The sequence below is a fragment of the Amblyomma mixtum genome, chromosome 4 (assembly GCF_055824585.1).
Source record: "Amblyomma mixtum isolate Tamu chromosome 4, ASM5582458v1, whole genome shotgun sequence".
In the NCBI taxonomy this organism is placed as follows: domain Eukaryota; kingdom Metazoa; phylum Arthropoda; class Arachnida; order Ixodida; family Ixodidae; genus Amblyomma; species Amblyomma mixtum.
Window position 1 is genome coordinate 87,100,202 of NC_143015.1, and position 72,089 is coordinate 87,172,290.

The following is a 72,089-nucleotide window of genomic DNA, read 5'->3' on the forward strand; positions in this document are numbered from 1 at the left end:
TTTTTAACCTAGCGTTTGTTCGCGATATCACTAAAGCGGCCTCTGCTAACTGCGAGGAAGACAGTTTTGTAACTTGTAATCACGGCATAATGAAGGCGGGTACACAGGGCACCCTAGACGTGGTTGTCATGCCAGGAACATAAGGCAACGGCCGCCATCTACCTTCCAGATCCTTTGGACCGGAGAGGGCAATCGCGGTAGTATGCAAATTTTTCCACGATCTCTACTTGTACACTACACTCTAAACACGAATACGTGTATATGGGAGTAAAATGTAGTAATCCGTCCTCTAGCGCACTTCCCATTATAACACGGAGTGCGTTAGATTACAGCTTACCCGCTTCTTACAGCTTCCTGTTTCGAGTGTACCTTTACAGCACCTGGATTGAACCCAATGCTCGTGAGCGCAGTGGGCGCGCGCTACTAGCACGCAGCTGAAATTTGGCGAGCATTGATTTAATGCGGGAGCAGATTATCAAAGCGCTGTAATACTGTAATATAAGATGAACTCCTATAAGGAATAGAAATATCAAATTGCGCAAGCTCTCCATAGAGTGGCAAGTAATGCGCCTTGATCTCCGCAGTGCTTACTGAAAGCCCTTCTTGGCATTAATCCTGGAAACCTTCTGTCTGGACTGCTCTGTGCCCTGGTTACACTGCTGGAGGGCGTTGCCGCAACTGCCACCCTTGCAATAAAGGCTGCATGCACCACACTGATCCTTGCCATCAAACTCCAGGTCAAATGTAAGTTGCAGCCCTGCCTTTGTAAAGCGCCCCGCGTCAGCGCCAACAAAAAGTTCTACTTGGAGGACGACTTGCATAATTTTGGGGATTTGACAATATGAACTTTGTGCGGGGACATCGACTGTAGTCTACTCTTCACTTTTCCTATTTGCAATCAATACTAAAGACAAACATGATTTGGCCTTCAAAGAAAGATTACCGCTTTCAATTTACAAAACGGTTTAGCACGCAGAATATGAATCTTTTATAAACAAGCAAACGGTAAAGTATTTGCAATTTAGGCGCCACCACCACACAACAACAATTTGTGATGACGTATGACCAGTTGTTTTAATCGCCGATCTTTCAGGCTAGGTAAAATCGCCGTCCAATTCCAAATGGTGATCACGGCATCCCTACTGGTCTTGAATCTGAGTCGAGTAGCGGGAAGAATAGGTGTTGCATCTTTACATATCAATGTCTCACCAATGAATGCCCGTTTTGTGCCCGAAAAACAAACAAACATAGCCATAAGTTCCAATGGAAAGAAACTGGCATGTTTTTTCAGCTTTAGAGTTCCGCTTCAACCTCTGAGGAAGATAAAAAGAAACTCAGGCTCTGTGTCTTGGTTGCAGGTTACTTGCCGAAGCTTGGTACGTTGCGTAATATACGAAATGTGAATCTGATTCAACATTTTCCTTTTTAGGTGGCTAAGCGAGCTGGCCGAAGTAAAAGGATGGTGACGAGCAAGAATATTTCTCATGGTCAAGGATGTGCAAGTTATTTTCTCTGTCTTAAACTACACAAAAAAAGAAGAAAAGGATGCTTTAATCAACACGGACGATTATGCGCGTAATCAAGTGGCACAAGTATGACCAGCAATACATAAGTTCTCCTCAAAAACCTCGTTGTCCTGTGTCATGTTCTCAGCAATGCGGCACGATTTAAGTTATGTAAGCACCGGCTGAGTAGCAGATAATGAACATACTTGTCGCAGTGCAAGAAAATAAGCAATAAGGAGTGAAGCTTGATCCCTTTCAATACAAAATGAACCTGCTGCTGTTGCTTAGGGGCTATTGCGTTCTGCTCCTAGAAACACGGAGCAGGATACGGGCCATGGTGGCCGCGGTTTGATGAAGGCGCAATGCAAACACGCTCGCGTGCTGCATGACTTGAGTACCTGGTAAGGAACTCCGCGCGGTCGTAATTTATTTAATTATTTATCGTTTACTCACAGCGCCATTTGGCATTATAGTAGGGGGGGAGTTGATACATGTAGCATAGCACATAAATGGAGATAAACAAAAGAAACAGCATCACTGTCATTCACAAAGTACCGAAAGAATAACAACATTGATGCAGTACGCATGCTTGTGCAGAATTTACGGCACAAGAACGTCAACTGTGTAGTTCTGCAATAAACATGTATTTTAGAACAAAAAACAAAGGACTAATGCGGTTCACATGCATATGAATAAGTGCTGATCATAAAAAAAAACTTCAAATGTGTATTTCACGCCAGTATACTACGGAGATGTCGTCTATAGCACCTTACAACAAACACGTCTCACGTCGATGCGGGCAAATAAATGAGTTTCCGTGCTTAAAGGGAGAGTTCAATAGAGACAGGCAGAGTTCGGCTTTTTTTAGGAACTGTATACAGTAGTGAGGTGACAGATTTTATATTTTAGTTTTTCGAATTGAACTTCTTCGCCGCGCTAAATATGCGCACGAGGTAAGTGGAGTGAAAATGTCAGACATTTTACTCGATAACTACCAATGTTTATCGTCACATTACGCGAATATTAGTTCGCACAGAAAATTTATTCCAAAACTGCTTTCCGCACTGCGCGAACTATCGGCAGTTATATGCTTCTTTATTCAAAATAAGGCAACAATTTCAAAATTCTTTTTTTTATGCAATAATGTAATGCGTCAGAACTGCACACACAGACATTAGACACTTTTAGTTGGGCGTACGCAGTAAGCTTGCGCACGCATCGCTTACTGCGTTGCGGACGCTGTAAATAGCGTAAGCACTACACTTTTACTTGGCCGTGCCGTAGCGTCTCTTATGGCCACGCGTGAACGGTAGCGTCATCTAGTGAGAAGACGCCAAAGTACGTCAACGCTTTGTTGAAGAAATTTTCATCCGTAGTTACTGATTGCGAGCCTTTTTTCGTTCAAAGGAGAAAATTATGCAAATAGAAGAAAAAGTAAGAAGACACTACAAGCTAGACAACTGCTTCACCAGGTGTCGTTCTTGCGAGGTAAACACAGGGCATTTAGTTAGGCCTAAGAGCTTGAAAATCGACAAATGATATGAAAAACCGGGGCTAGCTATCACTGATACCTCTACGCGTGGGCGAGAGTGTGCGAAATAAAAGCGAACCGCTACCATTTGAGCGAGCTATCACGTCGAAGAATCCAGCGGTGACATGTATTTATTCCGAAGCGGGCGAGTAGGGCCCCGCCATCATGTCAACGAGACCCGTAACGTGCCCGTAGCGCACGCTCGCAACGACACGATACGTGCGTACGTACGCAAGCGGCCCAGCGGTACGGAACATTTTGCGCATGCGCTCTCGCGACCCGCAACGTTCCTGCGCACGTAAGCCCGTTCCGTACGGCCAATTAAAAGTGTCTAATTCTGGAGCTCGCTCGCTTCTTGACTCCACCTAAACATGGAGTCCAGGGCGCACTTAGTGAATGTCTAGGCCACCTTTCCCCACTTTTGTAGCAGCTTCTCGACTTTGAACTAAGCGTCACTTGCTTTTTTGTCCCTCAGATAATGTGCGATGCTACATGCTCTCTATTTATCGCCATTAAGCTTGGCACTGCTTGTCAAGGAAATGACATACAGTAATAAATTGTACGGAAACAAAATAACATGAAACGAAGTGCGCTACTCGGGCACATGCGCTATAGCAGCGCTAGTAAAGCAGATTTATTAAGATGAAAGCTTTTCGTGGCTAAGTTGACGATTTCGTGTCCGCAAAACGTGTCTGCAGCAGTCGCGGGGCACTATAAGGAGATATGGTCTATAACGTGGTTATAATCAAAGGGGGATGATGTGAGGATGCAGGGCGAAACATTTGGTGCCAATCGGACCATCAGTTCAGTAATTAGAGCTAAAAAGCGACCAAAAGTGGGCGCGGTGGTTGCGCAAGTGGAGCGAAATTTGAATTGCCGGAAGTGCCGTACCACGTCCCGCTCCCACGTGACCTACCACGTGAATGGTCCACGTGACCGGCAAGGTGGGGGGACCCAACGCTCGGCGGGAAATTTAAATGTCCTAATAGAATACCGAGGTGGAACGATGGGGGCTTTGGCGTTAATCGAAAACTAATCAATAATAACAAATTATAAAAACGACAGCAGTAAATGAAAATGAATTAATGCGCATTAGAGTGAATTACGGTGAATTAATTAAAAATTAAGGTGAACAGCGTGAGTTTAATGTGTCTTAATGATACATTAGAATGAATTAAAGGGGAAGTAGAGTAAAAGAAATAATTGTTAAGTAAATAGACGAATTTCGCAATAAGTGAACTCGGTGTGAATTATATCGATTTTTGTTGATTAATTGTGTCGAAATTGTGATTTAAGTAAGTTAAGTGCGAATTAAATGAATTAATTGTGAATTACATGCAGATTAGTTATAGAGTAAGGTGAATTAAGTATGGTTTAAGGTGATTTATGTGATCCTATTGTCCGACGCGACGTCACAATCGGCATAGAAGCAAAGAGGAGCCATTAAAGGGGGCGAGAAGGCGCCAATACTTTCGCGTAACTCTAATGCGGTTTCCGCAGTGCCCTCTAACGTTTTTATCTATTCAACTACTTTACATAATCATTCCGGAAACGCACGAGAATGGAAAAGCCGATAAATCAGAAAAGCGATTTCATGACCGAGCAGCCGATGGCCACAGCTGTTTCCGATTTTCGAGTGCGAATAGTCCCTACAGCGTTCACCCGCGTTATGCTAAACACACGAGGCAGATTTCTGTACCCTAGTGTCACAATGCGAAAGCATTTGCATCCGGCAGCGAAGCCATCTTAATAGGGGGTTGGTAGAACAGAGGACGAACGCTCTAGGGACGATGTCCGAAAACACGCGGCACATGATTTGAGGTCCGTGCTGGCATATTTCTTTACCCACAAAATGCTCGTAAGCCTTCAAAAAGATAAACGCGATAATCAAACATCTGTTCGTGGCTGCAACATGGAAAGTAAGTGCCAACACTGTTAAATCGTAAGGCGGGCAAGCTACCACAAATAATCCGAATAACGAACGGCGTAATCATCATTTCACTTTTTATTGCGTAAGCAATATTACTCCAGGTCTCAGCCTCTTCGCGTGGCCACGGCGGTAGGCACGCTTAACCTTTATAGCGACCGCAGATGGGCCCCCCCCACTTCAAGCCGTGGTGGTCGTGGCGGCAGGCACGGCACGCTACTGCAGCTGATGCTTGCCGCTGCCAAGGAGAGGCGCTGCCGTCGCCGCTCTCTCGCCAGCTGTGGAGTGTGGGGGAAGAGGATATTCGCGGTATTTATATATAATGCGCTCGCTTGCCTTGTCGGAGCACTTGCTATGCAGCCTGATAAACAGAAGGAGAAGCTACATCGGCTTCAAGAAGCAAGGAAACGTCAACGGCCCTCGGAGACAGATGAAGAACGTGAAACGACGTGCCCAGGACGCTGCTAGACGAGCGCGTCGTGCTTCTCTCGAAACCGAGTCGTCTGCAACCGGTGATGATCCTGAATGGAATGCTATGAACGCTCTATATAGTGAAGACTCCATATCGACGTGTTCGCTCAGTAGTCAAGAACGATGGAATGCAACCAAGTGACAACGACGTGCTCAGAAACCGGAAGAAGAACGACAGCAATGTCTTGAAAAGGAGCGTATTGATCGTATTTCTGGACAATCAAAGCGTGCTTACGCAACCTACCAGGTTTTAGCCAAAGCTAAACCTCAGCTAATTTATTTAACGTGTTCGCATTACTATTGTAATCGCGAAAAAATTGACCATCGTTTGTCTGAAGCCTGTGGGAGAAAAAAAATGTGGTTTAGCTCTGGTTAAACATGGAGGATTGCGAAAACAACAACATCTGCGCGTAGCCATACATTGCTGCGTGAGCTACAATGCCCGCAGTCTCGCCGATTCGCGTGCTCTTGCACGACCATACTGTGCATGCGCGAAGAGCAAGTTACGTCACTACCCACAGCTGGCGTGCCTCGCCGCATGCGCTCACCTTCCTTTCCTTAAAATGATCGGAGTGTAAAACGTTGACAACGCTAACGCCAATGAACACAATGAACGCCGATGGCCTATGACTTCAGCGTCGCCTTTCTGGCACAACCCTGTCAATGCCTGCAGCCCACGTTTCTCACGCATCCCCCACGTACCTATAAGCACGATTCAGGCGTTCACTGACCCAGGGAGCCATTATGCACACTTCCTTTTCTTAAGATGACTGGAGTGAAAAGCGTGGTCAAGGCCAACGCCCATGAACACAACGAACGCCGACGGCCTATGTCTTCACAGCCGCGTTTTCGGCACAACGTTGTCAATGCCAACGCATGCAGCGCACATCTGCCACTACCGCCACTTAGCTTAAAGCATGGTTGAGGTGTCCACTGTTCCAAGAGGGTAGTTATGCGCCATCCCTCTGGTTCACGTGTCCACCGAGATGTGGACACCTCGGCCTCACCTCACGCTACGTATATCCTGGCATAGCAGAGCTAAGCCACTGCCCATTTTATACACTCCACAAACCACGCAGATGGCGATGCGCAATCGCTACTGCGCATCAGAGAGGGAGAGAGATAGAGGGAGACTGTCGGCGAGGCGATGCAGAGCTCGCGGCGGTGTCGGCGGCTCCGGCGGCGGCCACAGCTGTGCGCCATGTGACGTCGCCCGCTACTGGCGCATGCGCAGCTTGGTCTTTCCAGAGCTCGTGCGTAATGGCTCGGCGACTAGCGTAGTGTTGCTTACGCACAAAAATTGGCAGTGGCTTAGCTCTGCAATACCAGGGTATACGTAGCCTGAGGCGAGGGCGCGGTGTCACATCTCGGTGCACATCAACCAGTGGGAAGGCGCATAACTGCCCTCTTGGAACAGTGGACACCTCAGTCGTGGTTTAAGTGGCGATAGCGACAGGTGTACGCTGCATGCGTTGGCACTGACAACGTTGTGCCAGAAACGCGGCGCTGAAGCGATAGGCCGTCGTCGTTAATTGTGTTCATTGACTTTCCCGTTGACAACGTTTTACTCTCCGACCATTTTAAGGAAAGGAAATGCGCATAACTGGCTCTCTGGGTCAGTGGACGCCTGAATCGCGCTTATATGTACATGGCAAGATGAGAGAGATTGGGCTTCGTGCGTTAGCGCTGACAACGGTGAGCGAACTCTCGCGATCACCATTAACTGCCACCTGCCAGGGTGACAGGGTTGGTGGGGACTTGAGTGTACATATAAGACAAACAGGAATTTCTTACCTCTTATGCGGGAGAACATCCCGTTCCTCTCGCTCGTAACGCCTCCCATGGCTGTGCATCCTGGCGAAATACTTGCATAGACCTCGTCTTTAAGAACCAAGCATAGGTGCAGCAAGTCGAGCATATACGGGGTCTGTTAGAAAAGTATCCGACTTTATTTTTTTTTTTTGCGAACACCTGATGGATATGAAACAAGCGCGCTTACAGCAGCCGACCTAGAACCCTAGTGCGCATGCACGAATTCTGCCGATAGTGTCAGTCGCTGGGAAACAGCGTTTGAGTGAGGCAGTGCGCAGTGCTCTCGTCGGTTTTTTATTGCAAGGAAAATGGTGGAGCGAGAGGCGCAGCGCTACTACCTCAAATTTTGCCAGAAACTTGGCGATAGCCAAGTGGAAACCATTCGAAATGTTCAGACAGCTTTCAGTGATGATGCTATCAGCAGCACACAGATTAAGCAGTGGTGCAACTGGTTTAAAGACGACCGCACATCTGTGGAGAGAGAGCCACGCTCCAGTCGGCCATCAACATGCCTAAATTACCAGGTAATTGCCGAAGTGAACGCTGTGGTGATGCGGGACTGTTGTGTGACTATCCGAGAAATTGCCGAAGAGGTGGACATCAGAAATTTTTCTGCACATTCCATTATCACCGAAGATTTGACCATGGAGAGAGTTGCGGCGAAATTCGTGCCGAAGCTGCTGACGGTGGAGAAAAAGCAGCTTCGTGTTGAAGTCTCACAGGAGATGCTGGATTCCACAAACAGTTACCCTGACTTCACCGACGCCGTAATCACTAGTGACGAGTCTTGGTTGTACGGGTACGACCCGGAAACCAAATCCCAGTCGTCACAGAGGACGCATTCCACGTCACCAAGACCAAAGAAGGCCCGCGAAGTGCGCAGCAATGTCAATGTGATGCTGACTGCTTTTTTGACTCCCTCTGTGTGGCACACCACGAGTACGCACCCCACAGGATCAAAGAATGACTAAAGAGTACTACAGGGATGTCCTCCATCGCCTACGTGGTGCTCTGCGGCGCAAGAGACCGGAATTGAGGTCAGCAAGAAATTGGCGCATCCCTCGCGGCATTGCTCCTGCACATTCCTGGCATTTGATTCAGACTTTTCTGGAGAAAAACCAGACTCCTGTAGTTCAACAGGCTCCTTACTCTCCTGATATGTCCCCCTACGACTTCTGGCTGTTTCCCAAAATCAAGAGGCCATTGAAAGGAGCGCGATTTCAGAAAAGAAGGGACATTATGGCTGCTACAACAGCAGAGCTAAATTACATTCCGAAAAGGGCCTTTTAAGAATACTTCCAACAATGGCAGCACCGCTGGGAGATGTATATGGAGCCCCAAGGTGTCTACTTTGAAGGTTATTAGGTTTCTAACGCTCCAGTTATGCCAGTTTTTTTCTTCGGCCAAAGGTCGGATACTTTTCTAACAGACCTCGTATTCATCTATTTGTCCGAACCACACAGGTTCCTTCATGGCAATCAAGAAATGTTAGTCGAGTGTTTCATGACGAAGGAATATGTGTGGAAATAACAAGTTGTCTATAATTGTACAAACATGCCTTTCTCAAATTCTGTGCCTCAATCTATTGAAAACTAAAACAACCGATGAGCTGCGCTCAAATTCCGTATTAGGAAGAAATGTAATAATCGGGATTTTTTTTTTCTGGCCCCTAAAGAAAAGGCTAAACCAATTCGTTCATTTCCCGTATCACAAGAAACCAAAAAACATGCAACCAATGCAATTCCATGCGTAAAAGGCGCCAGAAAAACCACTGTCCTATTCTCGGAAAGGAAGAGGTGCGAGCAAAAGTCATGCCAATTACCACCATCGGGCGCCTCTGGCCCCGCCCGAAAGACCGTCTCCTAAAGAAAAGGCCCAATGCGTTGTGTACAAAATACCCTGAGTGCCCGGCCTTCTACGCTGGGGCAACAAATTCTTTCGAGGAAAGCAGCACAAAACTGACGTCAAAGTGAGCGAAGTGCAGCGGCCGAGCACTTCGAGGCATGCCATCACAGGAAAAACTTTAACGAGCTATTTTGTTGGAGACCAAGACAAACCCTCGCGCAAGAGCGCTGCTACAGCATTGGCACGTTCATCAGACGCCGCGAAATATCTGTCGCTCCATCGGAACCCTTCTCGCTTCCTAGATCCATAGCGTAAGTTCAGTGACCTAGCGGCCAGCTTTATGTGCGCTTATAGGCGAAGTAGCACCTCGGCATCAGTCACATCTTGAAAAAGAGCTATGCAAGGTTTCGAAGGTTCGTGATTTCTTGCAAGTACCAGGAGGGGGGGGGGGGGGGGGGGGGGCGTTCTTTTCTCACTTAAATTCGCATCCAGCAGTAGGCAGATCTCTGTTGAATGTTTTCGTTTCAATCGCGTAGCTTTTATTAGTGACGAGGCAGCAACGGCATGACGGCGAAATTAACTACTTCGACCCTTACTTGCTAGGACGCGTCGAACCGACATTGTTCAGCACGCCCCAGAAGGCCTGACCACGCCTGTGCTGAGGCTAGTGACCCTCTATAAAGCTTCTGCTGGGGCTCCTGGAGCATGTCACCGTGGCCATGCGGAAAAGCATCTCGCAAACCACCACCACTTCGCACACAACAACGCGATATTCTCAATGGTCTGTAAGCGCGCAGATAATTGTACCGTCGATGGGTTACGCGATAGTTAGCAAAGAGGCCTGTAATGCATCCCCTTGCGTGACGAAAAGACACACGCAGATGCAGCCTTAAGGTTCTAAAGGGTCGCTTTCGGTTAGCACCCTATGTACTTCTGTACATTATTGTTTTTCTCGCGGTGTTTTCTTTAGCTCGCGCTTGAAGTTAAAACAGTTTAAGGAATCTGCCTAACAATCAAGTTTATCTTCCTAAAATAGAATATTCTCTTCATTTATGTTAATACACCAATCTTTAGGGGCCTACTCTCTATTCAGCTCTACAAGAAATGTGCTTTCAGAATTCAGATTTCTTCTGTGTTAAGGACTGCTTTGCCCTCTAGGTTTGGCTTTAAAAACCGTGATACGTTCAGCAATGAAATCTAAACAGTTTCTAAAACAACAGAAATTTGAATTTACTGGAAAATTACTCTGTCACTGACCACATTTCAAAAAAATGAGATCATTGTCTTCCGTAGGACTGAACTAAAAAAAACGACTTGACAATTTCTTGAGGATGAATTTGTTTATGTAAACTTTGTTCTGAAATAAACATTATGAAGTCTCCTTCATTGTTTTTTTATATTACACTTTCGCCGTTACAGCTTAAAACGTTTACGTGTTCAGTGAGTGCTTCTGCCCACGCCTCAAAGCTTAATCCACAGGTTACAAAGAGATGTCACGTGTAAAAATTACAGAGATGCCTATCCTACATATAATGTCACATCATATAATGTATGATGTGTGCTGCAGTCCTAGTTTGATGCAAATCGCTTAATTCCCTGTCATGCTGCGAAGTAAGGCTTGAAGTAGTTGAAAACTTCGTGCTAATCTGCGCTGCATTTGAAAAGCGTGATTCAATGCCATTTTCTAAGCGTATGTTTTTTTTACACTCAGCTCGCGGCCCTATTTATACTGAGAACTTTATGAGAAACTCTATGCAGTTTTTTCCCGCGTCTTCTGGTCAGCTAAATATAAAAATCTCAGCTCTAACTAGAAAAATTGGCTGCTAAACACGAAAGCCACCGGCGTGGATGAGAAGTGTGGGATCTGTATTCAAAGGATTAAGCAGAATATTAACCCCTTCGGGTCCACATCGCTGGACGCGTGCAGTCAGCCACCTTCTGGTGAACGAATTTTTCTGCAAGAACCAAACGTAGTGTTCTCGCGTTTTTTATTCGTTTCCATTAAGCGTTGTTCTTTCTCTGTAATTCAAATGTTCGAGTAAGATTTTTGTAGGAAATAAAGCGCCTCAAAGCAAAACAGCAAAAAAACTAGGCGACATAAAATACTAGGGTGTCGAAAGAGTCCTTTTTTTTTTGTAAGTTGATAGGCGTGCGTATAATAACTGGTTTCAACATCGTCATGGATGAGATAGACCGCAACGGAAACCTGTTGTATTCACAAGTACACGAAAGTGGGTGAGTTGGAGCATTTGCATTTTCCGAAGCGCAGCGCGAATAAACGAGGGCACAGAAGAAGGCAGAGGCACGACACGAGCGCTTTATCACAAATGAATTTTTATTGGAAGGTTAAAATAATGTGTACTTTTTTTCCCGCAGTATATATTCTGTTAACCCTTCCAATAAAAATTCATTTGTGAGAAAGCACTCGGGTCGTTTCTCTGCCTTCCTCTGTGCGCTCGTTTTTTGCGCTATGTTTCGAAAATTTGAAAAACGCGGTTACATTCCCCTCACAGCTGACAAGCGAAAATGAATATGAAAGCGAAGTGCTCGCCCTCTGAAATATAACAGATGGTTTTGAGCACAGATGAGTTGAAGGGCATTAAATCTTACTTTTTTTGCCATAAAATGTTCCATTGTTCGGTGAATACTGCATAGTGTCGTTGGAATACAAGATGGCGGGCGACAAAAACGAGCTCTAATCTCCTTGTAGCGTGTATTCTTGTGTCCTTGTCTGACTTCGGACTCTGCGCATAGAGGGTACAATACAACTCTGGTTTGCACCTCGTTCACTCCAGAGGGTATGTTCTATATGGAGAGGGTCTCGAAAAACAATTATCGTTCTCTTAAACAAGGCGTGATCCGAAAGATGCGGGACTTGTGTTTCACCCCCAGGACAAAGCAATGTCCGCGACAGTCCTACCAAGCGGCATACTACGTTGAAACACATGTGCACCGCATGGATTACTGTGAACCACACTTGAGTCAAGCGCCCGCCTGACCACATGACCAGGCAAGGATTAGTCCCTGATGCACCAAACTTCAACCAATCTACAATCTCGACAGTTTTCCAGCTCTGGTGTTTTGTCCTTCTCTTCTGTCGTCTTTCATTGCGCTGTTTTACCAATTCGTAAAACATGTACCAACCAGCCCGTATTTGCCCTCTTCTGGAATCTTGACAGCTTGAGTGGGGACGGCAAACAAGATGGGGAGGTATTTCGTCAAAATATTCAATAGGTCGCTATCGCCGCAAAGAGCTTCTTAAGGAAAAGTAGGGGTTGTACGTGCCAACTCCTTATTCTAAAAAAAAAAAACCGGCGCACACATCCCCTGCTGCGCAGGAACTCCGGTGACGTCACTTATTGAATCTTAACTACTTAGTTTCATATTTTCTAATCATTCTTTTACAGTGCCTCACCGACACACTTCTCCTCTGCAGTGAAGGTTGTCAATGCCCGGTAAGCCTGTACATTCAAGCCAGTTGGTCAGTCTATGTATCTGCTCGTTACATCGCAATTAATTCCGAGCGAGTAGTATGTTTTATGATGCCTGCTCTGAATGGTCGCAAGAGGAAAGAAACCCATCAGTACCTTGCATTTATTTTTCAATATTGTGAAAAAAACGATACGTAAGATCGAGGGGTGTCTTGCAGTCGTATAGCAGTTGCATCTTCATTACAATCTGTGACAGATTCAATTTCGTTGTAATACTACAAATTTATGTCACCTGAAACGTTTTATTACAAAAGATCGCATTAAGTATGGTGAACATGTTCGCCCATAGTATGTTACATTATTCCTTAACAAGTTACAAAACAAAATATTTTCGGGTAAAATTATGAAATAAAAGCGGTCGGATATAAATTATTCGAGCCCTTATACTCCCTATTGCAAATTACAGTGTTTCAAACTTGTTTAATTCTATTTCATTCCGTCATCTCCGAGATGTTGTCTTCGAGAAGTTGCCTAAGCAGGCCAATAATTGTAGCGGGTTCTATGCAATTAAATAATTTTCATTATTGCTAATATTAGCTTCAGTTAAAAGCACAGTGCAAAGCAGTCTTGTTCAGAAGAGCTGACCAAAGCCACAGGAATCGACGACAGACGTCTGCCCTACAGTTATTTTACTGTCATATTCCGTTATTAACATTTCGTAACACCGCTTTCTCATGACATCGCTATTTCTTTTCGGTTTCAGGATGACGTTCTCGACAGGCTGGTCAAGGCATTGATGGTAAGATTTACACTGTGATAACAAACTTTTGGCTGCGTTTTCCTTAAGCGTGGACTCAAGGTAGTTTTGAATCGCACAATGTTATCTCTTGTGTGGAATACTGGATCCGTCTCTTAAAATAAACTCATTCTCCGCACGTGCAAACTGCCATGGCATATCGAATGCAGAAGCGCTATCGATATTGCAAGTATGATACATGTGGTGGTCGAAGCAACCAAATTCCCCATATATGCCTCGGCTTTTGCACTAATGAAGCATTTATTCCAAATTTATAAATTAGTTCTGGCATGTACCGGCGTCTTTTACCGGTTCCTGCATCTGTCAACGGCGCATGCGCAGCTAATCTCTGGGCGCCGTCTGAAAATGGTCCATAGGTGACTTCTGCACAAAACACCTTTCGAGAGATATGAGGCAGTGGCTCACGGTAGTACGAAACTAAAGTTTTTTATTCTAGTATCAAAGCATTAACACTAGCATTACAGCCGCTTTTTTAAATTGAGTGCTGGTGTGCGAAGCATACGCAAGCGCTCGTAGCAAGAGCTTTCGTAAGCATGGCTTTTTGTGGGAGGAAGCCTGCAAAATAAGACAAGTTTTAAATAAGAGCAAGATATAAAATATCCCGCAACTTGTTCCGACAAGCACAAGTAACAAATCTGGCTCCCCGCAGTGCCTGCTCAATACCCTTCTCGACTCCAATTCTGTCAGCCTCCTGTTCGAATTGGCTTGTGTTGTGGCAAAGCTACTGGAGACCGTCGTGCCGACTGCCACCATTTAATAAAAATTCTGTGCCTCGCAGTGGTCGCTTCCATCAAACTCGCTGTCACATTTAATTTGGAGCCATGCCTTTGTAAAGCACCCTGCGTCGCGGTCCGTGATGAATTGCACTTTTATAACGCACTTGTATATTTGAGGAGACTTGCCAACCTTCGTTTATCAACTTTGTGTCTGAACAGGAATCATCAACATTAGCCTACTTCCTCTTTTATTTTTTTAAGCAGCATTTAAAGAAATCTAAGCTCGCCAGCGTCTGTAGATTTCTGCGTCCTAATGACAAACAAGTTTATTTCACTTCAAATTGTTCTTTGATAAGGTTGAAAATGATAAATATGAAGTAGAAATCTTGCCACCAACGAGCACTTTCTCAGCGAAACTGCGGTAACATCTAAATAGTTGTTTGAATCGGCGATCTATTAGGTTAGTCTGCGTCGCTAACCAGTTCCAAGAGGCGACAATGATGTCCTTGCCGGTCTTCAAGCTGAATCACGACTTTAAGCCGAGTGGCGATAATAAAAACTAAATGCAACGTTTAATTGAAGTATCTCAGCAATAAATAGCTGTTTTTAGCCCGAAGGCAAATTAACATAGCCTTAATGAGCCGCGTAATTCATTTTTCATCAAAAGCCGCAATCGGAGGGAACTATCCGCATTGTCCACTAAACAGTCCTCCAACTGCTTAAGGTATACAAGAAGTCCTCGGTGGTCAAGCCTCCCTGGAAGCGACGCAGAGCTGTCTGCATGCCGCAGCCTTCCTCCCCATAGTGCTCTTGAGCCAGGTGGCTAGCAACAGGATACTGATTGTTTTTTGTAACAGCTTGCAAGATTAGGGATCATTAGATGGCTCTAGACTGGTGCTCACAGCGGCAGCCATCGTAGGCGGCCAGTTCTACCTGCGGTTGTTAGAAAAACGATATCACAATGCGTCCGGCATTTTATTCTCATAATGGAATACCGCCAATTCCCACCAACGTCGTTAGATAAAACATGCAACTATGAGATTGTATTTTTATCCACTAACTTTTTCTGCTTTCTCGGCTTTACATTGTAAGAGCACATCGCAGTTTTATATGAAGGACCAGAGATTCTTTCGAATAAGGCAGTACAGAAAACTGCAGTTTCTTGCCGACAATACAATGTTAAATGGAGGATGGCATTTCAATTCTTGATTGATTATATGGCCATTTCTATGCCCTTTTGGAAAATTCGAAAAAGAAGTCATAGGAAACTGACACAGAACTTAACCACTCAAAAATACCTGGTTAGCTCCAATTACTCGTAGTGGGGCATGGGGCAAAGGGAAGAGAACGGAATGAGAAAAGAGAATAAACAAACTTGCGCACGCGGCCACTCAGTGCAGCCCCAAGCACTTAATTTACGCACGTCAAGGGCAGCAAACGAAATAGGGCCGTCAAAGGCCTTTTAACCGTTCCGAGGTAGGCTTGGGGATTATATTTATACATAAGCTTTTAAAGATGCAAATGAATCTGTACTTTGCATTTTCTTAATTGCAGTTAGCCTGCTCTCGCTTGGTGCGTTGCATAAAGCAGGAAATGTAAAAACCTCTAACAACTCTTTCCATTCCAGGTAGCTAAGCAAGCTCGCCGAAATGACACAACGAGCAAGAAGAGTTCTCATAGTCCCTGATGTGAATGTCATTTTTATTGTCGTAAGCTACACAAAAAGAAGAAAGCATGTTTTAATCAACACGCAAGATACTGGATGTAACCAAGTGCCACCGGTATCGCCAGCAATGCACCCCTTCTGATAAAAACACACGTTGTTATTTGCTTGTTCTCAGCAGTGCGGCTTGTTTTCATTTTTTAAGGACCGATTGAACCATGGACATGCAACAGACTTCTATTCATGCAAGAAATTACGGAATGAGAATTTACAGCTGTGGCACTTCCAATATAGAAAGGGCCTCGCCGCAGTACCTTACTGGGTATGGCATTCATCTTCTGAGCCAAAACACGCAGGCCTGAATGCTAGTTTCGGCGGCAGCACTTTAACGGAGGCAAAGTGCTAACGCCCCAGTCTAAAGAAAAAAGAGGGGACACTTAAGTTCCTCCTTAAGGGCATGACGCGATAGCATATTGTGGTAATTCCCATGTATGCAGAAGGTCATTCTGTATTTTATACACTCATGCATCCCTGGCAGCCATCATACTCTTCCTAGCGCAGTGGTGCAGCGGTTAAGCGATGCGCCACTGCCCTGGGATGGCAGGAACTTATAGCGGTGTGCTTTGTGTGGACCGTGTTGCGCTACCCGAGCGACCAATCATTAATTTAATGATCACCTACCAAGGTGGGCACTTTGCTCACTAACCAATGGGCAGGTTGGGATGGCGCTTCAAGGTCATGTGACCGAGGTGGCCAACCTGCCTCCTGGGTTGCTCTCTTAGCGCCACCTGGCAGTCATGCTCGTGACGTTGCACACATGGCGATACCCGGCATTACCTAGCAGAGTGAAGTTAAAAAAAAAATCTCAGTGGCTTGAGCTCAGCTATGCCCGCATACACGTAGTGAGAGGTACGGTATGTCCCTGGTTACTCCACCGCTGCATCACCATCAACTCTCTCGGTCGGAAGAAAGTGGTGTCGGCGCGCGGCGCCGGAAGCTGACACGTCACTCAGCGGCTTCTCTCGGTTGCAGGCGAGCGCCGCACCAGCTGCGCGGCTGTGACGTCACTCGGCTCCTTGCGCATGCGCGCAAGTGGCGCCGAAGGCCCATAACGAAACGGCGAGACTGCGGGTAATGTAGCTCTCGCTACAAAACCTCCTGTCTGGTGTTTATATTATAGCGCCCGGCGACGCTATAAAGCGCCGGCGCTGAGATCGGCGTTACAGCGCGCGCTAGAAAAAAATAAAGATGAACAGCGCGTGCTCGGAGCGCACGCCCGGCACGGGCAGTTCGGAACTAGAAGCCTGCCACGCTGGTCGTTTCTCTCTGGTGCTCCGCTGCGACCCCGCTAATCCTCAACAGTGGTGACCCGGACGTGATTCGAACACGCAACCTTCTGACAGGCAACCTTCTGACAGTGACAGGCCGTGCAGCTGAGACTGCTACATCAGATGGCTGGCTGGCAGCATATGCCACATACCAGCCCCACTACCCCGGCGGCCACACCGCCTGCCCAAGAGGCCCCACCCCAAGCCCTCAGTACGGTCAACCGCTTCTCGGAGTCTGACCCTGGCACCTCGACACTGCCGCAGCAAGCGTCTGCTTTGGTGCCTGACTTGAGCCACCTTCGGCAACGAATGGTCGAGCTACCCACACCGATTAGTACGGCAGTTGTCTATCCAAAAGCTGTGTCTTTTGCTGCCATCCAGCCATCTGATGTAGCAGTCTCAGCTGCACGGCCTGTCACTGCAACAACCTTTTTGCAGCCACCTACAGCCGACCATGCTCACACGCGCATCATCCCTGGCCAACCGCTCCGGAATGTCGATCCTCCTTCAGCCAAGCGCCTCACATTGGGCCCTGCAACTTCCTCCGCCATCGTTACGGCTCTCAACGTTGTGTCGACGGTCACACCTGTGCCAAATACTGTTACAGCTGCTGCTGTCGCAGCACAGCTGCTGTCAGTCCACGGAGCCGTTTCGCCCATTCCAGCGCTTGTGACGACGTACTCGGCGCGCCACATTCCCACCGACACCAGCTCCAACGTCCCAACACCTACGACACTTGTGTCCGCGGGCAGCACTACGGTCGGTGACGGCCCGACCATGGCCTTCCCTGTCCCCATGTCCTTTGTCAACTCGGCACTCAGCATCATTCGCCCGTTGCGAAGCAGCCAGGCTCGTCCACCTGAGCGTGCGCACTCCTCCCGACGGCTCTTCCCGGCACCTGACATGAACTTACCGGACTCTCCATCTCTGGCTACTCCATCTCTGCCCCGTCGGCGCGCAAATTTCGCCGTTCCGTCTAGGCGGGGGGCCCTATAGCGCCCGGCGACGCTATAAAGCGCCGGCGCTGAGATCGGCGTTACAGCGCGCGCTAGAAAAAAATAAAGATGAACAGCGCGTGCTCGGAGCGCACGCCCGGCACGGGCAGTTCGGAACTAGAAGCCTGCCACGCTGGTCGTCTCTCTCTGGTGCTCCGCTGGGACCCCGCTAATCCTCAACAATATCACATCAGCTATTCAGACGCGGGTTCTTGTGTGAGACGGTGCATAGTTTTCTGGTGTTACTGCGTCTGGTGTTCTCATCAGATCGGGGTTTCAGACAATGGTTCTGATGTGGCATGGTGTGGTGTGTTCTAGTGCGTTCCTGTCTGGCGTCCTCTGGTGTGACCCGGTCGGCTGATACTCTGGCGTGCTTTGGTTAAGTGTTTCTGGTGTGGTCGGTGTATAGTTCCGGTGATATCACATAAAAAAGTCACCCATAAAGATATCTGTTGCCTAACATGCCATAATAATGATGACGTATGTTTAGACATACTGTCGTGAGTAAAATTAAGAGACACCTGTGAGCGCGAGCTTCACCTTGCCAAATTGCATGTGGTCGTAGCCTGACGAAGCACTTCCAGTGCGAGACAGGCGCACTGGCGTAGGCACCCCTAGCAGAGCAACGCACCGCCAGTCTTGGCGACACGATTGGTCCATCAGGTAGCGCCCTATTGCAGTTTGGCACAGTTTGCCACACGCTCGCAGGCTCTTAATGTTTCTCACGGTTGTACAAACGAGCGTCCACATAACCACGCAATTCGTGTTCTTGCCGAAGGTGAAGAACAAGCACGGATTGAATAAAGAAGAAAAATCCTAACATCCGCCGAAAAGCATGCTTAGCTTTACTGGCAGACAAAAGTAGCAGTGGAGTCATGCTAGAGCCCCCTTGCGTCCTAGCGTGCATCTTTTCTGAGAAAATCGATTATCTTTCATTGCCTTGATGGCAGCTCGACTGCAGCTGTGTGTAGCCAGTATGCCTGAAGAAAAACTTAAAAAACACACGAAACACACTATACTGATCGCCCTGTAGAAGTAACTATCAAATGCTGCCATTAAATTGAGCTTTGCGGTACAAACATCTACCACGTCGACTCAATACGACTCGCAATGCTTCTGCACTTAGCAGACCGAGCATGCTACTTCATAATAAATTAACGCTCCTCACATTATGCACCCATCTTGCCTTAAGTGTGTGCTTAGGATTCATAGCTGATTGCATATATTTAGAGCATAGCTGTATTCGCACTGCTTTGTGATCAGAGCTCCTACTATAGTTTGGCGTTGCACTTCATATTTAGCATGACAGTCCGTCCAACAGAAATATCAACCTTTCTGGGACAGTAAGTACTCTAGTGGTCGGGTAATTTCATTCATTACTAGGCTCACAGAACCTAATATTTTATAACATGGAAAAATAAACTTAAAACATCAACATACTGCTGCAACACACAAAAAATTGGGAGGATTTGGTGGAAATTAATGTAAGAGGCTCATACAGATGGGCACGAAACAAGATGTGCTTCAGTTCCAGTATAGATAGAATATTTAACATCAGTGCACCTCAGGATGAGAAAATCCACGTATCGATACTTTTTATAGGGACAGGATGCAGAACAGTAAAGCACTGTCCGAGTATATCTATTACAACATCAGTCATTTTCATGTCTCTGCTATCTCGGTGACGAAGCATAAAAAGCTTACTTAAGGAATCTGAAGGACACTGCCACGCACCAAACGGCAAGGCTGGAATATTAATCACTCTAAAGGAAACCTTGCTTCCAACCAATTTCAACGCAAATAAACAAGCAACTCTACTGAGACTTGGTAGCGCTAGGTTCTAGACAAGGGAACAACACACACAAAGGAACAACACGGGACACGAGCGCCCTGCGCTCGTGTCCCGTGTTGTTCCTACGACCAACTAGCCCGCTACAAAGCTTTATTGAAGCTGCTCTCAACCCCGGCAATGGTAAAACCACAGCAGACGTGCAAACAAAAGCTTTTAAATTATTTTCAACGCTGAGCTGCGGAAACTAAGGCAGCCTGAGGAGATCAACTTTTTTTGGTATAGCCTGCTATAGACATCATGAGCACCTGGGGTAGTTCACTGAACAGTAGCAGCAGACACTTCCGCAGATAGGAAACTAAAAAAAAATGACACTTACGGGGCACTGCCAACGATAGTGCCTAGCAGTGTCTACCTTCCAGCGAGATGCACCTCTTTTGCTCCATCAATGTGCTAGGAACCCAGCTACGAAAAACGTCCGAGTGTATTACGAGTTGAGTGAATGAGCTTAACAAAAGGAGTAATTCTTAGCAGGCAGATCATCGGCAGGAGACGCTCCTCACGGCAAGCCAGATAGCAAGACTGAAAATTGCGCCGCTTCAGGACGCAGTATTTGAGTGCTGCGAAATAATTTAGACCACCTTGGGTTCATTAAAAGAACTTTCCTTGGCACTGTACGGCAGACAGACGGTTTTTCCAGTTCAGTAGTGTTTCCTGCCACAATCAGTACATGACGCTAAAGTGCCATGATCAATCCCACCATGCACGCAAAAGGCATTTCAAGTGTTTCTAGCTGAGTTTCTTTTTTGTGAAAAAAGTATCAAAGATCTGCTCTGCCATACTTACCGTTATAATGTCTTTTACAAAGCATGCAGCACAACTAGCTTTCAAAAAACAGCTCAAGCAGACCTAAGCTTCAGCACAGAGTGGCTGCAAACTTTTGTACATATTGATACATGCATTCGAAGAAGAGACAGAAGTAGCGCATGCGCTAGAAGAGGAAGAAGTTAGTTGGCTCTCTCTCGCGCGCTCGAACCACTAGGGGACCGCCGCAGGTTTTTCGTCTCTGCGCGGGTGTTCTTTTTGGCGTTGCACGCTACAGTTTGGTGGAGGTGCGGGGTACGCTTCCCGACCTGCAAACTCCGTACAGCGTCACTACGGACCTCACACCGGTTCACCAGCGACCCAGCCGCCGTCTCCGCGGAGAGTCGCCTGAATTTGGGCCCCTTCCCCCGCCAACAAGGACGACGCAGCCTCGACCGCCGAGTCCAACTGCAATGGCCACTGACACCAGGACCCAGCCGCCGATCCAGCCTCTACCGTCGAGTCAAACTGCCATGGCCGCTGACACCAGGCCCCTGGCGCCGATCCTTTGCCACCCACCGCGAACACCGCCATCTTTTCACGGTGACGTGTTCGAAGACGCTGAGGACTGGCTGGAGACGTTCGAGCGGGTCGCACGCTACAACGGCTGGTGCGACGAGCGCAAGCTGAATAACGTCTACTTTGCCCTGGAAGAGTCTGCTCGGACGTGGTTTGAAAACCACGAGGCTACACTTCCCACCTGGGAGACGTTTTGCCGGAGTCTCCTGGCTACGTTCCCCAACGCTGACCGCCGGGAGAAGGCCGAAGCTGCGCTGCACTCCCGAAATCAGCGCACGAACGAAAGCGTGCGTATGTGCACCGAAGACATGGCCCGTCTTTTCAAGCGCGCCGACCCCAACATGACAGAGGAGAAGAAGCTGCGCCATCTCATGCGTGGGGTTAGGCAGGAGCTGTTCGCGGGCCTCGTGCGCAGCCCACCCCGCACGGTGGCGGAATTTCTAACCGAGGCGACCACGATGGAGACGACGCTGCAACAACGGGCCCGCCAGCACAACCGGGACATCAACTGCATGGTGCCCGAAGGCTTTTCGTCGTGTCTCGGCGGCAGTGCAGACACCTTGCGTGAACTAATTCGCTCCGTTGTCCGGGAGGAACTGCAACGGATCCATCTGCCTCAGGTTGCACCTGCGCCGCTGGCAGCGCTATCCGAAGTTGTCAGGGACGAGGTGCGACAGGCTGCGCAGGCACCTCCTGTCCCCGAAGCGCCATCCCGGTTCGATGACCGACCCACGTACGCATCTGTTGTACGTCGCACGACAGGCTACGGTCCCATTACCCCAACGCCTGGCGTGAGCAACATCGGCACATGTCACGCAAGCGTGCCTGGCTACGGTGTGACCCCGTCGACCTCCGTGAGTAACATCGCCACGTATTCTGCAACCGCATCTGCTACAGCTGGGCCACGCCCTCGCAAGTCGGATTTGTGGCGTACACCGGACCGCAGGCCTCTCTGCTACCACTGTGGGGAGCCTGGTCACCTCTACCGCGCCTGTCCGTACCGCCAAGTGGGCCTTCGCGGTTTCCATCCCGACGCACCCTGCCCTCAGAACGGCGAACGACCGCATGAGATTGCACAGCATCTCTGGGCACGCCAGAACCCTGCCTACTCTGGAAGGCGCGAGTCTCGTTCCCCTTCGCCTCTCCGTTATCGCTCTTCCAGCCCTGGCCGCCAGAGTAGCTCTGCTGGCCGTCGCTCGCCGAGTCCGCGTCGGGAAAACTAACACCAGCGACCTCTGGAGGCAAGGCCGCTGACGTCGGGACGTGTCAAGATCCTCCATCGCGGAACCCTCGAGCCGACGATACCCGGACAGAGAGAGGCAGCGACAGTATCAGATACGCTGCATCCGATTTGCGTGTGACAATTGATGGCACTGACATTACCGCGCTGCTCGATACCGGTGCTGATTACTCTGTTATGAGCCGTGCCTTCGCTGGAGAACTTAAGAAGGCTCTGACACCGTGGACGGGGACCCCCATTCGCACCGCTGGTGGCCACCTAATTTCCCCTGTGGGCAAGTGCACGGCTAGAGTTGGGATTAGTGGTTTTACGTACGTTGGTGAATTTGTCGTACTCCCCGAGTGTTCCAGAGACTTGATTCTGGGGATCGACTTCCTGCAGTCGAACGGCGCTGTGATTGACTTTCAGGAGGCACGTGTCACGTTCTCGACCAAACAGGCCGTGGCGCGCTTTGACTCCCGCGATCCCTGCAGCAACGCTCTGCGCATTGTCGAGAACGACGTCACGGTGCCGCCGCGGTGCAGTGTTCTGGTGCTCGTGCGGAACGACCTCTTTCATGACTACGAGGGCCTAGCGGACAGCCATAGTCCACTGCTGCTTAAGCGGGGACTTGCCGTTGCAAGAGGTCTCGTCCAACTACGTGACGGCCGCACCCACGTCCTCCTGTCTAACTTTGCCAACGAATATCAGCACCTGGCCAAAGGCCAGGTGCTGATATTCGTCTTCCTTATTCGTCTATTGCCTTCCTCCACGACGTTGCTGAGGTTCCAGGTTTGTGCACCGTGGGAGGACCCTCTCCGGAGTATACTGGCCCACATCACGTTCTTCAGTCAGTCAGAATAAATCCTGCCTTGCCGTCGGTTCAGAGGGATCTTCTGTCGGCCCTCTTGGCAGAATTTGCGGACTGTTTCGCTACGTGCTCGAAGGTCGGCCGAACTCCACTCGCCAAGCATCGTATCATCACTGACGAGACTACGCGACCCGTCTGCCAGCGCCCATATCGTGTTTCCCCGGTGGAGAGAGAAGCCATTCAGAATCAGGTTGCCGAGATGCTTGCAGACGATGTCATTCAGCCGTCCACCAGTCCGTGGGCATCGCCTGTGGTTCTTGTCAAAAAGAAGGACAATACTCTGCGTTTCTGCGTGGACTACAGGAAACTTAACAGCGTGACCAAAAAGGACGTTTACCCGCTGCCCAGGATAGATGACGCGCTCGACCGATTGCGGAACGCCAGATACTTCTCGTCATTGGATCTTAAAAGCGGGTACTGGCAAATCGAAGTGGACGAGAGAGACCGGGAGAAGACGGCTTTCGTGACGCCTGACGGCCTCTATGAGTTTAAAGTGCTCCCATTTGGTCTGTGCTCAGCACCGGCCACTTTCCAACGCATGATGGACACTGTCCTCTCCGGCTTGAAATGGCAGTCCTGCCTGGTGTACCTGGACGATGTCGTTATATTTTCGCCCACCTTTGACCAACACTTGGAGCGGTTGCGCATTGTGCTACAAGCGCTCAAATCCGCGCAACTCACCATCAAAGCCGAGAAATGCCATTTTGGCTTTGAGGAACTTCGCTTTCTTGGTCAAGGTGTTCGCCCGGACCCTGACAAGACTGCTGCCGTCTCAGGTTTTCCACGCCCAACTGACAAGAAGGCCGTTCGCCGGTTTTTAGGCCTGTGCTCCTATTATAGGCGCTTTATTCAAGATTTCTCGAAAATCGCGGAACCGCTGAACGCACTGACCCGTGCCGACACGCCCTTCCTCTGGGGGACCGACGAAGAGGCTGCATTTGTCGAGCTTCGCAGCCGTCTGCAAAGCACTCCGATACTCGGCCATTTCGACGAGCATGCTGCCACGGACATCCACACTGACGCCAGCAATGTTGGCCTTGGTGCAGTACTGATCCAATGGCAAGACGGTGCAGAACGGGTCATCAGTTATGCTAGTCGGACACTCACGCGCTCCGAGACCAATTATTCTACGACGGAGAAAGAATGTCTTGCAGTGATATGGGCCATCTGCAAGTTCCGACCGTACCTCTACGGACGACCCTTCCGTGTGGTAAGCGACCACCACTCCTTATGCTGGCTGGCGAGCCTCAAAGACCCCTCAGGACGCTTGGCTAGATGGAGCTTACGCTTGCAAGAATACGACTTAACAGTAGTTTACAAGTCTGGCCGCAAGCATCAGGATGCGGATTGTCTGTCGCGCGCGCCTATCCCAATCAATACCGAAGAAACCACCGATGATTTTCCTTTCCTGGGCTCTGTTAGTACCACCCAAATGGCGCAGCTTCAGAGGGCGGACACGGAGTTGGCGCCGCTCATCGATTACCTCGAAGGCAGTGAAGCTCCCATTCCGCGTGTTTTTCTTCGAGGGCTTCACACCTTCACTTTACGGTCTGGTGTTCTCTACAAGCGCAACTTTGCCAACAGTGAAGAAGTGTTCCTACTTGTCGTACCATCACAGCTGCGGTCTGAGATCTTGAGTGCCTGTCATGATGCACCATCCGCCGGCCACCTTGGAGTCAGCCGTACACTCGCGCGGATTAGACAAAAGTATTATTGGCCCAGGTTACTCCCATCGGTGCGGGCCTACGTCAAAACATGCCGTGAATGCCAACGTCGGAAGACTCCTCCATTGAAACCGACCGGATTTCTTCACCCCGTCGATCCACCGAAGACCCCTTTCCATCAAGTGGGCATGGACCTCCTTGGCCCATTTCCGAAGTCTTCGTCTGGAAAGCGTTGGATAGTCGTTGCGACTGACTACCTCACACGGTACGCTGAGACCACGTCTCTTGCCAAAGGCACTGCTGCTGAAGTGGCGCAGTTCTTCGTCCACAACATTGTCTTGCGTCATGGAGCACCCGCCGTTGTTGTTACTGACCGGGGAACTGCTTTCACGGCCCGCTTAACCCAGTCCGTGATGACTCTGACGCACACGAGCCACCGACGTGCTACGGCGTATCACCCGCAGACAAACGGGTTGGTAGAGCGACTCAACCGCACACTAGCCGACATGCTATCAATGTACGTTGACGTCGAGCATCGAACTTGGGACGCCATTCTGCCGTACGTAACGTTTGCGTACAACACCGCCCTGCAGGAAACAACCCGACTGACCCCCTTTCAGCTTGTCTTCGGTCGCCAGGTGACCACTCCGTTGGATGCTATGTGTCCCGTCGACCCTTACTGCGACTCTGACGCTGACATCGACGTAGATACCTTCGTTCAGCGTGCTGAGGAAGCGCGTCAACTGGCCCGCCTGCGCATCCACCGTCAACAGGAGGCTGACGCCACTAAGTACAACTGTGGACGCCGTTTCGTCAGTTATGCTCCCGGCGACCTTGTGTGGATTTGGATACCTGTTCGTCGCCGCGGGCTCTCTGAAAAGCTGCTGCGCCGATACTTCGGCCCTTACGAAGTAGTGCGCCGCATCAGTGATGTGACGTATGCAGTTGCTCCCGCCCCGACAGCTTGTTCATCGCGCCGGTCGCACCGAACTGAAGTCGTACACGTTGTTCGCATGAAGCCTTACCACGACCGGCTACCTGACTGAACTGCGGTCCACTGCAGCTGTGTTCTACCCTTTCGCTGACTTTTCACTCCCAGCCGCATCGTGTCGATGCTGCAGAAGAGGGGGGCAGTGATACATGCATTCGAAGAAGAGACAGAAGTAGCGCATGCGCTAGAAGAGGAAGAAGTTAGTTGGCTCTCTCTCGCGCGCTCGAACCACTAGGGGACCGCCGCAGGTTTTTCGTCTCTGCGCGGGTGTTCTTTTTGGCGTTGCACGCTACAATATAAACTGAAGTGTGCCAGGGTTTGTTAGAACATGGTTTGCAACACTGCATGCATAAAAGCAAGGCAATAGGATAGCCAGCATTCTTTTCAAGCTTATTTTCGCGTAAAATGCTTTGAGTGACAGCTACAATTTACATACTTTACTAGTTTTCTTTAATGATTAGGTAGAGACAACCAAAACATACGTAGCTGATGGCAAATGTAACAACACCCACGAATGCCTACACTGGGTACGAATCACCTAGGACTCAACACTTTTAAAATCCAAGCTTCAGAGCATATGACTGTCAAGAGCCGCCAGCCTTCTCTTGGTATAGCATGATAGCCAAGTATTCATAAAAGATGGTCATTGCGGCTAATTACAGTGATTATGCACTGCCACACTAGTCTCAGTGCTTCGCCCTTTAAGCTGTTTTTACTACCTCTCACACAAGCTACTAATTGTGCCCATCAGTTAAACACACTTTCTGCGCAGGTAAAATGGCATACGTTTGTTATTTTTCATTCTTAGACCTGAGTTTCAATTCTCGCATACATTCACGAAGTGAGTACATGTTACTGCACTAAATCCAGCTCAAACTAGCAATTACTTCTCATTGCGTCAATTTTCACTTCTGTTAGTGCCGTGTGGAAAACCTTTTCCTATTTCCTTGCCTTCCCCTGCCATCCTCCTGAGCACTGGCGAATGAAGCTAACTTTTTTCAACTGCTTCCCTTGAACGGATGGTAGCGGCAGTTTGTTGAGAATTACTGCATCCTTTGGGATTTCATCCAGGGCGCCGTAGATAGCCTCCACGAAACCGAAACCAGAAGAACATTCTAGAAAAAGAGCAGATGCATAAAAATTCATCGCCATATTCACAGCCATGGTTAGGATGTTAACCGTAATTCTTCACTTCACAAGCATACGGAGGTACGCTCTAACGCCTGCTGAAGAACGCAGGTCGGAAAATATTTAGTAGTTTATTATCAGCACAGTCTTACACCTCGACACTGATGGTGCCATGCAATAGTGGCGACTTTTAGTAGGAGACTGGTGTAAAATATGAGCATGCACTGCCTTTTCCTCTTTTTTACTTGAACCACGCAAATCATTACGAAAAAAATGACTCCATCCTTCCGAATATCACAAATGACTATTTGTAACGGCGAACACTCAAAAATAAAACTTGTATGCAACAGCAGGAGATCGGCCTGCGCTTCACTCAAGAGGCTGTGCCTGCAATGAGCAATTTTGGAGTTACAGCTCTTCGCCACGCTTTTATCAAGATTGGCACTACTGCTGGCTGATTAGCAGCAATGCTAATATGCTTCCAGATGCTGACTACATGCGTATATTTCTTCCAGCGAAAAGTGAATGTATATGGCAACCTTATTTGACCTACCACTGGCATTCTACGAGCTATCGATATGGACTAAGGCAAACAACTTAGCGCCTCCTTTAGCAAAAGCACAAAAACGTGTTAACTTTCAAGCCAATTTATACATAATTCCACTTGCGCAAGGATAGCGTGGGTTCGCTCCAATTTGCGCCTCCTGTTACTCGCGCTCGGAACACATCCTTCGACGCAGAGAACTTTTTAGGCAAGACAGTTTATCTATCATACCATAACAGCAGTGTACGGGATATTTCTTAACGAAGAGCCCACACGCAGACGCGCGGTACTCTCCACTGTTTTCTTGTATGGAGCAAAATAAAAAAATGTAGCCTAGAAACAATTGAAGTGCAAATAATAAAGACAAATGGTACCATTACACCTTATCTCACACTAGAGGGTAATTGTTTTTAATGAGGTAGTTAAATTGGTCATCTTGCTCACCAGCGTAGTGAGCACGCCTCTTGTTTGCATAAAATTCAAATTTTCAAATTCAAATTCAAATTCTTTATTTCTGCCTTTTAAAGATACAGACAGCGGAGGCGCAGAAAAAGCTGTGAGAGACAGCTTGACTAAGCCCCAGCCCCCTTTCGCTTGTCAGCAGCTTGACAGCAATGCTTTTAAGACAAAAGGCTGTTGCAAAGCGTGATAACAAGTATACAATAATGAGCAGGTACTACAAGAGAAAACGAAACGACAAGGGTGCTCGAAACACCCACAATAAATCGGAGACAGCAGATGACCGCCATAATGCATAACCTTCCAGAAGTGAAAGTAATCCATAGCTCAAGATAGTTCTGCTGAATGCTCGCAGCATTCTTAACAAGGCCACAGAATTGGAATTTTTATTGCTCTCAGAGCACCCGCATGTCGTTTGCATAACGGAAACATGGCTCAACAGTGATGTTTCTTCTTATGGCATTGTTCCTCCTGGCTACACAGAGCTCAGATGTGATCAGATTCCCGTGGGGGTGGTGTCGCCATTATAGTGAAGTCATCGCTCTCAGTTTCCACGATTACGAGCGAAATGCCGGAGTCAGTGTGGTGTAAAATTATGTTTTCTGGTGCTGCATACGTCATAGGAGCAAGTTACAGGCCACCGAATACTTCACCCGATTTTCTCGATAAGTTAAATAAGTTTCTTTTCAGTCATGTAACTAGGAGCACCCGCCTGTAATGACTGGCGATTTCAACTTGCCACATATTGATTGGTGATTGACTACACCTTGGCATACAGAAATTTCTACCGCGGAAAAATTGCTGGATATTGCTTTCTTTTACAATTTGAGACAAGTAGTTGGACAACCTACACGGATATCGTCTCAGACACATTCATTATTAGACTTGGTGTTCCTCTCAAATAATTTAAGAGATTTTGAAACAAATGTCACCGATGGAATATCTGATCACAAAATTATTTTCCTGAATGTGCTTACTTCTGCAAACGTTCCTGCGGAACCTATGGTTCGAGTAGAAATCAAAGAGTACAGGAAGGCCGATGATACATCCATCCTGAATTACCTGGAAACTTGTTTTCATGAATTTGAAAGGGCCTCTGAAAATGCATCAGTTGAATGGTTATGGCAGCGTCTTAAAGTTATCATCGGTACTTGTGTCGACCGGTACGTTCCAACTAGACTTAAGAAAACAAAGCAGCGCAACCCATGGGTCACCAGAGATATCATTCACGCGAAACGTAAGTTGAAAAGATTGCGCAGAATGAAAGCCGACTCCAACGACATACAGGTTTTACGTCAAAAAATAAAAATGTTGCTATCGGCTGGAAAAGAATGATTTTTTAATCACACTCTTAGTGGTTTTCTGCGAAATTCTCCAGAAAAATTTTGGTGCTATTTTGATAAAAGAAAGGAAAGAGTAAAGCAGGTGACAGTGGGAGCCGAACTTATTGCAGATAAATCGAATATAGCAGACCACTTCAATAAATATTTCCAAACTGTATTCGCAAGAAACACGAGCCAAAGCGACGCACAGGACGAAGCACATTCTCGTGAAACGTCTGTCGTTGCTATCAGCTTTACTCAGAGCGGCGTCTTTCAGCAGCTGATACAACTGAACGAAAAGAAAGCTATTGGTCCGGATGGAATACCTACATGCTTCTTGAAACGGTATGCTGAATGGATGTCCTTCAACTTGGTAATTATATTCCGAAAATCACTCGTAACTCATTATCTGCCACAAGACTGGCGCACTGTCATTGTTATACCCATATTTAAAAGTGGCAATTTCACACTAATGAACAACTATCGGCCTGTGTCACTTACTTCAATCTGCTGTAAGGTAATAGAACATGTTATTGCGAAACATTATCATTTTTTTGGAAACAAACGGACTACTTTCTGAATGTCAGCATGGCTTCCGTCGAGGGTTTTCAACCGTGCCACAGTTAATTGAGACAATACATGACCTTTCTAAAGCTATAGATGACCTGGGACAGATTGATGTTATTTGTGTAGATTTTGAAAAAGCCTTTGATAAGGTTCCTCAGGGCAAATTACTCCTGGAAGTGCGAAGGGATGGCACTAATGGAGACATACTTAGATGGATAGAAGCGTACTTGGCAAAACGCAAACAGGCGGTGCGTGTTGACAATTGCGAGTCAGGCTTTTTGGATGTGTATTCTGGTGTACCACAGGGTTCTGTGCTGAGGCCACTGCTATTTCTAGTTTATATCAATGACGTTGTAAGTGCTGTTGAAAATTCTGTTAAACTAAAACTATTTGCGGATGATTGCCTCATTTATGCACCTATCACATGTGAAGGAGATCAGATTAACATTAACCAAAACCAGCAGGCTTTTGCACTTTGGTGTGAGAAAGGGGAAATAAAAATCAAATTCAATAAGACCACATCTACCCATATAACTAAGAAACGAAATATAATTTCTTTTCAGTAGAGTATTGCAGGTCACGATTTGGTTAATGTCAGTACATTCAAGTATCTGGAGGTGCCAGTTTCTCACAACCTAAGTTGGCACAATCATGTCGAAAATGTTTGTGCGGTAGCACATGGAAAACTGTGTTTTCTAAGAGGAAAGTTGGGGAGAGCAACGAAAGATGTCAAACCTTTAGCATACAAATCTCTCATACGGCCTTCCCTAGAATATGCATATGCAGTATGGTGTCCTCGGCAGAAGATTCTTTCAACGGAAATAGAAAAGGTTCAAAGATTTATTTATTTGTTCAAAATACAGGAAGACAGATTCGGTAACGGAGACGTTAAACTCATGCAGTCTAGAAACATTAGAAAAAAGACGTAAAAAGCAGAGATTAAAAATACTTGACCAAATCATTCACAGAGAAATTAACATTAATAAAGAAAAATATCTGCAGCCTCTAGGTAGACTAAGCTCCCGCCTTAATCACCACAAAGCGATTCGGCCATACTTGACACGAACTAACGTCTTTCGCTGCTCATTCTTTCCGGATGCTATTGAGCACTGGAATAAACTGCCCGCTCACGTTGCTGAGTCTACAGGTGTAGCGGCATGCCTGAATGCACTTGGGGATTCCGTCTAAGCAAGGGATTCTTGTAGATGTGCGCGTAACTGATTGTCCAATATTTCTTTTTGTATAGCAGGTGGTTCTACAATGGTGTGAACGGTGTTGTGTTTCAATGCTCTATTGTATTGTATGCTCGAAGAAGCTTGTTGATTCATGGTTATATATGCATTTCTTTTCTCTCTTCACTTTCCCTCCCTGTAATGACCCTCAAATGAGGGTTGACAGATTCATAAATAAATAAAATAAATGAATATACAATATTGGCACAATATTCAGATTGGGTAAACAAAGGTAATATCAGCAAAGAAATAAAAGGTACAAAACAAAAATCCTACATGCTAGCATACAAAGCACGCAAACACCTGTTTGACGAACTGAAAAGGTCAGAATTATTATATACATATGCGTTTAGCAGGGAAGGAAGAGTGAACTGCAGGTTTCCAGAATCTCATCTTTATCTCTCATCTCATACCATCTCAGAAAGCAAGCATTTATCTGATCAAGAAAACATGTTTGACAACGGCTCCCCATGCTACGAACAATAAATTTATCAGAAACTCCACTGGAATGAAATGTAAGTACGTGGTGCAGCGTTTTGTGCTTTGTGCTGTGCGCGTGTTTGTGTTTCGGCGTTTTGTGCTATTTCCGAAGTACGGCCATTGGACTGTGATTCATCGCGCGGTAAGCGCATATGTGCCTTCTTTGTAAAGCTATTTTTAAGGCGGGGGGGGGGGGAGCTGAAGTCGGGTGCACAATAGCAGCCTTTTTACAACCCCTATAAATACTCGTCTGGAAAAATCATCTAGTACTCAGTACACTGGTCCCCAGACGAAATGTCAGTAACCCCTTGATATTTGATGCTTGTATAAGACTACTTCTTTATATATACATATGTATATATATATATATATAGGCTGATCTCAAACAAAAAGTACAGAGAAAGATTAGCACATTCGAATCGTAGAGAAAGCACGGATTTGTGCTAGGTAGAAGACGACAGTGAGCCGCGCTTTCTTTCAACTGCCGCCCTTGCCCATTGGCGCTTATCTTGGAACCAAGCTCAGCGCGAAGCTCTGTCTTGGGCAGCACGAAAGGCGCGAAGCGAGGGATACTTTTTACAAAGCACGGCTGAGAGCTCTGTAATCGCGGCGCATTCGGGTGCACGGAGCGCGCTGTCACGTGGTGTTTTTTTAAACTCCGCGGGCTTTCGTTTTTTCCGCATAAAAACGGCCACGCTAAGTCGACCTCGTTGGAAGTTCCTGGTTTCGACAATATTTTCGGACGTCAACAAGTTACCTATTAACGCCTGAACGTTTCAAGCTATAATTAAAAAGTTAATTTATTTATCTCGACTAACTAATCAAGTAGGAGGAGCAAAAAAATGGTGCTGTAACTTTAGATAAACCCTCACATCCACGCGATTTCTTTTCTGAAGAACGCTGTTTTTTATAAATGTTGGTACATGCTAGCTTGGACACCCTGCATATATATATACGAGGTCTGTTAGAAAAGTATCCGACTTTATTTTTTTTTTGCGAACACCTGATGGATATGAAACAAGCGCGCTTACAGAAGCCGACCTTGAACCCTCGTGCGCATGCACGAATTTTTTCCCGCCTGCCGATAGCGTCAGTCGCTGGGAAGCAGCGTTGAGTGAGGCAGTGCGCAGTGCCCTCGTCGGTTTTTTTCTGCAAGGAAAATGGCGGAGCGAGAGGAGCAGCGCTACTACCTCAAATTTTGCCAGAAACTTGGCGATAGCTAAGTGGAAACCAATCGAAATGTTCAGACGGCTTTCGGTGATGATGCTATGAGCAGCACACAGATTAAGCAGTGGTGCAACTGGTTTAAAGACGACCGCACATCCGCGGAGAGAGAGCCATGCTCCGGTCGGCCATCAACATGCCGAAATGACCAGGTAATTGCCGAAGTGAACGCTGTGGTGATGCGGGACAGTTGTGTGACTATCCGAGAAATTGCGGAAGAGGTGGGCATCAGCAATATTTCTGCACATTCCATTATCACCGAAGATCTGGCCTTGGAGAGAGTTGCGGCGAAATTCGTGCCGAAGCAGCTGACGGTGGAGAAAAAGCAGCTTCGTGTTGAAGTCTCACAGAAGATGCTGGATTCCACAAACAGTTACCCTGACTTCACCGACGCCGTAATCACTAGTGACGAGTCTTGGGTGTACGGGTACGACCCCGAAACCAAATCCCAGTCGTCAAAGAGGACGCATTCCACGTCACCAAGACCAAAGAAGGCCCGCCAAGTGCGCAGCAATGTCAAAGTGATGCTGACTGCTTTTTTGACTCCCTCTGTGTGGCACACCACGAGTACGCATCCCACAGGGCCAAAGAATGACTAAAGAGTACAACAGGGATGTCCTCCATCGCCTACGTGGGGCTGTGCGACGCAAGAGACCGGAATTGAGGTCAACAAGAAATTGGCGCATCCCTCGCGGCATTGCTCCTGCACATTCATCGCATTTGATTCAGACTTTTCTGGCAAAAAAACCGGACTCCTGTAGTTCAACAGGCTCCTTACTCTCCTGATATGTCCCCCTACGACTTCTGGCTGTTTCCTAAAATCAATAGGCTATTGAAAGGAGCGCCATTTCAGAAAAGAAAGGACATTATGGCTGCAACGACAGCAGACCTAAATTCCATTCCGAAAAGGGCCTTTTCGGAATACTTCCAGCAACGGCAGCACCGCTGGGAGATGTATGTGGAGTCCCAAAGAGACTACTTTGAAGGTTATTAGGTTTCTAACGCTCCAGTTACGCCAGTTTTTTTTCTTCGGCCAAAGGTCGGATACTTTTCTAACAGACCTCGTATATACACTCTGATGAAGGACGGTCCTCTGTTCAAGTGTTGGTATTAAGTGAAGATAATCGGAAAGTTGTGACCCCTTCTTCTAGAAGTGTACTTGGCCCATTGAACGAGAAGACCTGCTGCAACTACTATATATATATATATATATATCAGTAAATCAGTGGGGTGCACCAAGCATTCTAATATATTGAGATACAAATAGCAATTCATCAATATTGCGAGAGATAGATACGCTAGCAAGCACACAGCTTGGTCTTGCTGCAGAGAATCCTCCTCGCATTTGGGAGGTGCTGGGTTAGATCCAGAGTGCCCCAAGTATACTAATGTGCATAAGGTTTTCCCGGCCTGGTGCTCGGCTCTTCTGTGGTAAGGTGCTTGGGAAAAGAGTCTTAGAAAAAAGCGTTTGTTTAAGACCAAGGCAGGCTGACAAGCTGGCAGGCTGGCAAGCTGAGAGGCAGGCAGGTAGGTGATGGGTGGGAGGTTAGGTAAGTAGGACGGTAGGTCATGGAAAAATAAAAAAATAACAGAGTTTATTGCACGAAGCTTCGGCCAGCAAAGCAGCGTTATTAGAATGACGTCGCTTTTAAGCGCCGGTGGTGTACAGGAATGACGTAATGCTGCAGTGCCAATATACGAATGCAGTGAGAAAGAAAGAGTAAAAGAAGTAAAAGTAAACGGCGACAGGTGCACATTGGTATCCAACCAGCCTTTAAGTGGATTTAGGTGTGCAACGGCAAGGAGGCATAAGATTATGGAGGGAAGAGGTTAAAGAGCTTGGAAGCGCCTCAAAAAGCCAGCCGCAGCGTTCTGGAATTACCTGGGAACTAAGCACAGTCAGCTCCCCATTGCTACAAAGAGCGCCGGTAGGCGAACGCTCCGCCACCTCCTGCTCATCACCGAATTTTAATAACAAGCATGACGTGTCTGGTACATGAAAGAGTTTAGAAATGTGCGTGCGGAGCTTTACGAGGACAAAGCTCCGCAGAGGAATTGGGGTGAAAACGCCGAGACGGCGGCCAAAAGTCGCTGGGAGACCCGGTACCCATAAGACGGGCAAGAGCGGCAAAAAGAAAAAATGATCGTCGATTTGCGTAGTTAGGACAAATGGGAATTGGATGCGCCAGCAGTTCGGTTCTCACTTCGGTTCCAGTGTTCAGATGCAGTGTGCACGGAAGAAAGTTATGCGGATAGCGATAATGGATTAATGTCGATATATGCGGCATTTGCAACTTTCTACACGCATAAATCCCTGGGAGTCTTACAACCACTCCTTGCGCAGTGGTGCAGCGGTCAAGTTAAGATGTGGGCGGCACTGCCCTTCTGTGGCAGGTGGTTTCATCGGTAGGACTTGGGTTGGGATGCGATCCAGTTTGCTCATCGCAAGCAGCCTCTCAAAAATGAGTGAGCTGCCGCCTCACACGTTGGACCGGCTGCTCTGGCAAACAGACAGAAAAACAGGCAAGCACACAACGGCTAAATGCGGGGAATCGCCAATATGTGTGCTAGCGCACTAAAACAACGGGCAGGACATCGAACATTTGAGAAGAAAAGAGAGAATACATCCATCCTTGATGACCAAATCGTCGAAAGCTTCTACGTGGAATCGCCAATAACCAAACTAAAAACACAGTACACTGCACTGATGGGCGATTTCATTGCCTAGGCAGGCGACAAGTAGGCTGCAGACCAAGCAGTCGGCGACTATGCCGTTGGCTCTACGAATGCCAGAGAGGGGCTATTAGTGAAGTTCAACGGGTATGAATGCCTTGTTTCGCAAACCAGAAAACAAGGTAGTGGGCTTGAAAGCCCTCCAATAGTGAGACTAAGAATGAAAAAGACCATACTGTGCGCTCTCTCTTTAGTCCTGAAGGACGTAAAGATTTTTGACAAAACACCTCGTAGAGAACGCATGATGCCTAGTCCTCGAAATAGCCCAGACATGAAGCAGTAACGTTAGAAAGTAGTGAAGCGGACGCCCACTAACGAGTTAGCTGTAAGAGGGAAAGGAGATGAATGCAGGATCTCGCTGAAGAGCTGATATTCGACGTTAACTGAGAAAGAGAACCTCAATCTTGAACCAATCAGCTATAATCTCACTGCTATCAACACCGAGTGCGTAGTAAAAGAAGGCGGTAGACCGGTTCCACATCATACCGGCAAGCTCTCTCAGGACACGAGAGATCTAAATGAGAAACGCCAGAGTATGAAGGCCTCTGACCTAACAGGCAGAGTAGAACTGACGATGATATCGTAGCTAATCAATGAACAAAAGGCAACCGACATAAGGATGCAAAAAAAAGAAGACAATCGAGCGTGCTCTAAAGAAAGGGGGTAACCTAAAAGCGATGAAGAGGAAACTAGGAGCCGGAAAAAATTGGATGTGTGCGTTAAGAGACAAAGAGGGTAATATCATTAGTGATATGGATAAAGAAATTAGAGTAGCCGAAGAGTTCTGCAGGAGCCATTATAGTAGTCATTGTAGTCAGGGCGTTACTCAGGCAGCCAGTTGCGCGCAACACTGGGACATCCGGTCAGTAATAAAAGTAAAGAGCGCCTTAGGACCAACGCAAAGGGGTAAGCAGCTGGTGAAGATCAGGTAAAAGCGGATCTGTTGACGAACGATGGAGAGGTTGTGCTCGAAAAACTAGCCACGCTGTATACGCAATGCCACATCAGCTAATGCGTACGAGAAACTTGCAAGTACGCTAATACCATTTAAGCTCATAAGAAAGGGGACGTCAAGTACAGATCAGCGTTTTCTGTTTCCTACGAACTATTTACTAAGGTAATCGCTAATCGAGTCAGGATTACCTTAGACTTCAATCAACCTAATGATTAGGCACGCTTTCCTAAATTCTACTCCAAAATAGAACATTTTTACACTGTCAATGAGATGCGACAGAATTGCTCAGAGCATAAGCAACCCGAATATATCATCTGCATAGATGAGAAAACATTTGAATCAGTAGAAACATCAGCAATCTTGTAGGCATTACGAAATCACTGTGTAGATGCGCCTTATGTAGGAACACTTGAAGATATGTATACCGGCTACACAGCTATCATTGTCCTTTATAAATACAGCAATAAAATTATAATACCGGAGGTCGTCCTGCAGGTAGACATGACCTGGGCAAAGCTATCCACCGCCTGTTTGGAAGGGGTATTGAGAAGCTTGGAATGGGAACAGTTGCGGATAAAAGTTAATGGAGAATACCTTAGTAAGCGCGCTCCCGCTGTACCTCTGATATGTTTGTGCATAGACCAACACCGATATCTCATGTAAGCAATATGCTGTTGCGCTGTTTCACCGGCTGGGACAACTACCGCAAAACTGTGGTTGAAAAGTAGGCTTAGATTTCTTAGGAATACGTGGAAGAAAAAGTTTTCAAACGTTTTCTGATTGCACTGGAGAAAGAAATCTGGCGCAAAAGTGATTTGGCATGAATAAAAACAAAATGTCGGGTCGTTCTCGACATGCAAGTTATAGGGATTTAGGCAGGTCCCACTAGATTGAAGAAATGAACTATTTAACTCTGTGGTATGCCTGGAATCATGAAGTTGTTTTCGTTGCTTGAAGCGAATTTTAGCGGAGACTCCGTACAACTCTACACACCGTGTGTTAACCGTAAAACATGGTTTTCTTTTTTTTCGTGGCCGCAGGAAACATATCTTTTACAAAGGTACTCTTTTAAAAACGAACTTTTTTTTACTGCCGTTTGATTCCAACTCAAACTCAGGGCCGCACGGTATTTTGATCAGCGCTAGGAAGTCTGTCGCGATGTAGCACACCTTCAGAAATTCGTGTGCCCTAATCGATATTGACGTTGCTGCAGCATGCTTGAGAAAGCAAGAAGCGGTATTGATGACAATATTTTGTAGTTTTTTTTGCTTTGCAGGTTATAGAAGCTCTGTTCTCAGCGAAAGTGCCGTATTAGTCATCTTATGGCGCAAACATAATTATTCAGAGTAAATTAAACTCCTGCTGAGTGCCTCTTTATCCTCTGCGTTGTGCAAAGATCTTTACAAGGCACTTCAGTGGCCACCAGTAAAATCAACTAGAGGCTGAACATACTATTTTCGCACCATAATTGGTGTTTCATACTGATAAGACTGTTGGAGCTTAGTCGCTTCCTTACGTTGTTAGCAGACCTGGAATCCATACGAAAAATCTGGCTCGCACTCCATGAGCAGGTACACTTCAACAAAGTTTAATCATGATAAGGTGTCACTAGAAGGACTGCTGCTATTGTAGTCATGCGGGATATATTTTTTTATATAAGAAGCCCCAGAGATCTTATTAAAATTTGTCATAATTCATATAGAGATTGCGGCCGCATTTGGTGGAGGCGAGTGCAAAAATACAGCAGTGCTGTGCGATGTCACCACACGTTAAATAGCACGAGGTGGGCGAGAGTAGCCTTCTACTTTCTTCTACGGCGTTCCTCACAGAGTGCGAGCGTTATTAGAGCCGCGAAATCACTTATCCCATATACCATCGAATAGCTTCCCGTTAAGACACCCAATAGAATATAAGCCTTCCCGGCCGTATTTGTGTATTTAAAGTTAGATTTTATCGGCGTTATTTAAAAAAAAAACGCTTTTTGTTTAGACCTGTTCCTCCTGCAATGAATAATCCGGTCATGTGGTGTTCTTAGGTAGCATTGCTGCTGTGCGTGTATTGCAGGAGCACTTCGCGTACTACAAAAAAGCGAAACTATTTGCGCATAGAAAGGCTGTTTAAGACTAGTGATTCATTAATTCAAGGAAAAGATCCTGTAAACCTCATTTGCACCACGTAGAACTCACTCACAATGCAGTGGCTTCCACTTGCGCTACACGTGCGCATCTCATCCAGTTGGAAGCACATGCAATCACTGCCACACCGGTGTAATAATCTCCTTGGCAGTAGGAAAGACGCCATTGCTATTTAGTGGTACCCTAGCCTACACGTGTGACCTTCCCAGCACGACGCGAAGGATAATTGGTCAGAACTGCGAATAGGTTCTGCCGTGTTCGCTGTCGGCTTTCCTCACTACTGCTGCTCACTATCGTCTTCATCACTTATTTTCTTTATTTCTCTACCAATACTATCAGCCGTGGATCGTTGCAGCGCTCCTACAAGATTTAGGATACACGATAGTATTAATGCTCAATTCAAGAATAGCTCAAAAAATCAATACGCAAGAAGTGTGACAACTATAAAGCGAGCATCGAGCTGTAAACAATTATCATGGTTTCGTCATACTCCCACAACCAGTAGATGAAACAGATGTATTACAATCCAGGAACACTAAGTTGTATATTAGACAACTTATAAACAGTACATATCAGGTACGTACTTTGACCCAAAGCATCATGTTAAATTTGTTTGGCTTCAAATCGATTTACTCTGTTTACTCCTATTTGATGTGGTCTATACGTCTTGCAAAAGATGAGTGCTTATGCACCGCCTCTACCAAGCCTAACAAAGGAACGGTGTTTGCTTCTCAGTCGTATAGGGGAGCCCTCAACCTACACTCAGACCCAAAATGTCTCCACAAGTGAGAAGAAAGAGAGAGCATCTCTTTCTGCTGACATAGGTTGAACTTGTCTTAAAGTCTGCTTGATAGTGCTACTTCTTAATCCTTACTGTTAGCAATAGGAGGCTTAATATTTCGCTGTTAGAAAATAAAATCGGGGAGTTCAATTTCGATGGCACGTGTATGGCCAAACAACGAGGTATCTAAATGCGTTTACTGTTTTAGGAAATGGCCGTATGTCAGAAACTGAACAGCGCACGCGCTTATCGAAAATGCCCGCTTTCCTCTTGACCCCTTATGAAAAATAGCCTCCTCATATCCGGTATATTCTGACCCCGTTAAAGGCTGTACTGAGACAGGAAGCCCCGATGCTGGGGTTTTTCAACCGCGTTGGCACCATTTGTGCATCAAATATACCAGTAGCCGAGTCATCATCCCGGAAGGCACAGGCCATTCGAGTAAAATGCTCCTGTCAGTGCGAGGTAGTCAATATTCTGGAGTCCAGCGGCTGCAGTGATAGCACAATATAAACCAATCGGGTTCATTCCCCTACAGCCGGATTCATGCCCTGTTTTATGGCCCGAAGCAGACAATCCACCGTGATTTCAATATTTACAGCCGATGCAGGCCATGTGCATTCTTCCTTCTGTCCTGTTTTTGTTTCAATTATATTCAAGAACTTCCGATGGCACGTGGGTTAGGAGTAAAAAAAAAATTTCCCTTCTCCCAAGCCCGATAAATACGCGTCGCGACAGACTGAAGTTACCGCACTCTTCTGAGTCCCTGAGAGACGTCGCATCCCAAGTGCACGATCCTTCACCATGGCTCCCGTAATCCTTGTCCTAGCCCTGCTGATGCCTGCTGCTCTGGCGACGACCACCAACCGTGAGGCTCCCCTTTGCGCATGAAGTGGTTTCAGCCCATGCTTATAGTCTCCGGAACATAAGTTCTTGTCACGTATGCCTTGATTTCAATGCTCTTCCTCTCATTCTGCCAGCCACCATACCGAGAGTTGTGTCGTTCGCTAGGCGCCCGATTCTCTCGCATAGTAATCTCTGAGCCGTATGGGACCACACATGGAACAAGGGCTTCTCTTTAGAGAAATCGCAGCTTTAGAGCAACCGTTAGTCTCATAAATAGCAATCATTAAGCAACTATTGTCTCTTAATTGCGTCAGATTTGCAGGCTTTCATTCCCATTTTCGTCGGCTACACAAAGTTTTTCAAAACGGCATTGACTTTACCCCGGCCTAGGTGCTCGCCGGCTTATCTGTGGTGAATATGCATCTTTCTTGCTCACCAACCGCGGTAACCATGGCGTCTTTTAAACAAGCCATTCCAAAGCTTGAAATCTTATAACGTAATCATCAACCCTATGTGAGCAGCCACAGTTAGTCTTCCGCACACTGTTTAGCGCGTGGGCAATGTGAAGCAAATATAATGTACTAAATTCGCATTGGTGCAGTTTTCCTCATGAATAGCGTCATGGTCGTTTACTACGGCAGGAATATATCAGGTCATCATCTAACTTTCTGGTTCTAAATGACACGTTATTTCCTCTTGCCGCAGAATTTATTACGCTTTCAGTTAGAAGATATTAAATAGAAAAACATAGTGGTCATTATAACCTTTTATATTTTCAAACTAGCGTATTTGAGCCACTCTTCAAGACATGACTCTGCTCGCGCACATATTGCAGGTCTTGCGCGTAGAGGCACCTTGAAAAAGCGCTTTGCTCACTTTGATGTCGCCCCAAAAATTATCTGTGGCTGCCTGTCCTCGTCAGAGAAATTGTCGTTGGATACTACTTTCATTATGTGCTCAGCACCGATTATCCATGGCTTGATGACTGTTCTGAGTGCCTAGGGACGCTTGATACAACTGGAAAGTATAATGCTCACCTGAAAATTAAGGAAATAAAGAGGAGCCTCGAAAGCTCTGAGCGATTGTTAAGTAAGCGTAATGGTATTTTTGGAAGGTCATAAGGTCACCAATTATTGTGTGTCACTAGTTATACCAAAGGCAAAACAAAGGAAGGAAACTTTTTTAAACTGCCACCCAGCTGCGATTTCTTGTGAACCCTGTGGCATACCTTGCTCAAACTTTTCATATGGTGACCCCAATAGTTTCATATGTTCGCTATATAGATTATATGGAGTCTCTAGTCACATATGGTCTCCTCTGAACCACATGAATAGCGCGTACGTAAAATTATGTACTCCTTATTACGTCATCTACACTGTATAGAGATAGTACAAAATCTATATGAAACGTTTTAAACGCCATAAGGAATACATACAGCGAACCTATTGATCTTCATATATTATTCTATATCATATGGACTCTATATTCTTATATTACATAAGTGTCTCCAAGGCAACAGTTCTGTGGGGTATTAAGGAAGGGTAGGAAATGGAATAAAAATTGGCGTTAATAATGTGTTGCCGTACCCCAGCCCTCTTCTTAGATATGCGTCATAACAGCCGAAGATGATAGTTTTACCGTTTTCGTTAATGTAAAACGAATATCTTTGAGTATAAGAACCTATACCGTAATCACAACAATGTTCTTGTCATTCTTCCAAGGATGCAAAGCCTGGCTTGCTTCCTAAGGACCTGCCTCTCAGATCTGCTTCAGTGCCGCTTACCGCCGTGTTTGCCATGGGATTGTATACCAGGCCAGAAGAAGCGATAAGATACTTAACGCACTCAGTTTCCTAAATAACTAAATAATCAAAAAGTCTTAGCAGATCTCCTTACCATGTTCCACTTATATTGCAGAAATAGTGGCAATCTTACTCCTAGATCGTTCCATATATCTGCTGACCCGAAAGACGCGGGTTCGATCCCGGCCACTGCTGCAGAATTTCTTTGGAGGAGAAATTCTAGAGGCCCGTGTACTGTGCGATGTCAGTGCACGTTAAAGAACCCCAGGTGGTCGAAATTTCCAGAGCCCTCCACTACGGCGTCTCTCATAGCCTTAGTCGCTTTGGGACGTTAAACCCCATAAACCAAACCAACCAAACCGTTCCATATATCACAATTCTTGTAGCGCTCCCAACTTTTCAAATATTTCCGACGTGACAAGTGAATATAACGTCACGTGAGGTGTGCAAAAGCTGAAACATAATAGCTACTTTGTCCATTTGACTAACGTCAACTCTTATGCTAATGTGGTACACAAGCAGGAATGGCGGCACCTGGTACTTATTCTCCAGTTTTTGCGTGCCTCATGTGACCCGACACTCATTTGTGGCATCGCACCCTCTGTTCGGATATTCAAAGCGAAACCGAAACTGCATGGGAAAAAATTAAATCATACATTCCTCACTGACCACTGGCAAATTTCACTCGGTAATCTAAGTTTCTGATGCGTTTCTGATGCGTACGCATAATTCCACTGCAGAAATATAGAAATAAAAATTTGGCGTCTCTATTTATTTTTTGTCGACACAACTATCATGGTCTTTTGCTGAGGTGCAAGCAGAGAGTGCAACTCCCTCAAGAAAGTGTTTTTCAGCATAAATTGCCATTCCCGATCAAAATATACCCAAAGCACCCCCCCCCCCTTTCTGAACACACTTTCGGTCATGCAGTGGAAAAAAACTAACTCTAAATGACATTATAGAAACGGAGAGGCTCTTGATTTCTGGCCATAAAGTGTCTCGCGTGACGTTGAGTAACAAAACAAAACAAAATAAAAAATCAAACAAATTTTGACAGTTCGGCACGTGCACTAGGGGATGTCACAAAGCAGATTTATTTCTACACATTTAACTACTTTTACATGCTCATCCAGGAAGTGCACTGGAGAGAGAAATGGGTGACTCGAAAAAGCGGAATCGAGATATATTTGACTTCATCACTGAAAAAAATAAATCCACGTCCATTGGAATGCAGTATCATAAAGAGATAATATTAAACAGCACCCTTTTATTTCGCACACAGAACCGGAAGATCACTGGAGCCGAGAGATTCAAAAGTTAATGTTATTTCAGTTTGGCGAATTATAAAACGACAGTGTAAGGACAACACCTGAAAGCGCTGCCTTCCTCGTTATATTTCAGCCGACAAAGCGAAGGAATACCCAGCAAGCTCTAATCATTTACGACTGAAATGTCAATGTCGTCAAAAAATGTTCCCATAGTGCTACTTTGTAACTTAAGAGAACGTTGCCATCAACAAGGAGATCAAGCTGGCTTTCGCAACAAAGCTGACTTTGTGCATTTCATGGTGTTGCACGGGCATTATTATTCACGGATAAGCTAAGCTATACGTAAGGTAACATGCACCTTGTTTTCATTACAGCCCCTAAGTGCCTAAATGCAACTCTGCCGAACATCCTGAATCTGGGACAGGTGAATGCAACTTCATCAATATCTTCGGTACAGCAATAGGGTGCAGCTCAGTGCCAAGAATGTTAAGCTATATTATTCTCTCTAAACGACGCAGGGAATGCAAAATTTCATTTTCTATAAAATGGCCAAGAGAAAAAGTAGACCTTTTACTAGGAATTTCATTAAAAAATCAGAAGTGACTTCTGCTCTCGAGACATATGTTAGTGGAGAATCATCGAACTTGTCTTTGCGCATAGTCTCCTTCTTTGCTTATGAATTTGCCACAGTTGAAGCGGAAATTAGCTCAGGAAGCGCGCCAGTTAGACAACGTCACACCGTGACGAAACATGCTAAAATGTCTCGGAAATTTAAATTTGGTGTCTGAAATTTTTCAGATTGAACGCACTGCTAAATGTCGAACTTAGATCTGAAGAACGTCAATCTTCTGATCGAGGAATTTCACATTTCGCGGAAGTGTAGTGCGCGCCACAGTTGGTCAACCAAAAGTTGTCGTTTCTCTTTTACTCTTTAGACAAGAGCGAACAGAACCTAGAACGGTGATGCCTTTAGAATAATCCATTAAAAATGTCATTTTAATTTGCGAATGGCTTTATTTTCAGTGCCTTGGGTCTTCTCTGGATCTTTGCACCGACACCGTGGTAAGCACCAGCTGATCATATATTTAGATAACGATCGAGATGCTAGCATGAACACTTTCGCAATAAAAAGAAAAGTTAAAGATAATGTCAAAACATATGTCAAAACTATCCTCCCACTTTCTTAGCACTGAACAAAAACACCACCCACATTGCACCTCACTCGGTGAGAGTACTTCTGAGGTCAAATATCATCAAAATATTTGCTCCTAAACAGTAAACAGAAATACTGTACGTCACTAGTTCTTCCAGGGTAGCAACGGTAGCGGAGTTACACACGCACGTACGCAAGCACACACACAAAAAATATAAGCAACGAAGGTCGATGAGGTGAGCAAGAGCGGGGCGCCTGTTTCCTCCCCTCTACTTGCGGCAGGAGGAGTAAGAGTTGAGCCAAAGGGAGAACTTTCACGTAAACGACTAAGAAGTTCCCCTGTGGCAAAGCCTTAGCCTACTGCTCTGACACGACAGCGTCGAGAAAAGGAGCAGTGTGAGACAGATCTCCAGAACCATTGAAACAACTAATACAAATAGAATGTTGCAAAAACGATAGAACAGCACAATCCTAATACGCAAACCTTTTTCTTTGCATGTTGTTTTGGGGCACAGGAGGGCATTGTGGCGGCCCTGTGCAAGGTTGTGCAGGTGAGTACACATTTTCGGTTCATTTCGACATTCGCGCCCTCGGCTTCAATTTTCTCACTCAAGAAAGCGTTCCACAACTAGGTGCTGTTGGCAAAAACATTTTGTATAGTCAGGTAGGCACAAAAACAGCACAATGAGTTCACAATCCAGGCCACTGTTTGAAACATTCCTGAAAGAAAATTATTTTATTGCGCAAGCAATATTACGCCAGGTCTCAGCCTCTTCGCGCGGCCACGGCGGTAGGCGCGTTTGACCTTTAGAGCGACCGCAGATGGGCCCCCACTTCAAGCCGTCGGGTGGTCATGGCGGTAGGCACGGCGCGACCCAGATGGAGCGTCGTTGCCATAGCAACAAGACCGGCTGCAGATGGCCCTCCACTTCAAGCCGTCGGGTGGTCGCGGTGGTAGGCACGCTGCGCTGCAGCTGCCGTCGCTACCGAGTGGAGGCGCTGTTGCGCTGCTCTCGCTAGATGTGAGGGAGACGGGGAAGAATGGGTATAAAGCACGTTCGCTTGCTTGCTGAATTCATTCGACATGCTACCCGATGAATAGAAAGAGGAGTTACGCCGACTTGCAGCAGCCAGGAAGCAGCAGCGAGCCCAAGAGGCCGATGAAGAGCGTGAACCGCAGCTTGCTAAACGGCGAGCTCAGGATGCTGCTAGACGTTCGAGCTGTGCGCTGTGCTTACGCAAAGCTACCGGGTTTAACCAAAGCTAAACCTCAGCTAATTTCTTTATACATTGAAGGATTCTTGCTGCTATGGGCCTGCTTTCTAACCTAAGGGCGCTGCAGAATCTCTGCAAAAAAGCGGATGCTATGAATATTTGGGGTAGCAAAAAGTTATAGCATCTATACCCGAATGCATGCTACCGATATCGAGCCACACCTTAATTAAAATATTTTCATGGTTGGTAAGGCGGCGCAACGATGACAAATGAAGCAAAAATAAGTATTATGAGACTGAATACGGAGCGAATATTATTGCCACTTGCAAGTGTGACGGCCACTTCTTTTAACAATTGTCCGTTAATAAGTGGCGGCGCAACTGCGACAAATCAAGCAGCAATGAGTAATATGAGACTGAGGATCGAGCGAACTTTATTGCCACTCGCAAGTATGGCGGCAACTTCTATTAATAAGTGGCCGCTAGGAGAAGACTATGGTCGGACACCGTACTTACAGTATTTATACATTGTGCAAAAAAAAACGGCTAAGTTAAAGCTTTCTGACAGTCGCAAGTCATGCTGCATTGTTAAGGAGTGGACCTGTTAAGGAGTGGACGCAGGAATGCGGCGTCCGTCATATTCTGAGCCTCTTTTGGAACATTAAAGCGCCATAAAACAAACCACATTCTCAGCTCCTTTCAGTTGATGCATGTAATACAGGTGGATATACTATTCTAAGAAGTGAGCTGGCATACCGCAGCGATATGATATGTGGTTGATTAGTTTCACTGCTGATGTCCTCAGTGCCTCAGTGCCCGAATATTCCTTAAGAGAGAAAGTAGAGAAAATGGTGTTTCCCGATGATGCTTCAAGAGACGGCCTAACTTCACGTGACGTATTTCTTTTCATGACCCTACTGTCTGCAAAAAACAAATTTTTGTTCCTGCGCAGTGCCTGATATCAGCCCTACTGGAACTCAACGCTGTTGGGGCCGTGGCTGCCTTGCTCGATATTATCGAACTCGTCCTCAGCCTCTTAGGCCTGAGTAAGTCTGTTAAGCATTACACTAGATGATTTTCTAGCAGGTCCTATGGGTCTTGCTTTTTTTGCTTTCTTTTACACCAGTAATATCACCCTTTTTGTTTTAACTTCTCTATGGCCGCAATGACTATGTAACCTCGCTTTTTGGATCCGTATTCAAAGCTTTCGGACCTTTCCTATAATTCTGCTGAGATTACTGAGTGGCTCTTAGATTTTCGGTAAATATAGCATTTACGTAATCTGCCGAAGATTTGTGTCACAATTTTGCTACGAGTGAATGAATATAAAATATATTAAAGCATGACTCTGCTAACAACAAAAGTTGGTTCAAGAGCGAAAAACATTTTACAGGTAAAGTATGCAGAGCCCTGTTTTCTCAGTTAGCACTGGCGAAAGACCGCAGTCCCTCTCAGAACTTTCTTTTAATATTATTTTTGTCCTAGTAGCACACACACCTGCTTTTCAATACTCGGGCACCGCAGAATAAAACCTGTCTTATAAAGCGGATGTCTACCTAAGGTTAAGCTAAATTGTAGTCGTGACTTTAAGAGTGTTATAATGAAAACATAAACAATGGAAAATAATTTACTGATAGTAGTGATGCTGAAAGGACAAGGAAACTTAAATTGAATCGAAAGATTTATTTTTCACCTTTCAGAGCACGGGTATTCTAATGCAATATTGAGATGTTATTTGGTGTGCTTCACAGAAAGACTCGAAGAAGCGCTGTAGCTAAAGTAGTTCTGTGGAGAAGACCAGAAGGTCGTGCACAAATTCTTGAATTCAGCCTGAATTTGACATAGGCATTTTCTAACTTGCTCCTCTTCGATGTCTGGCCGTCTACTCTACATATACGAAGCCTTGCACGTCCTAGAAGTGCCAAGAACTCATTTAGCCAGTGGTGACCGAGCGCATGGTTGGTTCCCATCCCGGATATATGTGTTCGAAAAGCAGATTCGTAGAGAGAGTTCAAGGCTTGATTCAGCTGCTCTGTATGGAGATGAGGCGACCACTCCAGATATGTGATCTGAATACAGCTTTGGATTACGGGGGAGCATTAAATTGGCAATTCCAAAAAAGTTGTTAATAGCTCATATCCTGAGTAATTTACGAGCACATTTCGTAGATAACGTATAAAAACATGGACCTAGCTGCTCTTGAGATTTACGCGACACAAATTGCCCGAGTTCAGTATTTACTGTGGAGACTAATCTCAAAGCAGAGCACTCCCTACCTGACAAAAAGGACACGAACTGAGCGAAGTTTGTTCTACACCAATATTTGTAAGCGTTCAGCACGGAACAAGCGCCTAGAGGAGACGATGAATACGACAATGCACATTGAAGCATTTTCTATATAAATTTGATATGGGATTTTTAAGCGATAACTTGTGATTGCCTTGTGAGCCGACTACCATCAAGGCTCACAAGGCACTGTTTTGTCGTTTCCGAGAGACTGCCTTGCTTGCTAGATTGTGGCTTTGTCTCTCATTCCTTCTCTCTTCCCTTTTTAATCCTCTCGTTCCCTTCCCCAGTGCACGGTAGCCAACCGGAAACCTTTCTGGTTAACATCCCTGCCTTTCCCCCTCCTCTTATCTATCTTTCTTTTATGATACAAAAGAACTGTAAAATAGTGGCTCTTGGCTCATTCCCCGGAATGATCAAAATTCTGCAACATTTGAATTTTGTTTTCCGTGAGTACAACTGAAGCGAAGTTGGCGCTCTTCTCGGTGCTGGTGGCCCTTATTGGAAATACATTACCGAGTTCCCTTACAAACCTGCCTTTTTGATGACCTCAAACGATACTTTCCGTAAATCAAGCTATGATTTACCAACGATGGCAATGGGAAGACAGTCAGCAGACTGGCGTAGTTCTTCGCAACCCTCTATGCCTTTGTCATCTTTGCCGTCCTCGTTGTGAGGCGGTAAGCGGTCAGGTTTTCGAACAACCAAGGCTTCACAGTATCTTTTAGTTAACTATAAAAGGCCTGCATTAATGTTCCTAAAAGCTTACCTATTGTGATAGCAGTTCACTTTAGTTCGTAAGCGCTGTAATTGAGAGCATGGTTGGCTCATTTCGCTATGCTGCTTGGTCACTGCAGGTGCGGTGAACCTCACGGCCGTAATAAAGCCACTGTGCTGCGTTTCCAACGTACAAGGGTGCTATAAGATATTTACCGGAACTGAGACCTGCAAGAAACCAATCACCATTACCCTTCCCGGAAACCTCAACCTGGAGCAGGTAACTCCGGCAGTCTTCGACGCCTCACATTTTTTGTGCTACTTGAGCTATTTTGAGTATAAATGTGCCAAAAAAGCTGAAAATGTATATTTGCTTCATTCTACATGTTTTCAATTTTAAAGTAAAAGCTGCAGTTGTCACCTAATGCTGCTTATTTAGTCCGTTTATCCCGCCAGGCGCATCGGTTGCACAGAGACATTAAGAAAAAAAGTTCGAAAATACGTAGCTAACATGTCCTTGTTGCTTTTCTTGCAGTCTGTGTGCTTGCATGGTCTTTCTTAAATGCAGTGAGAGCGCACCATGTTCCCAATCTGTACTTAGGTTCCATGCTTTAGAAAAGGCGAGGAAAAAGCTTAAGACGATGATAAACTCTGCCCCCCTCTCTCCCGGCCCATCCTTCCTCACTTACCATTAAATGACGACCTTCGAATATCGCCTTCGTGACTAGCTCTTCCAGACGCGCGGCGCTAGCGTTTTAGCGTTTAAGAAAGCGTCGTTTTTTTTGGACGCTAGAGATGTGAATAAAACACTTTGGAGAGGCTCGTTAGTGCATAACAAATTTATCCGCCTAAAAAAATATGTTATTCGGAATAAGCTAATTTACATCTCGTGTACATGTTTCCACATCTGGAGAACAAGTTTCGAGCAGTCACGACATGATGAAAATGATTAAATTATATATCAAGCAGCGATGTAAGGCTTTCTGTCGTTGAACATCGCATGGGGATCGGCGCTACGTTTCCCACATTGTAATTAACCGTCGCTGTCCAAAGGGCTTCTGAATTTACGGCTAGCTCTCTTCCGCATATATGCTCGGACGTTTACGAGGAATTCCCCACCGGGACAGCCCACGTCTCAAACTCGGTAAAATCGAACTTTCAGAGCTCTCATTACAACAGTTCTGACTGGTACAGGACGAAAGCCACATGTAAGGCAATAATGATACAGTTATACCAAGGCCAAATGGCAGATGTAGTGCTTCGTGCTTGCGCTTGCAAATGCATTTCACCTTGGCGATCGGGGTAAGCGCGGGCTAATATAGGAATGACAGACAGCTTTGGCGGCAAAAAAATTTAACAGCGTTGATTACTGCGCAGTGGAATGCTCATTTGTTCGCCGAAGACAACACATTCTGACCGGGACACAACAAGACAATAAGAAAATAATGACCTGTGCTTGTCACTGTTGCGTCTCTACAGTCAAGATCCGATTTCGCAATCAGAGACGACACAATGGCCACCTGGAAAAAATTCTTACCGCACTGCCGTGATGCTCAGGATCTTTTCGGTTTGGGCTCCTAGGGGCTTCTATTACGGTACAAAAGAAAAAAACCTCACAAGAAAACAAGAGTTTTACGTATTAACTCCTTCTTCAAAACGAAAACCTCTGCTCACATTTTCGCTGGAGCCAGGACGACTGGTGATGTCATTTACTGAAGCGTAATGGCGTGTTTTCATATTTAAAAATCGTTGCTTTCCAGTGCTTCACCGATAGTCTCCTCCTCTGCAATGAAGGTGGCCCTTGCACGGTAAGTCACCGCATTCAAGCTCTTAATTTGCTCATATACTCGTCACATACCTTCTAACTCTTAATGAAGAGTCCACCCAGTAATCTCTGCAAAACACAGTCCCAACAGAACCGAAAGCCACTAGCAAAAGGCCTAAAGAAGAATTGCTGGAAGCTGGCTTGTGTGTAGCATAATAATTTTTTAAGAAAACGAAACGTTAATGCGCTCTCGCCGTCGGATGGCCGAAGTTTCTTCTTTACTGCTATCGACATGATAAATTTAATATAATACAAACAGCTTTAATTATCGCAAACGGTTCTTATACAGAAAAGTTTACAAACTTTGAAGGAATTTCTTATTCGTAAGATACTGAAACAAAAGCTATGTGTAGTTAAATTCTTCCCCTAGTATACTCCTAATTGCGAGCTATCGCACATTACTTTTTGTGCTTTTTCAATCATTTTTTTTAATTGCTAGCTGTCATCTGCTAGGCACTGCCTTACAGGCCTTCCTCTTGCTTAAGCAGTCAATGAATTGCCTGGTTTATCTTGGTTACAGAAATATTTTATGTAATTATAATTAAGTACTTTAAAAACAGTCATTAAACCTTCTGCGATCTCTAGTGCTGGCCTATAGCCCAAAAAATAACTACAGACAGATCATTTTGATTATTGCAGTGTTATGCATCTTTACTGCTGCTTGGTAGCAGTGCTTTCTGACCTCTCTATTTCTCTTCGGTTTCAGGACAACGTTCTTGTCAGCCTGGTCAATGCTTTGCTGGTAAGATTCTTTTTTTGCGAGTCTAAACATAATATGGAATCGCACAGTATTTGTTCTGATAAGGCCCGCCATAGTAGCTGTGTGGTTATGGCACTCGACTGCTGACCGGAAAGACGCGTGTTCGATCCCGCACGCGGCGGTCGAATTTTGATGCAGCCGAAATTCTAGAGGCCTATGTACTGCGCCATGTCAGTGCACGCTAAAGAACCCCAGGTGGTCGAAATTTCCGGAGCCTTTCACTACGGCGTCCTTCACAGTCCGAGTCGCTTTTGGACGATAACCGACATAAATTATAAATCATAAGTCTTGTCGTTAGGCATAGTTGGGCTGTAATTTGAAGGAGACTCCGAGCTCTGACAAGCAGCATACGATAACTTATGAAATGCGAAACTGCTGTGGTCTAGGATTCTTCCCTATGTAAGCTTCATAACATATGACGAGGGAAGCAGCAAAATTCCGCGTGTATGGTACAGATGTTCACAAATAAAACATGTGTTGGAATTATTGAGATCAGTGCTCCCATATAACAGCATCGCATGCCGGTTCCTTTACCCACCAACAGCGCATTCGCACGTAATGCCCATAAGCTGGCCTGTACCTGCTCTTTCGGCTCCACCGGCGGATGCACTTCTGCTGGCTTCCGGAAGATATATATATAGATGGGGTCACAACTTTGCAATTACGTTCATTTAATACCGACAGTTTTGAACGGAGGACCGTCCTTCCTCAGGGTATACACACGACGAGTCTATTCGTGTGCATACCCTGAGGAAGGACGGTCCTCCGTTCGAAACTGTCGGTACTAAGTGAAGATAATTGCAGAGTTGTGACCCCTTCTTCTACAAGTCTTCCTGGCCCATTGAACAAGACGTGCTGCAACTATATATATATATATATATATATATATATATATATATATATATATACATATATATATATGACAGAAGCCAACAGCCACAGAAACCAAGGGGCACAGGGGATTTTTTTTAGCATATTTATTTATTTTGTGGTGTTGATCAATTTAGAATATTACTGAATATGTTATCGCTTAAAGTCAATTGATTAGAAAAGCAGAAGAAAAAACAACCACATGCCGCCGGTGGGATCCGAACCCACGACCTCCGAATTACGCGTCCGGTGCTCTACCCGTGCTCTCTCTCTCTCTCTCTCTCTCTCTCTCTCTATATATATATATATATATATATATATATATATATATATATATATATATATATATATGTATATATATAATCACTCCTGAAGAAGATCGGTCTTCCGATCGAAACGTCGAGTCGAATAAATATGTTTCCTTTAACGAAGCGCATACTTCGCTATATCCTCTTGTAAGCAGTCAAGTACTTCATGCTTTCGCAACCTCTATATATATATAAGTTGGCTATACATGCTAACACTAGACGTAAACGTCACCTTCTTTAAACTGAGTGCCCATACGAGCAGCGTGCACGTTGGTAGCACGCGACTCGACTTGGTAAGCACTGTATCATTGCTGTCGCAGAATAAAAAAGCACGTCACCTCTTGAAAGCAGTACAACTCCTAATATGAAATGTTACTAAAAATTACACGAGATATTGCTACAATGACAAGTAACAATCCTGGCTCTCTGCAGTGCCTGCTGAAAAATCTTCTTGGCTCGAATCCTGGCAGCCTTCTCTACGGGCTGGCCTGCGCCTGTGCAGGCCTGCTGGAGAGCGCTGCTCTGACTGCCACCCTTCTAATAAAGGCTGCGTGTCTCGCAGTGGCCGCTAATATCAGACTGCTCGTCACATGTAAGTCAGCCTTGCATTCGTGAAGGCCACCGTATCGATGCCCAAAAATATTTGTACTCTACAACCTTCCTTAATAACTATGTGCCTCAAGAGGAAACTTGGACATTGGTTTATTTTCTGCTTTCAATCAATGCTGAAGTCGAATTGAAGTTATCGTGCGCTAAGTAGAACCCATTTGTTTCGCTAAATCTGTGGCTTTTATAAGGCAGTAAATTATGAAAATGCATGAAATATAGGTGCCGTCATCAGTGAACGATTTCCCAATGACATTATGGCAGCGTGTAAAATCCCAACCCGGATAAATGAGGCTAGCCTACACAGCTATAATTGGTGACTGGGACTGCTACGCAGTCCTAACTTGTCTTGAACATGAATTGTGAATTTGAACCGAGTAGTTGGAATGAAGTGTCTTACATTCCTAAATTCTAAATTTAGCAGCGATCAAGGCCTCTTTTGCGGCTACAAAAGGAAATTCAGCATGGCCAGAAATATTGTCAAAAGCATTGTTTCGTATATCGGAATCAAAAGTAGCTATTTGAAAAACTCCTTAAAAATTCAACCAGAACTGATGTTTTATGAGTCATCTTGGTACCGAAGGGGAGTCGTCTACATTTGACAGTTTTGCCCCTCATGATCCTCTTCGTCCGGTAAGCCTTTGTTGGGCCGTTAAAATCTGGCACAAAACTCAAAATTTTAACAATTTCATAAAACGACTTACAGGATTACAGCGAATAGGCTGACACCATTCTCGGGTCCCAATCTGTAGCCATCGCAAGCAGCTAGTAATACGACGGTTGTGAGATATAAGTATCAGGAAGCCAGTGGCATATTATTCACATTATCAATTATCACTGGCTTTCGGAAACTTACACAGATCGTATTCGGAGCGATGAGAGTGCTTATTTATCATCTTACTTTCTCCGATTTTTAAGTTCTCAGTTCCTGGAGTACACCACTCCTTTACGCTAGGAACCATGGATTGTAGTTACTAAGCGAAAGGAAAGAATTTCAATTATTTGCCACTAAAACTAATTGAGGATGCGTTTCGAATTCGTAATAGTTTCTTTGGATATTCGTAAGTTTCTTTGCAAAATGGGAACTAAAAGTTCAAAACAAATATGCTGAAAACTTAATGCGAGTATACCTGACTCGCTTTAATTTCAAGGTAATGAAACTCTGGGCAGAAAACTGAACGCGAAAAAGAAGGAAGTGCACCTCCGCAAGAAGTCGCTCAATTTAGGCAGCGCATCTGCAGCAAGTTTTTTAAGGGTACCAAGTAAAACAACCCCTTCAAAGATCTTTCAAACTCTCAGAAAAAGATTTTGCTCAGCGCCTAAGAATGGCCAATGGAAACTACAGCTTCTATTTTCTGGCTTCGATTTGCGCCTTATTGCTAGGTACACATCATATTTTTCGAAATGTAAATCTCTGACATCTCTTTCTTTTCCAGGTGTCTAAGGAAACTGGCCGCATTTACACGACTTCGAGAAGCAAGAAAGTTTCTTATCGGCCAACTACTTCGAGTTCCTTTGCATCTCGCATGCTTTATAAAGACGATGAAAAAGATGACGTATTTGTTACACCCTTGACTCCGGATGTAATCAATGACCGTCAGTATCGTCAGCAATACAAGCTTTCTGTTCATAAACATTCTTGTCCTGTGTCTTTGGTCCCAGCACTGCGGCTCGTTTAGAGTTCAAGTACCCATTGAACTGTAAAAAGCTGCAGAGTTCACTTGTTACAAGGAATGGTATTACGCAAGATGAAGCTTTGCCACTATCATTACTGAGCACCTCTCCACTACATCATCTCTCACAGCTTTCTGATCAGCTACCTTTGAGGAACAAAACCATAGCAGTAATTGTTTCGCATCGATCCTCCCGACAAATTTAAAAAGGAAAGACAAAAATTCCTACTTCCTTCCTTCGTTCCGATTAATGTTTTAGTCCTTGATATATACCAGCTGTTTCAGGAATGCTACTACTAATTTTTTTTATATAAGATTTCTCAGCTAGACGAAAGATTTGTTAGGCGTTATAAAACAGGATAATCATGTGAAGTACTCAAGTAATTACCTGAATTTCGTTATTTCACTTTGCAACTATTATCGATAGGCGCCCAAAAAATGTCGAAGCGCCTTCTATTCGTTGTCATGTTAAAAGCCCCAGACGGTGGCGGTCTCATCAAAGTTTGCTAGATCCCCTCTTGCTCTCACGACATTGAAACACGCAAAACAAGGAATGCACCATAAACAGCAGGTAGACTATGCCCGGTAGAACCCCGGAAGATGTTTCTTTACCTAAAAGCCAGCCGACTACGTTTAGGTTCTTTGCTGTGGATTCTGAAATGTTACTACACCGAAACTTCGGCCTATATTGTGTTATCCGCCAGTTTAATGTCCAGGAGAGCGAAGTTTCACCCACGCCCCACGACCGCTAACCGCACAGAACAAAGCATACAGGCGTTGTGCACTTTGATCGGATACGTTCTACCACCACCGACCACCCGGAAGAACTTTCGGCTGGCTACAAGGAACTTGTATCTTAAAAAATTCATGTTTTCTTCTCATTCGCCTTTTCTTTATCCTCATGCGTCTGGCGGAGGCTGGTGAAATGGAGGCGGTGCTGCATTTGAATGGAGCGATGACCAGATATGGGCAAATGCTCTCAGTTTCGCCTTTGCACACAAGACCTCAACAGTAAATCATTGGCCTCATTTTTACAATTCCTTGGACTTCCCGAGCTTCACCCTCATTTCATAAAATTTGGTTCCCTCCTTTGTCCTCAACTTGTCTTATCGGCACTCCCTCACCATCACAATCAGCGGCTTTAACATTTTAGTTATTTTTCTTTTTGCTCACATGTGTCGGTGTTACTGAGTCGCACTAAAGCGACAAGCTATTGTTCGTTGAGTCTGGTTCCTGCTTTGTTCAGCCGTGTGGTCCTTTTAAGGACGGGCGCCATCCGAAATTATCAGTAGCCGAGAATGGCTGCATGAAAAAACAGAGGGGCTACACATACCCTGTAGCCGATGACTTGCAAGAGCAGGGTAACTCTGCTACTCCTCCTAGTAAAAATAAAAATTAACTCTGCCGGAGAATCCGGACCGAGAAAAACGCAGCAATGTTTCACACAACGCTTTAAATAGCTTAGGTTTACGTTTATAGAGGTTTAACGTACCAAAGCGGCTCAGGCTATGTGGAAACCCGTACTGTAGGGCGGCCGAAGTATCGACCAAGTGAGGTTCTTTAAGCACACAGACATCCACAGTACACGCACCTATATCATTTCACCTCCATCGAAATTCTACCACCGCGGCCGGAATTGAACCCACGTCCTTTGGGTGAGCAGCCGAGCGCCATAACCGCCATGGTAAGCCTCCGCAGCGGCGGTTCTGAACAGCAAATCAGAGCAGCTACCGTAGAGTTGCATCCAACCTTGCTTACCCACACAGTATAACGTCTCGTGTTCTCCAGCCGCAACCACCTCCCAGCCCTTAAACTTCTCGTGGACTATACGCCTCGGACGTTATTGGGCTGGATTCGATTTAGCGAGCCAGCGCTAGATAGGAAAATCTACAGACCCCGAACTGGCAGTCCCTCACCAACCTTTCTATAGTAAAGAAAAACTATGGAAAAACATTATACACGCGTACGAAATGCAATACCACTAGAATCATTATGATTCTAATCAAATGATTAGAATTAACAATTATTAGGACACACGACGGAATGGGGCGGCAGACAGATGGCACCTCAACTAACCTGGAGACTTTAAACTTTCTCGACCAATCAGCGAATTTGATGAAAGGCATCTGTGCCGACTTTAGCCATGGTATCCCAATGGCTGTGATGCTGGGCTGCTGATCCAAAAGACGTGGGTTCTATCTCGACCGCGGCGGTCCTATTTCGATGGAGGCAAAGCGGCAAAGGCCCGTGTACTGTGCGATTTAAGTGCAAGTTAAAGAATCCCTGGCGGCCGAAGGTATCCGGAGCACTCTACTGCGCCATTCCTCGCAACCTGAGTCGTTTTCTAACGCAAACCCCCCAGAAATTTCACAAAAAATCAATGTCGACTGAGTATTCTGGGAGTTTTGTGAGAGACCACCTGGTCTTTTCCAACATGAGGCTTCCGTTTCCTACGCTGCAGGGGAAGAGAGGAGGCGACATGGGGCACGCCACGTGACATCATGACCCCATACCCCTCTGACTCAGTCCGCGAATTCTAGGGCGCAACATAAGGCCGAATTTTAGCCCGAGAGCGTTAAAGGCCTCGTTTCACAGAAAACCCGGCGCCGGCGTTGAGAGCGAAAAATTACGAGTATGACTCTCGCACGTGGGGCCAGAGTGGAGAGCTCCGTGCATTTGCGATCACCTGCAGTTCTTAACTTGCACTGACGTCTCACAGTACACATGTCACTGACATTTCGCCTCTATGGAAAAGCGACCGCCACGGCCTAAACCGAACCCGCGTCTTTTGGGTCAGCAGCCGGGTACAAGAACCAGTAAGGACACCACGGCACTCTTTTTCTGTGATCAGGCTTCTACTCCTGCATTAATAATCACAACAGTCCATGCGGTAACACGATTGAGGGTGGGCATGGTAACACGATTGAGGGTGGGTATGGGGCGCGCACCTTTAAAGGCGCCGTCACCGCCCTTCTTCCACGATACCGCGACGAGAAGGGTGTGCCGGCCACGCACGTCACTAGCCCCAAATGCACTACACGCGTCAACTTCCGACATGTAATCTTACCGGCTCGCATTTTTCCTACTGCCATGTCCCCGTAATTAACGTAGGGTGATCTTAAGGACCGGCGCGCAAAAGGCTAAAGCTAGCTCTCGAAAGGAACGCGTTGAGAAGAATCACGACAACGACTGGAAATGGAGTAACGCTGTCTTTCAATTGAGCATTTATTTCGTAGAGTGAGGCGCTAAGCGCAGAGGGCGGCAACGGAAATAGCTCCAAAACGGGCGAGAAGAAACAGGAGCAGCAAAAAAACTTCACAGGACACGCAAGCAGCGCTTTAACTGTCTGACGCGATGGCGTTAACGAGTCCCTCCCTCCAGCTCCGCTGCTTCTCCACACATATCTCCTGTTCTTCATCGATTAGCCCGCTCTCGCCACTTATTCTCTTGTTAACGCGGCTTCGTGACGCTATCTGTCGTAGTAATCGCTACAAGTAACCCGTTGCCTATAATGCTCAGTCCAAAAACTCGTCCCGATGAAAATGTCATCGGTGTCTTGGCGGCGAGCGTTGGCCTTTATTCAGCACGTGCGAATCACGTGGTTTGTCACGTGACATAACTGGTGACAGCGAGCGGTCGAAGCGACGGTCGGAACAGCGGAGAAATGAGCGGTAACAGCTGCGACCAGTCACGTGGTATGACGTCACAGCTTTACCTCCGGCGAGCCTCCAGTTGGAGGTCAGACCCGGGCCTGATGGGACGTTCAGCTTTGCATGCGAGAACTGGAGCTTTTCGCGCCAAAACAAAAAAAAAGTGATGGACGAAATATCACGCCATTGGCACGTCCTCTAAATGGTCTGGCCCGAGAAAAGTCGGCTCGGCAGTGCATCCTCGGAGAATATGAATGCCGCAGAGGACGAAAAGTGAGCGCAGCGGGGCGAGGCCGAAAGCGAACCCACGAGAAGAGCGAAGGAAGCGCAAAGGCCGCGAGACGATCGAGGTTAAGGCAGTTTTGTTGCAGTTCCGTCCGCGAAAGGCAGCGAAGGGTGTTCGATGAGGTGGGAAATATTTATTGCTAAAGAAAATGAATCAATAACAGGGGGAAAGGACAACCCCAAAGAACCACGACCCTAGAAAAGAAAAAACAGCAACCCCCCCCACGAATAATAGCCGTAACAAATGAGGAAGGAAAAACACCCCCCCCCCCCCCCCCCCCCACGAATAATAGCCGTAACAAATGAGGAAGGAAAAAAACGCACATGACACGCGAATAGAACAAGGAAGAACCTATGTTCCATTACCATGACTGTTAGCGGAAAAGTACGCTTTTTATCTTTTAGTAAACAGATTCGCAACAGCGCTACGGCACAAGGACAGAAGAAACACGAAAAACACAGGACGGGCGCTGTTTACTAAGCATGAACCAACTAGCCCACACCAGAATCCTCTTAGACTTTTATCTTTTACTTGCGGCTATCGAAGGTGCGCTCTTAAGTTTGAAGGATTGTGCTTTCAACCTTGAATATTCGCTCTTTTTCACGGAATGTTTAAGGCGATCGAACTCTACCTTGGTGAAGAACTTCTTTATCCTCAGCTTGATTAACAAAAAAATTCCACGGGTACATTTCAGTCTGCATAGGTGGAGTAATGCGAAAGAATTTTCCTCACTCCTGCCAATTATGATGCTGCATGTTCGTTTCTGTAAGACTTTGCTGCTTCTAAATTGTGTTTTCCTTCTAGCTTCGATTCTACCACGTGTCACGCTGGTGATAAGCGGCTGAGGGTCAACAGTGTCGTAGTCCTGGTCGTGCGCTTCCCCATCACTTTCACAATGCACTTTTCCCTCTTCTTGCTTGGCGCTTTCGTCTGCACGAGCGCTGACGTCATTAGCCCACCTCCTCCAAAACATCGACCCGATGTTGAAACGAAAGCAAAAGGTCTCCAGAAGATTTAGTGCGCCCTTTCGTAGTAGGGCTTCAGGTGAACCACGTGGACCACCTCGGGGCGGGGGTGGCGTAAATAATCTTGAGTCTCGTGAGGGACGACTTCATAATTAAGGGTTCCAAGGCCTCGCACAATTTGGTGGGGGCCGAAATAGCGGCCCAAGAGCTTTTCACTCAGTCCGCGTCGTCAGTAGAGTTAGTTCTTGGGCTACTTGGTATACTTGATTTACACTCATAGTTTTTCAGCGCAACGGCAGACGCCCAAAGAAAAGAAGCAGGAAGAGAAGAAAGACGAACACAGCTCTGTGTTCGTCTTTCTTCTCTTCCTGCTTCTTTTCTTTGGCCGTGTGCCGTTGCGCTGAAAAACTATGAGTTTAAATCCGCGTCGTCGTATTGGGGACCAAACCCAGACAAGACCACTTGAGGGGTATTCAACATGCCGCTTCAGCAGGTTGTAGCGTTGCGCGTCCTGGCCATGTTGGTCCTGAATGAGAAGCCATGCGAGTTGGCGGCCAGCTTCAGCGCGTTGTTAGACGGATGCAAAGTCGTAACTTAAGTGGTCGTTGCCATGAGGCAGCATGGCATCGAGCGTTGTCGTCACCATACGTCCATAAACGAGGCTAAGCGGTGTCATGTTTGTGGTTCCCTATATGGCTGTATTATGCGCGAATGTGACGTAGGCCAGGATGTAGTCCCAGGTCTTATGTTCTAGGTCCACGTACATTGAAATCAAGTCTGCAAGCGTCTTGTTTAGATGTTCCGTCAGTCCGTTAGTTTGGGGATGATAAGAAGTCCTATGGTGACTGGTATTACTGAAAACTACAATATGGCGCAGGAGCTCAGATTAAAAGGCAGCCCCTCTGTCGGTAATCAACACTTGTGGAGCATCATGACGTAAGACTATATATGATGAACAAAAAACTAGGCTACTTCGATGGCAGTGCTAATCTGTAGAGATGCTGTCCCTGCAAAACTCGTGAGAAAATCAGTGGCTATTATGGTCCACCTTCTTCCGGAGCATGATGTCGGAAAGGGTCCGAGCAAGTCAAATGCCGACTTGTTGAAACACTTGCGAAGGCGGGATAACGGGTTTGAGGAGTCCTGCTGGCTTCACGAGAGGAACCTTGTGGCGCTGGCAATCCCGGCAAGTGCGGACGTAACGCGCAATGTCTGGACACAGGCAAGGCCAGTAGTACTTCTCTTGAATTCTGGCTTGTGTTCTGGTAACACCAAGATGGCCGAAAGCTGACTCGGCCAGGCAGGCGTGACGAGTTTCGTTGCGTAGGCTCACGGCGACGACCAGCAACTATGGTCTAGTGATGGCACTGAAATTATTTTTAAAGAGAACACCGTTACGTACGCAGAGAGACGACAAAGCGCGCTTGAAGGCTTTAGGAACTCTACTGCTGGCACCTTCAAGATAGCGAATGTGGTCGCGGAGACCAGGGTCGGCGTGTTGATGCTCGGCGAAACAGTTAGTATCTATTGCATTCAGGAATACATTATCGTCGTCAGCAGCGTCGTTTGGAGCTGGTTCCATGGGAAAAGGAGATAAGCAGTCCACGTCTGCGTCTGCGCGACCGGATTTACGATTGATGGTGATATCGCACTCTTGAAGTAGAAGGCTCCATCGTGCGAGGCGGCCGGAAGCATCCTTGAGGTCGGTCAGCCAGCATAGTGCGTGATCATCGGTCACTACTTTGAAAGAGGGGCCATAAAGGTACTGTCTGAACTTCGAAACTGCCCCCATGATCGTGAGGCATTCTTTTTCTCAGGCGGAGTAATCGGCTTCTGCCTTCGATAGTACACGGCTGGCATAGCCGATGTCTCGTTGTTGGTCCCACTGAACTTGAACAAGCGCGAAACCAACGTTGCTCCCATTGGCGTGGACCCTTGTGTGTGCAAGCTGATCAAAGAACGCCAACGCGGGGGGCGAATGCAGGTGGCATTGAAGCTCTTGAAACGCCTTCTGCTGCGGTGGTTCCCACTCGAACGGTACATGCGTCCTTGTCAGATCAGTAACGGGTGAGGCAACTTTTGAGAAATTCTCTAAAAAAATAAGCGAGTACAAAACATTGGAAGGCACATTTTGCAAGAAGCAGACCGTTATTCATTGTTGAAGTTGTAATAAATATGGCGGAGTTTTCGCTTTGTAGTGTGAGGTATCTTTCCTTTCCGCGAGTCTTGATCTGCGCCTCTTTTTTTTCGTGCGAGTAATATTATGTACTTTTACGTCCGTTGCCCCTTCTGTTAGTATAGAGGGGAACTCCGCATGAAATTTCAAATTTGGCAATCTTTAACGCACAGGGACAGCTCAGGCATAAAGCTGACTCGGCATATCATACATCTACAAATAGTACCGCCGAGGCTGGGTACTAGGTCACGGGCGCGGATAATTCCATCTGCTATTGGTTCGGTGTGGCCAGATATTAATGGAAGCGAGGTACGAAAGGTTTCAGCGTGCTGGGTTCTGCTCTATGTAACCCATTAATTAGCTGCTACCTGCGGAAGGTTTTAATGCCACTGCTGCTGCAGAGTGTGGCGTGCAGGTAAATTTCTAATGCGGTCGCAGTTGAGCGCGCCTTGGGATTTTGCCTCTTACCCCACATTTAAGCTCTTTGCACTGAAGAGCCAGTGACCTGGCGAGAATCATGTTTCTCTCCGACAATGCAACAAAGCGGTTGTTGCCGGCGCAGCCTCCATTCTGTTTAATGCTGGTTTCAAGAAAAACGCAAAACTGAAGGTTTCGATTGAATCCTTCTTGTTCGTGGCAGCCTCAGACGCAACATAGAGACGGCGGCAATGCTTTGGGACCGACGGTTGTTGGACCGGAGGGACGCTGCTGATTTTATCGTATTTCCGCTTTGCGCCGGAAGGCAATCTAGAGCGCCTGTTTCCGGATGTTAGGCAGCACTCCGTTCAAAGCGAGGTCTTCAATATGTCAAGCTCGATTTTGCACTTACGAAGGAAAAGGAGAAATTTCAGCTGAGGCACACCACAAGGAGATATGCGGGCTGCAGCATAGACACAGATACCTTCAAAACTCCAGCACTAGAGGCCTATAGAGGTCAATGTGAAGCTGAAAATATCACGAAGAAATTCGCCAGCTGGGGCGCTATGCCGGAAGGCCCGAGTTTGGCGCTCGCCCGAGTTTCATCCGAGTTTGCGATAACGGCAGTCAGTGAACGAAGATAGCGCGGAACGTGCGCAGGCAGCGGACAATAAAATGTAGAGATAAAGCCACGTAAAGGCGATACAAGCGCACCCTGCGCGCCTGTTTCACACTTCAAACACAATACACTGCGCAATACCAGGCCGCAGCGCTACCTGAAGTTATCAGCGCCATATCAGCAATCGCGAAATCGTGACTTCTCTGCTATCTATCTGCACACTCGCCGCTAGCTGTTTGACACGCCTTTTCGGGCGCGTCAAAGGCGTGCATAAGGCGTGTCTTGTTTTTCAGGCTCTATCTGTCTCTCCATTTCCGAAGACGAACAGTGCGCACTAGGTGCACTCTTGTATCAACCTTTCTCTTCTCTCGAATACGTTAAAAGACAACAGATAACATTATGAACATTTCTTTCATTTCCAAATGTATTTTAGAATCTGAATCCAATGAAGCGTTGTTGAAAAGCATAGCTTTAGGAAATTAACAAAGATTTGACACTTTCTGCCGCTAGAGGCGATAGTGAGGCCATTGCTTGCAGCGTGGCTTGCATACGAACTAGAGCGGCAACCCACCGTGTCGAAAACGAGAGAACCCCTGCGCTGACACGCCGCCGGCAGCGCTGCCTTCGACTGGAAAGACTGGGCAACTACTACATGCTGAATCTGCCTTATTTTTCGGCCATTGCGATAATATATTTTATTGTGTCGTATATCAAAATATAACAGTCATGCATCTTCTGGCTTGCATAATAAACAAAAGCAAAAAACTGAACTTCACTGCACCCCCGCGTCACTGCTGCTCTCTGCAGTTACCTCAGGTGGAGCTCTCCGCTGCTACGGCCGCTGCCGCACCCCGCTATGGCCAACCATTGCTTTTAGTACGCTCTTGGCGAATCTCAGCGGTAGAAATTGGTCGTGCGAGCGGCTGTGATGCGGTGTGAGAAAAAAAAATTGCTGTTTGGCTGTATTCAATGATTCATTAAGTATGCCTGTTGTGTGTGACGCCTCTTTAGTGCACTGCGGATGCGAAGAACGTGCTACCCAGCGACACAACTCATCCTATGTCATCAGACGCTGACTAAAAGCTGTGAAGGGGGTGGCGCGCGTATCTGCGTAGTATTTGTTAACGTCGCGCACTTCAATGTTTTGCGGACTGGTTTGGTCACTAACGTCGATGGCCGTTGTATACCGCCGGGACATCGCATTAATATCATTCGGGCAGGTGAGGGATCTTGTTTGTAATAATGGAATCGGACTTATAACAGAGAAAGGTGTTACGGTTGTGAAGTACGCAGTGCTTGCGTGCTGGAAATTACAAACACTTTATTGCACTGGGTCTTTGTCGATCCCAGATGTGTTTGACACATTGATCCTGAGCTTTATCACCGATGAAAGCACGGCCAAGCCAAACACCTGTGATGCGATGTTGTTGGAGTAGGACGTGCTCCAAGCACCGGTTCGTCGTCGTGCTCCGTGTTTGACGCCTTGCAAGCAGGTGTGACGCGCCTTCAGCGTTGTGCTGTGTCCTACGTGGTTGCAACAGGCTATAGTGTTGTGCAATCTTGGTATGCGAGCGAAAAAATCGGCGGCTTTCGCCACGTTGCGTGTCCTTCGCAGAGCTGCTCATATTTATCAGCGATGACGTCCGTTTTGCCTGTTATATTTCGATGGTCAACATCGTCGATGTCTGTCAGCAATCAGCACAGCCGCGCAGCATACCTGTAGCCGGCAGGGATGTTGGGAGTGGCCCACCGATAGCGCGTACCCCTATAATTTATGTACGGCACGCCGGGGGCGTGACCAATGGTTTTGATTGACAGGTGAACTCGGAGCTATAAACTCGTGAACGGTGAAGTGCCCCGAATTCATCTCGGGACTGTCATGGCGGCAGCTGCAGCAGTCTGGGGCCTGGGTAATCGCTTCCTCTGACGGCAAATGTCAGTACGGCTGGCTGGACCCGTTTACTGCCATGGCCGACGACGAATTTCAGCGACATTTTCGCCTCTCCAAAAAATCGGTGCGATGGTTGTGTAATTAGTTAGGCGACGACCCACGCCTGCGGAAAGTGCGTACCGGGCTTCATTCGCTTTCGGTCGAAGAGCAAGTCCTCTGCGCCCTCCGGTTGTTCGGGACCGGGAGCTTCGAGGGGAGCGTCGGCGCAGACCGCTTTATTGGACGCCAATAAAGCACTGAGAGCCGCTGTGTGAGGGACGTCTCCGACGCGCTTATTGACGCGGCTGTGCAGAAGCGGTGGCTCGCTTTGCCCACGACTGCGGCCGAGCGAGCGTGTCTTGAGGAGCGTTTCCTTCTGCGCGGCGGCATCACAGACGTCGTGGGATGCGTCCACGGGACCTACATTGGCGTAAAGGCCCCTTCGAAGTCCAGCCCTGACATGGTGAAGGCCAACTATTTCACGAGGAAGGCACATTATGCATTGAACATTGCAATCAGTAAAAAATAATTGTTCTCGCCAAGTCCTTTGGGCTACTCTACAGCAGAGTGCCAAAGTCGGTCCCATACTCTTTTGGCGAAGACTGGATCAGCCGCTAACCGGTTCCACAGAACAATTCATAACATGCCAGGTGCCTTAAGAGAGGCCCACAAAAAAAAGTGGGCTCCTCGGCAACGGCGAAATCGAAAGTTGCAGATGGCCACTTGTTAATCGGGCCACTGCAGAGCACTCACCACTGTGCTGATTAATTAAATCCGACGAATGAATGTCATCTTTCGCACAAACCTCTCACTTGCATCTAAAAAGTATAGTCACAATGCTGCAGAATCAGGAAGATAACCGCCACTGCTGACCAAAAGCCGGTGCGAGCTCATTGACAACGAATTTAGGACAGCTCACATTAACGCGGTATGCATGAAATGAACAGATGCATGCAGTTCATTTCAGAACACGGCATAATATTCAAGCGATTCTGAACAAAACGAGTTTTCTCATTCAAGTCACGCGAAATTCAACTTGCGGTGAAAAAAAAAATGTGAGATAAAAAAGTTTCACCATGCGGGATTTGAACCCACGCGCTCCCATTGCCTGTCGACTCTCCGGAGCGACGCGTTAGACCACACGACCACAGAACAGCGCGGAGTGATACACCTCTCTTTATTTTTTTGTTGCGGACTACTTCCGTAGCCTTCACAGCGTTCCACATGTACCTCGTCGCCATTGGCAGTCAGCTGATGACGGGCGTTGGTAGCGTTCCCTCGCGGTACAAAGCAAAATTTAATAATGCATAAATCACTCCAAAGCGCTTTAAATCCAAATCTTGCACACTATAAAATGCTTATAAAGGTGTATTAAGTGCATTATAAAATTCAACAAACCTCGTTTGTCTAATTGCACACGCAGTCCACTTGGTGGAGCGACACACAAATGAAAAGTGCACCGGCGGTTGGCTCACGTGACCCGTTCTTTGTAGACCGCCCAAGAAGCCCATGAGGTGGCGCCGATGTGATGATAAAGCACAGAATATATCCAGATAACCCAATGAAGTTTGAGGCGTGACGAGGGTGGGATTTTGTCTTGCTACCATTAGTTCACTCTTCTGAGGGCGTCGCCAGAGCTCGGGAAGATTCCGAGTTTCAGCAAACTCGGGCCTTCCAGCATAGCGCCCCTGTCTGCCTTTTTGTGTAATCCGGCTTGAGCTATTACTAACGAAGCGCACTTATTGCTGCCCACCACGGTGCGGCTGTGGCAGAGACGTTCTGGCAGAGAGCGGAAGATCGTGGGATCCAACCCCAGCCGCAATGGCCACGATTCGATCCTAAAATGTGAGCGTGCTTTTTAATGTCGGTGCAAGCTAAAGAACACCGAACATATTAAATTAACTCGTACTAGTTGTCTCGTATTCCCTAATGCAGCTCCGGACCATACATACAAGTTATCGTGACATAACGTACCATATCCCACCATTTCATACCACATCATACCGTATTGTACCATACCACACAACATACTAACTACCCTACCAAACTGTAACGTATAATACATATTATACCATAACATATATTAACTAAAGCTTGTAGAAACCTTCGACCAATGGAGTTGGTTGGCTGTGACAAGCATGGTAATTGTCTATGGTTGCCACAATTAAGTCTGTGTAAACATCGCTGTTTCGATGCAGCGCCAACGCAAATCTATCTTCGACGGTCCGAAGCGACCTTTTGGCTCTAGTGTTATAGCAATACCCCTAGCAGAGATCATGTGACAAGAGACAAAATTTTGCGCCGTTACAGGCCTCCGACATGACTGTACAACAGAAAAAACCTGTCGTTGCATGATATAAACTTTTTATCTGTTCCGCATTAGGTGCCGGTAATAGCAGAAATACGGTGGCCGGAAATGCCAATTCTTGTCTACACCGTGAAGAAAGGATACCGTATATGCTCAAGAATTGAAAGAATTATCGCAGAGAATGCCGCTAAGGCTACAACAAATGGGGCGGACAATGAAAGTGTGATGTTAATTATAATTAAAATATTACCCAAAATCCGAAATTTCGCTACTGCTGCGTATTCCGCGCTAAATAAAAGGATTCGAGCGAATAAAATGCGATCATCTTTCTTTCTTGAATTCGTCCCGTCGATAAGGAGGTTGCATTTCTTTCGTTTGGTATATTTGTGGCGCGAAAATTGTTTTTGAAAATCAGCCCTAAATCTAATTTGAAATGTCAAAATGTGAGTCCAAGCACTCAATTTTAGATAAGACAAGCGCCAGGTAGTGATGACTTCGAGAATATCATATACAAATACTTTTTTTACCCGGATGACATAGCCTACAAGAAGCCTTAATTCTTTTTCTTCCATACTAATCAATAGAAGTCACCGTATCATTTATCACGAAACGGCCGCTTTATTATCGACTTCCGCAGAACAACAAAACACAGATTTAAAAGTATACAATAACGACTAAATAAACCCACTGTTCGCTAACATATTCCATCCGACTGTTGGAACCTTGCCCTTTTTTGCAAGCAGCTTCGAGCGAATGCCTATATTAAAAGCAGAATAACTATTACAGGGAGGATTCAGCCTGCACCTAAGTGAGGTTTACATATGAGCTTCTTTTTTGGCTGATGACTGGAATGCTTAAACGGTAATATTCTTCAGGATGTAAGCAGAAAAACTGTCTTTGCAGGCCATACTTCTCAGCACTGCCTAACTATTTAGGATGTCTTTCTTTCCACACACCCGCTGTAAGCGAATAATAAAACCCTTTTGCTTTGCAGTGCCTGATCGCAGCCCTACTGAAACTCGATGCTTTGGGTGCCCTGGCTGCCTCGTTGGAACTTCTCGATTTGGTCCTCAGCCTCATAGGCCTGGGTAAGTCGATAAAAAGGCCAAAGAGGTGCAAAGCAGTTCTGAGATGTTTTCTTATTTCAGTTGTTACGCCAATGCCACTCTGCATAAGCTTGGCGAAAATCGTTGTGATAAACCAGTGCATCTAATATTACCATATTCACGAAGCTTTAGTTTTCGAAGCTTTGATTAAATATATCGGTTCTTTCTTCCCATTTGTGTTTTTCATGAGTGGTTCTTAGATTTTCCATGAACGGCATTTGACTCTTCCGCCAAAGTTTTATTCACAGTTCTGACTGGTGAGAATGACACGAAAAATTGAGAAAACAGTTCACGTGTTTTAAGAAAGAAAATTGCTTCAAGCGCGGATCTAACTACCGAAGTGGCACCCGCCCATCTCTTGTTAATTAATTAGCAGTTTTAAAGTCTGCAGTCCTTCCAATAATTAAATATTTGTTACTTGTGTCCTCTTTGTACAAAGAGAAGACGACTTTAAGTACACAAGCGATACAGGGGGACCTCTTCGGATTGGCAACTCGCGGGGACTTTAAAAGTAAAAGCTCTAATTATCCAAGTAAAGAGGATTTTCCAGCTCAGCTACCAGCCCAGTTAATTTGTTATTGTATTAAAATATCGACTTTACTGCGTTTGATATATGCGCTGAACAACAGCTCTCTGGCTTCAACAGTTCCTGTGTGGTCAAAACTGAAAACGCGCCACTCCTAACCTGGTAAAAAAAAAACAGACATCAGCCCAGCTTGTCATACATCAATATTCGTTTGCATAGTGCTTCGCATAGCAGCTGGCCAAACATGATGAACGCGACCAGGTCACACAAAGCCCGAACATAGTATGGTTTATTATGCACACAACCGTCGCTTGTTGCATTAACTCATGACATTTTCAAAAGATAACATATGATTCCAAGAAAAACTGCAGTATTATCACACTTCGTTTTAAGCAATCACTGGAATTACTTTAGCATGTATTTGGGAGTGTAACTGAGGACTGATGCTATAGATCTTGGTCAAAGTGTGTGTTATCGCAAATGCTTCAATCAGCTCTCATTCAGTCCGATTTTCTGAATCAGCTCACGGGGCACCTTTATCAAAGCAAGGATGGAATTTCTAATTCTGGTAATCAGACTCCAGCCTCCGAAGCCGCTTAACCACTGAGAACCCCCTATACCTTTGTCGTCTTGCCCGCCCTTTTTCTGCCCCGTTAAGATGTCTGCTACTTGAATTATTGAGTCGTCAAGATTCCCTTTTGCTTAGAAAATAAAAACTTTCAGTACAGTTGGGAATAGCTTATATTTTGAGTGGGCAGTTTCTTGTAGCCGTTAATGAATCTGACAAACTTCATGGATGGCTTTATGTCACTGTGTCGCTGCAGATATCATCAATCTGAAGCAACTAATAAAGCCGCTGTACTGCGTCTCCAACGTACCTGGATGCAAGATCTTTAAAGGAACTGACACGTGCAAAAAACCGATCCCCATTACTCTTCCCGGAGGACTCAACCTGGACAAGGTAAGCCTGGCATTCTGCGACGGCTGACACTTTTGTTTCCTTTGCCAGATAGCGGCAACAGAGCGCATGATTAGGTTATTCGTTCATAAGGTGCGTACATAATTTTGTTGCAGCGTGTTCCATCTTTGGCATTACGTGTAAAACATCAGTAAACATTACGTCCAGCTTTCTTGGACATCACTTGTATTTTTGGGCAACTGTAGATTATGGTAAGATACTGGTGGGAACATATTGATCGGAATGGTCTAACTTCCAGATGGGTAGCGGAATTTTGCTTTCAAGGTGTGGGCTGCGATCGCGTCGAATAATAAATTGTGCCACAGCAAAAAAATTCGGTCATTTCGCACAATAAACGGTCGCAAACTACGAAAGTCCCGATGGCAGATTTGTGGTTATATTGCTTCATCATCATCATCATCAGCGTGACTATGCCCATTGGAGGACAATGGCCTCCTTCATTATCTCTCCAATCAATCATGCCCTGTTGCAGTCGCAGCCACCGTATCCCCGAAGCCCTCTCCAATGCTTGCCTTCTCTTCAAATCAAGCTCGTTTCCCCTAAAGACCATCGGTTATCTTATAATGCTGTAATCTTACGATAGGCGAAAAAAATTGCGTTCATAAACTACTCCCTGCGGAAAAAATGCATTTTGTCCAGAAATTTTGTGCATGAGATCACCACGCGGAACCAACTTGTGCGAGGATAAGTTAACTTTTTTTTCTCAAATATTGTTTCGATTTTGATGTCTTCAACTAAAAGCAGAGTTCTAGGGTCGTAAGAAACGCAAAAATTGCAAATTAAGTACTCCCTAGTCGTTTTAATTGGCTGAAACTTTTTACCCAAGCCATACCCTGGATTCGCAATGACAGTGCATAAATTTTATAATGAGAAATTTATTATTATCCTGAATAAGTAGCAGAAAATGTAATTTTGCGGAAGCAGGTTCTTCCTTTTCCTTTGGAGGAAACTGTAAACTACCATTCATGTTCACCACTGCTATAAAAAGCTCTATGATGCAATAATTTCGTACAGGTCTGTCATGCATTTCTGCTACAATTATCTACAAACGACTTACAAAGGTTCTACATTCTTACTAAATCATACATTTTTCAAAGTTAGGTTATGAGAGACACCATAGTGAGCGGCTCCGAAAGACTCGACCACCCGCGGTACATTAACGTGCACCGACATCGGACAGTGCACGGGCGCCTAGAATTTCTTCTCCGTCGAAATTCGAAAGTCGTGGCTGCCGTTGCGTATTTCTGGTCAGCACCCGACCGCCATTACCACTGAGCCACCGCGGCGGCACTTACGTCTACAATATGCTGCAAATTCTATGAGGTTACTACATAATACAAGGACAGCAACAGCTTGCATTGCTCCCCTCTGTCCTTTACATTCCGTTTTACGCCCAGTCTGCTCCAGGGGAACATTGCCGAGGGCATAAGAACAGGCTCGACATTGGAGCACACTGTGGGAAGACACAGTACCGTAATGAAGCTTGGACACAAAAAAGGAATTTGATAAACTCGAAGGAATTGACTAAGTTTTTATTGGTTGAATTAGATGGTCCCACTATGCTTTTCTGTGAAGTGTTATGACACTGGCGTCATTTATTTTATTTCACGAATGAAGTAAATCTGTTAAGTAAGAGTATGGAACTGGCTACCCAGCGGGCCTATATTTCTGAACAGACAGAACTAGGCTAGTCCTTTTCAACAAGAGTCTGAAACCCTCTCCATCCCCTTGAATTATGCTCCGCAAAAGTAATTGTCAGTTCATCAGAACTAAAATCTCTCTTGATTTCTGGCCCAGGATTTCAGGATATGTTTTCTAGAAACGTCATCGTTCATGTATGAAAGCGCCTAGTATACATAAAGGAAGTGGAAAGCTGATTTACCAGAATAAATTGACACCGTTGTATTGAACATGACTAAACTATAGAAAAAAATGAACGGAAGATTTGTAGATCGTGAATTTATTTTTTAGTACTGTTTTAAAAACTAGTTCCTGAAGAAAGGAAATGGCGTAGTATGTCTCGCATATCTCGGCGGACACCTGAACCGCGCTATGAGGGAAGCGAGGCAGGTGGCAGTGAAAAAAGGTGCCGTTGTGGAGGTCTACGGATTAATTTTGACCACCTGGGGATCTTTAGCGTGCACTGACATCGCACATAAAAAACTCGTCTGCTTTAGTATAAATCCCTATTACAACTTCTTGAAAGCTTGAAAACTCGAGAATGCTTATTTGTCCAGTGGGATTTTGCTTCATTACACAGACAACACGCATATATTTAACAT

General features: G+C 46.1%; 2 protein-coding genes across 2 annotated transcripts in view; both read left to right on the top strand.

Moving 5' to 3' along the window:
- The window catches only part of LOC149347310 (uncharacterized), a 20,948-nt gene extending 19,322 nt beyond the window's left edge, over positions 1 to 1,626 (top strand). Inside the window, exons 9-10 of the mRNA XM_089587005.1 lie at positions 585 to 744; positions 1,430 to 1,626. Of these exons, the coding sequence (XP_089443131.1) occupies positions 585 to 744; positions 1,430 to 1,437 (168 nt within the window). The 3' untranslated portion in view covers positions 1,438 to 1,626. The remainder of the gene's footprint in view (positions 1 to 584; positions 745 to 1,429) is intronic.
- A 38,696-nt stretch (positions 1,627 to 40,322) lies between these two features.
- Positions 40,323 to 54,616, top strand: LOC149347311 (uncharacterized). The gene is made up of 10 exons (XM_089541540.1): positions 40,323 to 40,386; positions 43,808 to 43,857; positions 44,457 to 44,495; positions 45,102 to 45,137; positions 46,753 to 46,846; positions 48,944 to 49,083; positions 50,564 to 50,611; positions 51,335 to 51,370; positions 52,999 to 53,158; positions 54,609 to 54,616. The coding sequence occupies exons 1-10, from the start codon at positions 40,323 to 40,325 to the stop codon at positions 54,614 to 54,616; spliced, it is 675 nt and encodes a 224-aa protein (XP_089397666.1).
- Positions 54,617 to 72,089: the final 17,473 nt, after the last annotated feature.

Bases quoted from the DNA above. Each gene is read 5' to 3' on its own strand.
- LOC149347311 (XM_089541540.1), top strand. From the start codon at position 40,323: ATGGCTCCCGTAATCCTTGTCCTAGCCCTGCTGATGCCTGCTGCTCTG. The intron at 43,858-44,456 runs GTGAATGCAACT...CTTTATTTTCAG, and splicing joins ACATCCTGAATCTGGGACAG to TGCCTTGGGTCTTCTCTGGA. The intron at 49,084-50,563 runs GTAACTCCGGCA...GTTGCTTTCCAG, and splicing joins GAAACCTCAACCTGGAGCAG to TGCTTCACCGATAGTCTCCT.